The following is a 69,853-nucleotide window of genomic DNA, read 5'->3' as shown; positions in this document are numbered from 1 at the left end:
GCACCCTGCCCTCTTGCCTCCCCACACAGCCGTCTCTCCAGTATTACAGGGCAACCTCGGGGAACACCAAAAGGACAACCGTAAACCCTGATATGACCCAAGAGACCCACTCTATGCCCGTGTAAAAGAGTGAGGAATACCCTTTATACCCTGAGGTTCGAGGCAGATCTCTTAGGCTTTCAAACGCCATCCTGAAAGTAACCTGATGCCCCCAGCCATTTTTCTTGTGTGAAACTCCCTCTGCAAGAGGTCTTAGGTGAGCAGCTGCAGAGACAGCCAGATCCCAGAGGAGGTGTTTGCTTTCTCCATCTTCCACACTCACACACCCTCTTTTTAATTGTTTGCACATCAAGAAACGACTTGCCGTATTGCAGCCTCCCAAAGGGAGGCAGGCATTGAACTCGTAACCTGAAACTGCCTCTCAGGGAGACAGCCAGCACCCACCTCCCTCTGTTCCCACGTCCTCTCCCCTGCTCATCCCCGCCTGAGAAGCAGCCATGTCCTCCCCTCGCTCTGTTCAGCTCTTCAGCAGCTACACCCTTCACTGATAATGAGCACACAGAAAGAAAGCACAGAGCTGCCATTCAGGGCCTTTCTCAGACACCAAAACATCTCTGTGCGTTAATAATCCCTTTCAAAAGCCCCTTCCTTGCACACATCCCACCCTCCCCTTCTAGCCCCCGATGCTTTTCAGGATCAACTGTGATTCATCTGAGGTGCGAAACAGCACGGTAAAATTTTAATACAGCCTGAAAATGATGTGAGAGTGCTCAAGTGCCTTTTAAGCAGCCTGCCTGTTTCCAGCAACTGCTTTGAAGGCAAGATCGCTTCAGTGCTGTGTGAAGAGCTTCAAAGAGAATATTTGGGACTGATTTTGACATGACTCAGAGAAGTCAGGAAGCCTCCTAACACAGTTCCCTCAAAGGATGAGCACCAGCAGAAGAACATGCAGGCTCTCACCATCCCTCCCTGCTGGGGGTTGGCCCAGCTGGACCATGTGGGAAGGCCTGGGAGGACCAGAGCTGCATGTACCTATAGGATACCCACCGAGTGCTGTGACCATGTCCCCATCTCCACAGACTGCTGTGGGAGAAATTTCCCTGACAATTGGTTATATGGCATGCTAATAGCCCTGGGACCAGTGGTCTGCCCCCAGCTGTGACTCCAAGAATTGGAAAGCAGGGGAGATTTCTCCATGCCCCTGGGTACACGTGATGATAGGAAAAGTATGAAAATAAGGCAAACCACTTTTAATTAGTCCAAACAGAAAGAGATGCTGATAATACCCAAGGACTTCTCCACAGCCAGTAAACAAAAGGGAAACAAAACCAGTGTGCCAGAAAGTGGGGATAGAAGGTGAGTGAACACAAGGCAACAGCAGAGGCTGAGGAGGGTAATTCCCAGGGGAGGCTTTGGAAACTTCCATGAGCCAGCAAACATCTCTTAGCTTTGCTGCTTTTCAGTGTTCCTTGGGTCCCTGGGCCTCTCCAGACCTGCAAACAGCAAAGTACTGCCCTCCAGCAAGGAAATGCTCTGGCCCTGTAGACTGTCATACTCAGCCTAGGAACACCAAGGCCAAAGCCAGAGGCTGAGCTCCACATCTCCAGGTGTCCTGCCAGAGGGCAGCTGGCAGCTCCTGGTGATCTGGCATTGTGTCTGCCTCCACACCACAAGCAGAACGTCAACTAAAACCACCTTGTCCCAAGTAGGGGGGATCTGTGTTGGTACTGAAGAGCTCTCACAGCTCCTTCCCAGACCATCCATTCCCATCTACCTGACAAACTGGCCCCAGTAGTACATGTCACCCAGGGCTGCTGGAAGGACATTGGTGAAGTGCAGGCTGCAACCTTGCATATCCTGTGCCATCAGGAAAAGGAGGGTGAAGCCAGGGAGAAGAAGGTAGAGTGGTTTGAGTTGGTAAAACCCCTGGGGGTACTGCATTGTTTGGCTTTTCTCTGCAAGTATGTGATGCACCAAAGTGGGCACCTCCTGGGCCACTGTAAAGAAAGGCAGGAATGTCTTCCTTGAAAAGTTAACAGCAAATCACAGCAACAGTCCCTCTCCTTAGCATGGATGTAGTAGTCACCATGGGCAGTGTCAGCACAAAGGACTGGCAGGGAGCAAGGCCCAAGACCTGGCCTCCAAAACAGAGTGGCCTGACTCAGGTGAGGGGGGAAAAAAGGAGAGCCAAACCCAAGGTCTGGGGAGCACTGCTGTAGGCACACGTGCTCACACACAGGCTGGAAAGTGTATGGGCAGGAACGATGTGGAGGAACAGGGACAGCAGCCCTCACAATTTGAAGGAAAGGAAGCTTTTGACATTGGTGTAATGGCTGCAAGGGGGATGTCTGGGTGATCTCTACAGCCCTGCAGAGACAAGCCTGAGAGGTGCCACAGACCTGCATAGGACTGAAAGGAACACAACCACCTCAGCCCCAGTTTTACATGAAGGTGGTGCAATTTTTGAAGGTCATTTGGAGTCTGGAGCTACTGATGGAGAGGGATCAACCTGGCATCAACCTCAGGATCACTTCTCCCTCCAAAAGAGACTGTTCCCCTTCTTAGGGATACATTCAGAATCAGGTTTCCATGCAGAAACATCTTCGCTTAGCAGAACTAGCATCTGTGCTGACATATGCTAAGTGTTTGTGGTTACTGAGAGAAGAGCAGCTGGAGCACTTGGCCTGGCTGTCAGGGAGTATGTGCAGAGAACATCCCACCCTAGGCTGTACCTAGCCTGGGAAATCCCCAAAGGTGGCTTTTTTAGAGGAAAATCAGTGGATTTCAGAGCTAAACTGTACTTGTGAGAGATTTGTCAGCCATGCCTCCTAAGACATTTTCAAAATGAGAGCTCTCCAAGTCAACTGGGAAGTGACTAAGGCATGTGTATCAACCTTTGACCAGAGTTTGCTCTGAGAGCGAACCATCTCACCTGCAGCAGGTGAGATTTATGCAGTCATCAACCACTTAGCCTTCAGCAGGACTGGGCCAGCCCTAGAAACACATCAGCAAAGTGCCTAAGCTGAGGATGAATCTTCTTGTGCCCAGTTTGTGCTCTCACAGCTGCAGGAAGATGCAAGGCAGAGAACCATCAGCTTTCTGTAAGTCTGCTGCTTCTAAAAGATTGCAGTCTGTAGTTCCTCACAGGAGAACAGAGACAATGGAATGCAAACTGTCTTCCGTGCAATTTAAGAAAACAGCGAAACTCAATTAGCTCAATTAGCTAATGGACACACTGAGTGTCGGCTGACACACCCATGAGCATGGGCACGGCTGCAAGGATACGTCAGAGCTTCTGTGTGCTCAAAGCCACCGTCTGAACTAGGAACGACAGGGGGAGATAAAGTAGTCAGCAGTCCTGTGAGGGAGTGGCACATGGGGTGGCTGAGCAAAGGGTGCTGCGACAGGAGGGGATCGCAAAAGCACCAATTGGGCTTAAGCAAGGAACTGTGGCACCACGGTGGAGAAATCCCCCAAAGCCTCTCCAGGAACTCTCTAACATGTCTGTACACTAATGCATGCAGTATGGAGAATCAGAGATCTGTGTGCAGCTGCAGGGCTGCAGTCTTGCGGTAGGATAAATCCCATGACTAGAGTGTGGCAACAGAGGGATACGGGCTTTTAGGAAGGACAGAATGGACAGATGAGGAGGGGGAGTTGCTCTTTATGTGCGTGAGCAGCTGGAATGCATGGAGCTCTGCCTGGGGACGGATAAGGGGCCAGCTCTATGGACTAGGACTATAGGAAGAACAGGCAAAGGTGATGTTATCACAGTGGGTGTCTGCTAGGGGCCACCTGACCAGGAGGAACAACTGGATGAGGCCCTCTACAGAATGGAATGTCATGTTCACAGGTCCTGGTGTCCTTATGGAGGACTTCAACCACCCTGATATATGCTGGAGGGGCAACACACCAGGACATGAGCAATCCACGAGGTTCACAGAATTCCTCTTCCAAGTGACAAAGGAGCCACAAGGAGAGTTGCAGTGCTGGACTTCCTACTCATCAACAAGGAAGGGCTCAGAAGTGAAGTTCAAAAGCAGCCTTCGCTTCAGTGACCATGAGATGGTGGAGTTGAGGATCCCGGGGCGAGGGGGAGGAGGGTGAGAAGCAAGCTTCAGGAGAACAGACTTTGGCCTCTTCCAAGATCTGCTTGCATGAGTCCCATGAGATAAGGCCCTGGACGGAAAAGGTGGGGAGGTGAGGGGAAGGGCAGGCAAAAAATCTGGTTAATAGTCCAAGTTCATGAGACCTCCATTTCAACAAATGTATAGCCACGTAAAATTGCCAGGAGGCCTATGTGGATGAATAAGGAGCTTCTGGCCAAACCCAGACATAGAAAGGGAGCCCACGGAGGGTGGAAACCTCGGGGGGAATACAGAAATATTGTCTGAACAATTCAATTCCAGTTGGACTTTAGCTTTCCTAACTCCAGAGGGTGAGGTGGACTGAAAACAGGATGAATGGCCTGACCCAGAAGGTGTCACTCGAGGGTCAGAAGTCTTGTTGGATGCCATTGACTAGTGGTGTACCCCAGTGTCAAGACCGGGTCCGATCCTGTCCAGTATCTTCGTCTATGATACAGATGACGGGGCAGACTGTGTCCTCTGCAGGTTTACTGATGACACAGAACTGGGAGGAGTGGCTGCTGTTCAGAGGGACAGGATGGGGAAGTGGGCTGACAGCAAATGAACTTCAATGACTTCATGAAGTTCAACAGAGAAGTGGAAAGTAAATGCTCCTGGAAGGAAACAATGCCAGGCATCAGTACATCCTGTGGACCACCCATTTGGAAAGCAGCTTGTCAGAAGAGGACCTCAGGGACCTGGTGGACACCAAGATGAACATGAGCCAGCAGTGCACCCTTGCAGAAAAGGCTAACAGTGTCCTGGGCTGCACTGGGAGAAATGCTGCCAGCAGGTGGAGGGAGGTAATCCTTCCCTCTGCTCAGCACTGGTGAGGCCACTCTGGGTGTACTGTGTCTGCTCTGGGCTCCACAGTACAAGAGAGACATGGGCATGAAGATGATGAAGGGACTGGAACATCTTCCCTGTGAGGAAAGGCTGTGAGAGATGGGGTTGTTCAGACTGGAGAAGGGAAGACTCAGAAGGGATCTTATTCATGTATATACATACCTGAAGGGAGGGGACAAAGAAGGTGAAGCCAAGCTCCTTTTAGTGGTGCCCAGTGACAGGACTGGAGGCAATGGGCACAAACTGAGGAGGTTCCGTCTGAACATCAGGAAATACTTTTTTAATGTGAGAATGACTGGTCACCGGCACGGATTGCCCAGAGAAGTTGCACAGTCTCCATCTAAATTCTCATACGTGGCAGAGGCTGACCATCTGGAAGGCAGCTTTGTTATAAGGTGACTGAACACTGGCACAGTTGTCCAGAGAGGCTGTGGCATCTCCATCCTTGAAGATATTCCAAAGTTGACTGGACATTGCCCTGGACAGCCTACTCTAAGTGGCTGTGCTTTACAAAGGTAATTGGACTAGATGACCTCCAGAGGTCCCTTCCAACCCCAGCCATTCTATGAGGGAGTGAAGCAATAACCCCTTGCAGGAGGACACACTTATGCCACAGGACTGTCCTGAGCCAGTTGATGCTGCTGGACAGCCACAAAGGGGAGGGACAGTACCCCACATGAGGTGGCAGAGTGAACTGGTTGAATGTTGTAGTCCACCTACAAAAAAGCCACTTGAGACCTGAGGTCTCTAACACCTTACAGGCTTTCTGGCACAGAAGGTGTGATGGCTAAGGATACAGTCCAAGGGAATATAGAGGTACAAGAAGGCACAGCAATACCGAACAGATCTTCCCCCTGAAATCCACACAGGATTCCTAAATGTTTATGCCACAAACCCAAGATGATGAAATCTTCCTATTTCTTGGAACAGAACCATTTGATAGTACTGGTGCCTCATCCAGGGCCCACAATAACATTCCTACCTAAGAACACCCAAGGTGCACAAAGACCATAGAATCATAGGATTGTTTAGGTTGAAAGAGACCTTTAAGATCATCAAGTCCCAGGGGCTGTTTCTACTAAGATAAAATCTGACTTCTCAAGATTAGCATCAGACAAACCCAGCCCCCCTTGGTATTTTATCACTGGACAATGATTTATGGAGCAGTCTAGGAACCAATCCAGCCAAGGTAAAAAAAAAGCAGGATCAGAACTGGATCCTGTTTGCCTTTGCAGATGTAGCTGACATCAAGTTGAACATCTCTCTGAAAGGTCAGCCCTGTTAAGACAAGCCTGCTGGCACGTTATTGGGCTAGAGTCACCAGCCACCAAGTGGAATTCTCTATCTGGTGTTATAGCAGAAAAACTCAGAACCAAAGGGAAACCCTACCATTGAAAAAAAAAAAAAGAATTTCTAAAAACAAGCATCAGTCTCTTCCTGAGTGGAAGGGAAAATCCTTGGTCCCTCTGTGAGGTTTGCAGCTGCTGACCTTGTCTTCTAGCTATGTGGGCCTGTGTCCCTCACAGAGATGGCAAAAATGTGACCGGGAGCGGCTGCGTATATTGTGGGTAAAAAATTTTCAGAGCAGCTGAGAGTTGGAATTTGTGCTATGAGTAAGACGAGCTCCTACAGAATGAGTTAGCGGATGTTTTAGGTGATTCATTGTCTTCTGATAACTGCCCAGCTCCTGAGGCATTGCTGGTATGTGAAAACAAGGTAGGTCTGGGTGAATCAGAGGGCTGAGGGAAGAGTACTGGTGGTAGTTAGCAAAAACATGCACAAGCTTATTCAGGGACCAAGCCGTAAACTGCCATATTTTCCAAGGTCTGCAATGAACTTCCTGGAAAAAAAATGGGTCTTCTTTGCTGCCAGATTTGGGGTGTGCCTCAAGAGCAAGCCCATTACTCCATCCTCCAAAGGCAGGCACTGGTGTGAAAGGCTAGAAGAGCCAAGCTGAACCATCTTTGTATGATACCTTCTGCCCACCCTCCAAAGGCATGTCCAGTGAGTCCTCTGTGCCAGGTATCACTGGTGCTGCCTGGATGATCCTGGGTGTCTCCGAAAGATGGGAGTACCTTTTCTTTCATCTCCTGCTGACCTCCAGGACACATCTCCAGATTTTTTGGCCGTGATTTCTCCATCAAGCACCTAAGCTACAATAATTTGTTTGCATCTACAGTTGCCATGTTTGACATCTTGGGTACCCACAGCTTACTTTGGAGAGGACAGATGAAGGGTCTGTAGGATGAAGAAGGGAGCATGGAACTTAGTGCCAGCTCATACCTACATCACCACTCCACTAGCTTCCCACTTTAAACCAAAGAGTCTGCATTTGTCACAGAACTAAAGGAGCAGAAAAAACAGAGGACTTTGCAATGCAGCTCAGAGGCCTTGCATATGTCCCAGAGCAAACTTTGTAATTACACCTTATCCTAATTACTGCTGCAGTAGCAAAGACAGTAAAACAATGGAACAGGCACCAGCTCCCAGGGCATGCAGGCGGTCCAGGCCATGGGAAAAGATGGAAGCATTCCCAGCCCTACTATTAAATCCCAAATTCTGGTGCTCAGGAAGCTCAGCAACAAGCTTGCAAGTTCAGACATTTCAGTAAGGCTATTCCAAATGCAGTGACAGGCCTGAGGGAGCAATGCAAGGTCAGCTCTCCATGCACTGCATTGCCATTGTACCTATGAGTAACATGGGGCCACCTTGCAAAAAGAGAGGGCTGCTGTGTCCAAGTGCAGTGCAGATGTGCTCCTGATGTGATAGAATAACCTGGCTTTGGTATGTACTGAATATTTTCTTTTGCAGACCTATGGCAGCATTGTTTGGAAAAGCCTCCACTGTCTCTGGTCCAATGTTCCCCTTGGAGCAAGACTGTTGCCAATGCTGGTGCAAGCCAGGTGGTTTTGTCTATCCAACACTACCCAGCCTCCAAGGGTGACAAGCCCTCTCTGCTCTGAGGAGCTGTACCAGGGCTGCCTCTCCTCTTAGGGGAGATTTTTTTCCTAAAATCCCTGTGCTGCAGCAGTAATTCCTTGCAACCAGCTTTTTGTCAAAGGGAGGGAGAGAGGAAAATCAGAGCAGAGGAAAGATCTGAGAATTAGCAAAGCTCAAACGTTTGCAGTTAGCTCTGTACCCAGTGTTTGCCTTGCCAGTGATGGCTTCCAGTGAGGAGACAGCTTATGTGCTGGAAAGATAGTGATGGACATGAGAAGGAACACTGGGAGAGTGAAGAGGAAGGACCAAGAGGTGGATAAGAACATCGCTCCTATTCATTTGAGGAAAGCACATGGAAGAAACTGATGGCTCTGCTGCCTTTTGTGCATTTAGCTTCCACATAAAAGTTGAATCTAGAGGTAAATATTTCACTGAAGAGATCCATTACTCTCCACAAAGCACCAAGACAGAAAGATAACTAGCTGGCACTGCAGTCTCTCTCTTAGGCACCTACAACCAAACTCTTGCCCCAGCATTCAGCCTTAATGATGAACAGAAAAGGGTCAGGAAATGAGCCAGGATTGTGAAAGAAGAGGTTCACGAACTTTCAGCCAGGTGAAGCATGTATGAGCTACAGCAACTCTCATTATCAGACGAGGCGCTGTCTCAAGTTCCCAAGCCACGCTCTCCAAGAACTGCTGGAGTGGAACCAAGGAAATGGCACAGAATGAGCACAGCATCCTGTTTAAAAGGCTTGAAGTCAAGTTATAGATCCATAATTCAGTGTCTAGAAAATCGACCTGTGCAAAGGATTAATTCAGAGGCACCAAGGGGCTAATATGGGGAACATGAAGCAAACAACTGTGATTTCTTAAGAACTGTTTTATACCAAACCATTTAAATTTTCTCTCTCAAAGATCTGGCAGATAAAGGGGAAGCAGCAGATGTGAAAATTTTGACCTCCATAAAGGACTTTTTGTTATCCCATTCAGACTTCTTGTCAGAAAGGGAAATACCATCTAAATGAAAAATGGATGTAAAATTAGAACAAATAAAGCACCTTGATCTGGTGACAAGAGCTATTCATGGCTTACAGTCAGACTAGAAAGACATACACAGAAAGGAACAGCAGGAAAATGGTCCTGGCTTTCATACTATTCACTGCTTCCATACTGTGGGTTAGAAGTCACGGTACACTGTCTTAGAAATATTCTGGATAATGTTAAAGAAAACAAGACCAGAGGAATGCCAGAAAGTACATTCATCAGGTGACCTTAAAGGCCTGGCAAAGACAGGATTTGACATCATCCAGATGAAATTCAATTCAAGTCAGGTATAAAACACTTTGAAATTCTATCAATCCACCCCAAGGAGAGAGGTGGGATCTGCTGGTAGGAAGGTTCTGGATCGAGGGGCTGAAGTATGCCAAGGCCAAATACTGGGTCCTACACGTCGGCCACAACAGATTTTGGCCTCTTCAGGGATCTGCTTCGTAGAGGCCTGGAGGGAAGAGGGGCAGAAAGCTGGCTACTATTCAAGGATCACCTCCTACAAGCTCCAGAGCAATGCATCCCAATGAAGAGGAAGACTGGCAAAAATGCCAGGAAGCCCACATGAATGAACAAGGAGCTCCTGGACAAACTCAAATTCAAACCCTCCTGTAGGGAGGGTACAAAGGGTGGCAGCAAGGCCAGGTAGCCTGGGAGGAATACGAATAAATTGCAGCCAGGGATCAGGTTAGGAACTGCGCACCCTGACAGAATTAAACCTGACCAGGGCATCAAGGGCAACAAGAAGAACTTGTATAGTACATCAGTAATAAAAGGGAGAATGGAAGACTTGATTATCCAGGACATAAAGAAGGTTGAGGTACTCAATGACTTTTTTGCCTCATTCTTCACTGCCAAGTGATCCAGCCACACCAACCAACTTGCAAAAAGCAAAGGCAGGGACTGGGAGAATGAGGAACTACATGCTGTAGGAGAAACATTTTGAGACTATCTCAGAAACCTGAAGTTGCACAAGTCCACGGGACCTGATGAGATACATCTGTAGGTCCAGAAGGAACTGGCAGAAGAAGTGGCTAAGCCTCTATCCATCATATTTGAGAAGTCATGGCAGTCTGGTGAAGAACCCACTGACTGGGAATGTGGAAGCATTTCTTAAAAAGGGAAATAAGAAAGACACAGGCAACTACAAGCCTCTCAGTGTCACCTTGGTGCCTGGCAAGCTCATGAAGCGGGTCCTCCTGGAAACTATGCTAAGGCACATGGAAAATAATTAGGTAATTGGTGACAGTCAACATGGCTTCAGTAAGGGCAAATTGTGCCTGACGAATTTGGTGGCCTTCTATGAGAGTTACAGTGTTGGTGGCTAAGGGAAGAGTAACTGACATCGTCTACTCAGACTTGTGCAAAGCATTTGACACTGTCCCACAAGACATCACTGTCTCTAAACTGGAGAGACATGGATTTGGCAGATGGACAACTCAGTGGACAAGGAATTGGCTGGATGGTGGCACTAAAAGAGCTGTGGTTAACAGTTCAATGTCCAGGTGGAGACCAGTGACGAGTGGTGTTCAGGGGCTGCTATTGGGACTGGAGCTGTTTGATATCTTTGTCAGTGACAGGGACAGTGGGATCAGGTGCATTCTCAGCAAGTCCACAGATGACAACAAGCTGTGTGGTGTGGTCAATATGCTGGAGGGCAGGAATGCCATCCAGAGCGATCTGGACAGGCCTGAGATGCTCAACAAGGCTAAGTGCAAGATCCTGCAGTTGGGTTGGGGCAATCCCAACCACAAATACAGGCTGGGCAGAGAATGGATTGAGAGCAGCCCTGAGGAGAAAGAGTTGGGGGTTTTGGTGGACAAAAAGCTGAACATGACCCATCAATGTGCCCTTGCAGCCCAGAAAGCCAACTTGTCCTAGGCTGCATTCAGAGAAGTGTGGGCAGCAGGGCAAGGGAGGGGATTCTGTGCCTCTGATCTGCTTTGGTGAGACCCTACCTGGAGTGCTGATCCAGCTCTGGGACCTCCAGCATAAGAGGGACATGGACCTGTTGGAGCAAGTCCAGAGGAGGGTCACAAAGATGATCAGAGAGGTGGAGCATCTCTTTTATGAAGACAGGTTGAGAAAGCTGGGGTTGCTCAGCCTGGAGAAGAGAAGACTCTGGGGAGACTTTACAGCAGCTTCCAGTATCTAAAGGGTCCTACAAGAGAGCTGCAGAGGAACATTTTAAAAGAGAATACAGTGGTAGAACAAGGGTTAATGACTTTACACTGAAAGAGTGTAGGTTTAGATTAGATATTAGGAAGAAATTCTTTACAGGGAAAGGGTCACAGCACCAAGCCTGCCAGAGTTCAAGAAGTGATGGGACAATGCTCTCAGGCACATGGTGGGATTCTTGGGGTTCTGTGCAGGGGCAGTAGCTGCACTGGGTAATCCTTGTGGTTGCCTTTCAGCTCAGGGTATTTTGTGATTCTATACTGCAAGGGTGGTGAGTCACTGGAGCAGTTTGCCCAGAGAATTTGTGAATGCCTCATCCCTGAAAATATTGAAGGCTAGATTGGATGGGGTTTTGGGCAACCAAGTCTAGTGTAAAAGGTCCCTGCCCACGGTGGGGGAGATTGAAAGTAGATGATCTTTAAGGTTTCTTCCAACCCAAAACATTCTGTAACTCAATGAAACAACATGGGAGCAAGATGCAACTATCTTTCCATCCACAACTATTAGAATAAATTCCCATAGACTAGAAGTTTCACAACTTCTCAGCCTCCAGAACAGGCATGGGGCACAGCTGTCTCCCACCCAGGGCTTTCTAAAGGAGAAGGTTTAAGCAGGTCTTTTCTACTGTGGCCTTGGCCATATGTCCAGTGGTTTGGCCTGCAAAGCTGACCAAACTCCCAGTAAATACATAAAGGCACATTCATAAGCCATCTGTGCTTTGGTTTCAGGCGTTTCAGCCCAATGGTAGATCAAAGTCCATGCAGATGAGTCACGTTTACAGCATAACGAGATGAACCTCCATCATGGAGCACTGCTTTTGCCTTGCCAGTTGCAACATGCTGTGCACCCACGAGCATTAGCTTTGCCCTTTAGCTTGCAAGATCTGTGGCCCAGGAACTGGACAAACATGCAATTTCCACAGCCAGACACAGCTTTAACTGCTCTCTTATTCCTGTCTGAAATGGGCTGCACCTCCAAAACCCAGAGCAAGAGCTTCATGTCCAAACTACTCTCAACCATGTCAGGACTGAGTCAGACAAAAATAGATATAGCTGCAAAAATGCTTTTTGTATAATTCTCTGAACTGAAAGCAGCACTGGGCAATCTGGCAAGTCCAAGTGCCGCAGTTTAGAAAGTGAGGAAGTTTAACGGATGAGTGAATACCTGGGGGGCATCTAATAAGGCTTTCAACAACTCATTCCCAGATCCAGTCTGAATAGTGTTCAGACTCACAGCTGGGCTGCAGAAAGAGAGCAGGAACAGCCTCAGTGCTCACTGATGGATTTACTGTTCCCTGCAGGCATTACAAGATGCAGACCCCGAATTTCAGCTCCCTCACACTGAATTTGGGAACAGCCAAAACTCTAATGGCCACAGGCCTGGGTATGTTAAGCCACTGCTTGGTGACAGCCATGGAGTGAGACCTGTCAGTATGGGTGCTTGCAAGCCCTTTAATGCTCAACACATCCCTGTTCTCTGATAACCCCTCTAGAGTGCATCCTCAGGGCTGCTGTTGCCACCATGGTCAGATGGAAGGGAGGAAGGTCAATGGGCAAGTGGGAGTGCCTCCACAAAGGCTGGATATCTGGGGCATGGAGCTGCCTGCTGGGTGTTGACCACTGCCGTCTGCACTCTGGGGAGGACACACAGATCCCTCTTCCACATTCAGCCAGCCAGGGGGTCATAGACCCTGTCCTGCCTGGGGCTCATCCTTGGCCTCCTGGCAGGCACAAAGACAGCAGTGTGTGTGTCCAGGGAGGAAGCTGGGAGCTGGACTGGGAGAAGCCCATTGCAACTGCAGCTGTTTGCACAATGTAGAGCATGTCCCAGTTGCACTCACATATTGTGGGGGCCATGGCTTGAGAGCAAGGAGAACCCTCAGTCTGCACTCTTAGAAATTGCCCCATGCAAAATGCTAGAAGAAAAAGCAGCAAAATGGAATGGCCAGAACAAAATCCTTCAACCTGGACACCTGGCTAAGGAAGTTTTCCTTTGGGATGGAGACTGAGGAGAGGCTTAGACAACCAGGTCTAATGCTAAAAAGCCCAGCATGGGATGTTTGAGCCATCATGCTTTGCTCCCAGCCTGCAGGAATTTAGGGTTTCAACTGAAAGGCAAATACAGATGGATAGTGGAGCTACATAAGTGTCCAGACCCAAGGAAATTGCAGCCCCCTAAGTGCAGGTGCTGCCTGCACGGGCACTGTTCCCAGCCAGTTCCCATCTCCTACATCAGGCAAGATATAGGGGACTGCCACACTGCAAAGCAAATTCTCCTCAGGTGAGAGAGAGGATGAATGATACACAGCCTGGATCAAGTGTTGTGCCTGCTGGCTACCTGCCAGTCATAGGGCAACCCAGGGTGGCACAGCACATGTGCTGCCATCTGGCATGTCCAGAGACCTGGCAGCCTTGTGGCTTGGTGTCCAGCATGTGCATGAGCCCACATTGGACCCGAGAAGGGATAAGGTACAGTATAACTTGCAGGACACACAGGCACTATGGTGGTATGGGGGCATCTTGCCATATGTGACAGAGGCGAAGCCCCAGGGTCAGTGAGATGTAAACAGGAATTACCAGCTGCAGGCTCCTGCTAAACAGCCCTGGCCCCAACTGTTCCCCACACGGCAAACAGGATGCTGAGAGATCCTGCTGCTGCTGAGGATTCTGCTCCTGCAGCTGTGAAAAGCCTTGAAAAGGATCCCCCTGCTGCCAAGTCTCAATGCTGTGATCTCAGCCAACAACGTAGGGGCAGAGCTATGTTTGTACAGGGAAGCTCTTCTCTCCAGAGCCACATTTTGAAAGCTCAGCTGGGCCTGGGGGTCTGATCAGACAATGGATCACATAGGAAGCTGTGGAGATTGTCATGTGCATGTGTTCTGTGGTCATTGCTGGCATCAGGCAAACTCTGCTCAGTTGGTGTGATAATGGGGTAACCCAAAAGCTACTAGTCTTATCCACACTGACCCCACACTGTCACCTAAGAGACACTAGTACTTGTCCAGTCTAGGGTGCCATCACCACCAGTGGCTGGAAGCAGACAGGTAGAGAGGCAGGGAACAGGTCGAACACAGGAATATTGCCCCAAATCCATTCCCAGCCTTCAGTGATGGAGGGTGTCTGAGGCTGGAAGAAGCAACTCAACACTAAATAGCTCATCATGGAGATTTTTTTTTTTTAATTTCTTCCTTGGAATCAGTCTCAAGTTCTGACTATCCTGCCCTGGATCTTTTCCAGATCCAATTAGCTCAAGGCCTTCTGCTGCTCCTCCAATTTACAATGGGGTCTAAAAAATAGTAATAAAATGCAAGCCAACTTGACCAGGCCTGGATAAAGTTTCCTTCACATTCTTAAAGAGATGACTATGACAATGTAGGAAAAACTAAGTCACAGCCTTGTAGAAGTAGGAAACACCAAATAAGGTGGCTTTCCCCACTCAATAGCTAGGGCAATGTGGGAAGGCAGGCAGTTTCAGCCAGACCATTTTATCTCTCAGGCCAGATGGCTTTAAATGCTTCCCCAGGGCTTGGAAAGGGCCAGGCACTGCTTTGAATTGCTTTTCATACCACCTCATTAGAAAGTAAAAGGGAAGAAATGAACAATCTATAACTTTGAGGCAACGGGAAACAGCTCTGTTAATCCCATTTCCTTCCCCAAGCTTAATCAGGGCAGGTCATCCAGCATCAGGGCCACATCACCTAATCTTCTTATCATTGTCCCCCAGCCAGGAGCCTGGGCACCAGCCCAAAGGGCAGATACATCCTCCTGGGCATTATTGTTAAATTGGAAAGGCCCAGGTTTTTATACCTGCCCCAGTGCATAATTGTGATACTCGTGGCAACAAGCTTCTACTGCAGCAGCAGATCCAAGGAGTGGCCACCTCCCAGATCCAAGCCTGTGTGAGCAAGGGCAAGAGGGGCACAGCACTGCTGGAGAAACAGATGAGAGAAAAAGGGAGGTGCTGCAGAGAGAGGGATCCTAGGGCAGGCACTGCAAAGCCCAGGGTGGGCATTACCCTCGAGGTTTCTTAGCCTTTCTGGGTAAAATGTGGGCAAATCCAACAAAATGCAGAATTTCTCCCTTTCCATCACGGTTGGGACATGCCCTACCCACACATCTGGGACGGAGAGAAAAGCCCTGGCCAGCCATGCAGGACTCAGGGCTTGCTGTCACCTGCTCACAGCTTGGCTTGGCTGGTCCATGGGTGACCACTGCTACACCTGACAACACTGCCACCAAGCTGTGATTTGTCACCTTAGTAAAAGCCTCCTGAGCTGGGAAGAGGCAAATGGCACCGATAGGCCTTTATCCATGGCTCTGTGCCACCCAGTTTGCCACCAGCTACCTCTGCCCCCCTCTTCCTCAGGAGTACTACATCTCACAGAAACCTCCACTTGGTGTCCAGACAGAAAGGTGTCCAGATACAACCTCACGAGAGAGTCAGGACTATAAGATTTCAGGCTTGCAGCACCTGTTCATGTGAGGGGATCCCATGGCAGAAGGCAGGCTTGGGCAACACATCAGGCTGGCAGCTGTGTGTTGGTTGGGCCCACAGCTCCCAGGGCAGTAGTGAGTGTGTTGGCACAGAGTCAGTGGCTGGAGTGGGGTAAAAGTTACAGAAGTCAATTGGACAGGAAAGGAATCAGCAAGTCCTAGCTTAGTTTCCCAGATGAGGAGTACCAAGTTTTAGCAAGCTTACTTGTACTTGTGTACAAGTAAGCCAGGTGCTCCTGCTGTGGAGCTACGTTCATCTGGCTGCTCTGCAGACGTGGCTGGGGACATGAGCCTTTGGCTGAGTCCAACCCACCCCTGCCTTCCAGATGGACTAAGATCCAGTGTTCAACAGCTTCACAATCCGTCCCCAAAATGATCTGGCACCCACAGAACTGAAGGGCTTCAGGGCTTCGGGGAATAGCTGTGGGACGGAGGAGTGGGGAAGGGAGCCGGGAGCAGCTGGTCCAGCACAGACCCATCCAGCCCTCCAGACGGCGAAGGACAAGAAAGCAGCAGTGCAAAGATGCCGTGGGGCACACAGGCAGCCAGCCTTCCTGCTCAGCCGGCGTTACTCATCCCAAATTGCTCCACAGAGAATGCTGCCCTCTCCTGGGCTCAGTGTAGCTGGCAGAAATTCAGGGAAATTAGGTGAGGCCCAAGCCGAGTGCTTTTTGGGGCTCAAAATCCTACATCGGGGCTGTCAAATGTGGTGATTCCCCATACCTATCTCAGTGGACATCCCAGGGACTCTTCCCGCCGAGAGCCAGGCTGCTGCGTCTGCTGGTGCCCTCTGAGGCAGCCTGGGAGGGGAGGAGCACGGCCAAGCTCAGGAGCCGTCCCTGAAGGACAGAGAAATGCGGAGGTCTCTTGAGCCAGTTACCAACTGTGAAATCTGCCAGCATTTCATCTGAATTATTTTCATTAATTAAAATAATTAAATTAAAATTAAAATAAGCTCGCATGCAGTTAATGAAAGGAGCTGTAGCAGGGTCCTGTGCCACCCCAGCAGCCCGGGCACGACCCCCATCCCGCCACCTGCGAGGGGACAGCGGGGGCCGCAGCTCCGGCGCTCCCCGCGGGCTCCCGCGGCCCTGGAAGGCGCCGTCCCCGCAGCAGGTGCCGGCCAGCCCTGCCCGGCCCGGGCTCCGCCTGCCAGCACCGCCTCCTGCCCGCACCTCCCCGCGGCCCGGGCACGGCCGGCTCCGCGGGCTGCCCGCCTGAGGGGCTCCGGGACCGCCGTGAGGGCTCCGGGACCGCCGCGGGACCGCCCACGCTGCCTGCCCCGGTGCCACAGCTCCTGTCCAGCGAGCCCCGGAGCTCCCGCCGACCTCGGGCAAGCGGGAGCCCCCCGGAGCCCGCTTCACCCGCTTCGCCAGCATGCGGACGCCGGCGGCGATGATCGTGGGGCTGGTACTGTGCCCCTGCGGGCTCCTGCTGACACTCACGGGCACGCTTTCACCCAAGTGGAGGCAGGTGAGCCACGTACCTGACCAGCCCATGGACGTCGTCTGGGAGCAGGGCATCTGGGACATATGCAGGGAGCGGCAGAGCACCCATGACCGCCTCTGCGGGCAGGCTGACGAGCTGGGCTACTTTGAGCAGGTGCCCGTGCGGGTGGCCCAAGGGCTGATGCCCTCCTCGCTGGTGCTCACCCTGGTGGGCTTGGTGGTGGCTGCCCTGGGTGTTCGCTGCTGGCAGCCGGAGCCCCGGCACCTGGTGGCCGGCGTGGCAGGGCTGGTGCTGCTCCTCTCTGGGCTGATGAGCCTAGTGCCCAGCTCCTGGTACACCCAGGAGCTGTGGGCACTGCCTGCAGCGGCTGGCAGCACGCTGAGCGTAGGCTACAGCTTGGTACTGAGCTATTTGGGAAGCTGTCTGGAGATCTTGGGGGGGCTGGCTCTCGCCCTCAGCTTCCATCACTACTGCAAGGAGTGCAGAGCCCCCAAATTGCCCCCCAGCCCTGTGATAGAGGCTGGGCCGTGCTCCAGTAGAGCTTACAGCAATCCCTGGGACGTGCTGGAGGATGAGCGAGATGGACAGCACTGGAGGAGCAGCCCACCTTGTGACTCTGACTTGTAGCCCCAGCACTGGGACAGCAGTCACCTCCCTGGCATCAAGAGCAGTGCTGGCTCCTACCCCTACAAGCCATGCCCTTCTCCCGGGGCACCTCTGAGCAGGCCAAAAACAAGACCAAGGACCTGATTTGAATATTTGCAACTTCCTCAAAAGCCTGCTGTTCTCTAGGATCTACAACTGTGCCAAAGCCACGCTGGATTGAGGATGAGAGGTGGCTCCAGTCCCTCCATGCCACTTTTACCTCATCTTCCTGTACCATGCACAGCAGCTTGGGCAGAGGCAGCTTCGGTGTTCCCATGTAAGCAACATACAGATCAGAAGTGTGTAACCTTCAGAGCTGGCAATAGGGGAGGGGAGCACCTGCCTCATGTCTCTGCTCAGCTCAGGACTGTGCGAACAGAAAAATAAATGCAAAGCAATGGGTTTGTGCTGTGGGATGGTTATGGGCTTTCTGCCAGGCAGGTTGGGCTGAGAGCCAGTGGGCACAGCTCACCCGGCTTCCCTGTGCTTTGCCTGAAGCAGGAAGGAAAGGTCTGTAAAAAGGCATAGCTATCTTTTATACATTTTCCCAAAGGACTTTAACCCCATGGTCAAAATCAGCTCTAGAAGAGATTTCTCCTTCCTTGAGCACACTTCAGGGTGGGGCGGGGGGGTGGGGGGGGGGGGAAGGAAGATCACAGAGAAAAAAATAGCATATATTTCCCCTTTCAAAATTAGCTTGGTGTGAGGTGGTAAAACTGGTCTCACTGGTTTGTAGGGGACACTCAGGAGGTCAGAACTGCACTATAAAATCCTTCTCAGCCCCCTGCATAACAAGGTAAAAGCCAAGCCAGCTTCCTTGCAGAGTTACTTGGCCAAATTTTTATACCAGGCAAGCCCAAATCACCCTGGTCAGCAAGCTAAGCCTTGCTGTAGAGGGATAGTAGCTCAAGGGACAGTCTCAGAGAGTGTGTTGGGATTGGAGACTTCCTGATAAACCTCCCAAATGTTTTTTGTCTGGATTCTTATGTTCCCTAGGTCTTAGACATCTAGAAAGAGCAAAACCTCCCCTCCCCGGCCCGCACACAAACCACAGTGGCACAAGAGATGCTGCACATTGTTCCTTTATGAGACTACGGTGTTGATGTGAGATGGTCCTTTCCTCAGCAGGGCTGGCAGCTCCTGCAGAAATCACAGATGGCTGTGTCAGGGGTGAGTCTGACCCAGTCTCTCTAAGCCCATCCCACACCTTAGCACAGGGGCTCCAGCCACATGCAGAGTGGGACAGCCCTGTCAGACTCTAGGCGCCCCAGGTCTTTCCCCTCTCCTTCAGCAGGAGGGCAGAGCTTGCCTCAGGAGTGGGGACCATGCCAGCACTGGGCCCTGGGGCACTGCAGGGTGGCAGAGGAGTCCCTAGCGGGGCCTGCTCCAGATGCTACTCACTTCTTTCCCTTCATAAGCTTCATTCACAAATGTATCACTCTTGGGGGGAAGCTCTTCCTCCTCCTCCTCATCCTCTTCCTCAGGATCACTTTCACGGTGGTACAAGGTCAGCACCCGAGTTGAAGCAGTGCTTGAGGTCCTGAAGAGGGAAAAATGTACACTGAGAATGGCATGGCCATCTCCTAGAGATGGGGCAGATCCCAAGGTCCTGCCACAACCCCTGGTAATAGCCTGCTGGGGTGACTGGAGCTTTCCACATAGCCCATCAGGACTCCACAGTGTCCCTGTCCCGCTCTCTATTTCCAGTTGTACCTGGCCCAGCCCAGCCCCAGAGCTCACCTCCTCCGCCTGTCCCGCCTCCTCATGTAGGCCAGGGCCCCCACAGCAGCGGCAGCGAGCAGCAGGAGCACAGCCACCCCCAGGACAATGGGTCCTGCGAGGGGCTGCACCTCGGCCTCCTCGCAGTAGTCGCCACGGTAGCCCAGGGCACAGTGGCATGTCACTCGGCCAGCCTCGATGGCGCAGTCCCCGCGCAGGTTGCATGTCTCGCTGCTGCAGGGCACAGCCCCCAGCACCTCCTCTGTGCTGGGGGGTACCACGAAGGGCTCTCCATGCTCCTGGGGGCCAGCAGCTGCCGACAGGCTGGGGCTGGGCTGCTGAGGCTGGGGTGCAGCTATGGATGAGACTGGTTTCTGTTCCTCTATGTGGGACATTCCTGATGGTGCCACTGCAGGCACCTGCATCCCCACCTTCACTGAGGCGCCTGGAGGGATGGGCACAGATCAGCAGAGACGCAGGTAAGACCCCGTTCCCAAACTGGGGGAGACTGGGCAGGCTTCCCTGTGCCAAGGACCCCAGCACACCCTGGCTGTGGGCAGGCACTCACAGTCAGACTCATCGGAGCCGTCGGCACAGTCGGAGCGCCCGTCACAGACCTGCTCTCTGGAAATGCAGCTCTGGAGGTCGGGGCAGGCCTGGAGTGGGGCCGGGCAAGGTGGTGCCAGCGCACACGCTGCCCCATGCACCAGGTGGTATCCGGCAGAGCAGCGGCACTGCCGCCCGGCAGGGTTGGGCAGGCAGAGCTGGGCACAGCCCCCATTGCTCCTTGCACAGCCATTGGTGCCTGCCAAAACAGCGCCGGTTAGCCCGGCCACCACAAGGCACAGCTGAACCCCACAGATGTCCTGGGCTGGGGCAGTCCCAGACCCACCTTCCTGTGAGAACTGGCTGTAAATCCTCATGGCTACCAACTCCTGCTCCATCGGGAACCACCAGTTGTCAGCCTGCTCCAGCTGGCTGTGCCAGATCTTGCTGGAGCCTGAAGACACATGGGGTCAGCACTGCTCCACCTCCTCCCACAGGGGTGCCTGAGATGGGAGGTGGGGGTCCCCTAGCTTGCCCTTCACCCCACAGAGGGCCAAGCCTGCACCCCAGAAGGACTGGCAGAACCCCGTGTCCTAGTGCAGTAGTAGTGCTTTAGTGTCCTAAAGCACAGCGAACAGACCTACCATTGGTAGAGGTCGTGCTCCAGAGCAGAAAGCCTTCTCCTATGGCAAAGAGTGAAAGACCATGCAGCCCTTCCCGCACCACCCGGAAGCGGGATCCATCCAGCTCAACACTGCTGATAGTACCTCTCTCTGCAGGGCACAGATGGAGAGGCTTCAGTGTGGAGACAGAGAGGGCTTCAGGCTGCCCCTCAGGGCTGCGCCAGGCTGTGCTTTGTGGAGGTAGTGCCTGCACCACTGCTATCCCCAGCAGTGCCCTGGCTCAGCCCTCACTCACCATGGTCTGCCCAGTACAGCCTGGAGCCAGCACCCCCAAAGGCAAGGCCAGTGGGAGCCCGGGCTCTCCTCCAGACTGCTCTGCGGCCAGTGCCGTCCATGGCCGCACACTCCACCACGGCACCATGCCTGTGGCTGCCAGCTGCTGTGACAAAGCACATGGTGGAAGCACGAGGGCACAGTGCCAGCCAGGCAGCACCCTGCAGCCCCTCGCTGAGTAGTGCCAGGGCCCACCGCCCCCTGGGAGCTGCCACGTGGATGCTGGGCGGCTGCCCCCCGATCCAGTAAAGGTTCCCACTCAGCCAGTCCAAGGCCAGGGATGTCACCGTGCCCTCCACAGCTACTGCCTTCTTCCAGGACAGCCGCCCCCAGTCCTTCAGGCGCAGCAGTCCAATGGAATTGCTTCCCACCTCTGCAAAGTACAAACTCTTGTCTTTCACTGCATAGTCAACGGCTGTCAGGCGGCTCACCTTGGCCAAGGGCAAGGCCCGGTGTGGGGGAAGCCCTTGGGATCCAGCTGTTGCAGGCAGGTCCTTCAGGTAGACCTAGAGGAAGAAGGCAGCACTAAGATGGGGACCCCTCTTCCTTGACAGCAGTGAGAACAGCAGCCCACAGGGCTGGCTCCAGAGGATGCTACCTGTGCCACAGCTGCCGGTGACACCAGGAGGGCAAAGGCTGAATCGCGGACGGGCAGGCAGGTGGTCTCGTTGGCGGCCAGCATCAGCCTGGCAGGGCAGCGGCACTGCCCAGTGTGCCTGGCGCTCAGCAGGCACAGGTGGGAGCAGCCACGCGTCTCACACGGGTTGGGGGCTGTGGGACGCAGGGCTGGATGCATCACCTGCAGGACAGCAGGCTCAGGCTCAGCTCCATCAGCACCTGCCGGCAGAACTGAGCACCGCTGACACCACACCATGCTCCCAAGGCCCACATGCAGCCCAGCTCGGGGCAGGATGGTGAGGCAGACATGCTCCAACAGGATCAGAGACACCTGGCCACAGAGACTGCTGCCCAAGGACCACTGGGATGGGGGTACAGCTCCCAGTGCCTCCGCACTCAGAGGACAACAGGGCTGTGCAGGATGGGAGATCAGCAGTGCTGGCACAGCATGGTTTGGGGCTCCCCAAATAGGTACCTGGAGGCCGTGGGGCTGCCCCTGCCGTTTGAGCAGCACAGTCCTGTTCTTGCCACTGGCCTTGTCCACCTGCTGCACGGACCATGTCTTCCTCTCCGACCAGTAGAGCTGCCCCTCGCACACAGCTGCTGCAAAGGGGCTCCGGACCCAGCGCAGCTTCAGGACCTGTCAGAAAGGCTGTCAGTGCCCACCCCTGTCCCCATCAGGGCCCTGTCACCAGTGCCCCACCACACCTTCACACTGCTGCCGTCCAGATGTGCAGAACCAACACTGCCCAGCTTCTCATCCAGCCAGAAGATCCTCTGGGTGGGGAGGTCAAGGGCCAGTGCTGTGGGCCAGCCCAGTCCCTGGGCCAGCAGCACGTGCCGCCGACTCCCATCCATACTGGCCTCCATCAGCCGTGCATGGCTCCCCACCTCTGACCAGTACATCAGCCTAGTGGGAAGAGAGGTGCAGGCCTATGGCCCTGACACAGCATCATCCCAGCACCAAGGCAGCCCAGAAAAGCAGCCTTGAGCTTCCTATCCCATCACAGATATATTGAGAGCTCCATGCAGGGCAGGGCAGGTGTCTGGGCTCTTCTGTCACACAGTCCTGACAGCACCAAGGTGAGGCCATCCCACCTCTTCCCCAGCCTCTCACCTGCCTCCATGGAAGAAAATGGGGCAGGGCAAGGATGGCAAGGAGGTCCCCACGCCCCATTGTCCCAGACTTACCCTGCCAGAGGCTGGAGCACCAGAGAGTGGGGCTGGTCCAGGTCTCCATCCATCACCACAGTGTACTCTGGTATCCCTCGCCAGGCAGCTCCCAAGCGAGTGGCGAGCACCTGCCCTGCTGCCCCATCTGTCCAGTACAGGTTTCTCCCAAGCCAGTCCACTGCTATACAGTCTGATCTCACACCTGAAAGGCATCCAAGAGGCAGAACCTGTGTGGGATGACAGCTGCATGGCCCTTTGGCAAAGTGCTCCCAGCCCAGGTCCCTTCCATCCCAGGAGCTCTGGCTCCTCCCAACCTTGCTCCCACTAGCACTCCTCCAGGTAAGGGATCACAGCTTGGCACCCCACTGCAACCTGGAGACTGCACAGGGACAGAAGCCAGCCTTGATAACCCCGTGTTGTCACAGCCCACCTTTCACCAGTGTGCCTCTCTTTCCCGAGTTGAGATCCTGCCAGTGGATGCTCTCTGTGGCCAGGTCCATCCAGAAGACTTTCCTCTCCACCAAGTCATAGTCAAGTGAGAAGACAACACGATCCTTGTCAGTGGCCAGCACCACCTCCTCATGCCCACTCCGCAGGCCATAGGACAACACCTCAGACTGCACAGCCACCAGCAGCTTGGGCTCTGGTCCTGGGGCAACACAGACCCTGCTCAGCACTAGTGGTCCCAGCACATGCAGGCAAGGAACACAGCACTCACAGGCACTGGAGCTGGAACTCAGCCCTACCACACGGGATGTTCTCAGATAGTGCAGATGGATTTTTGGACCAGCCATGGGCTGGCAAACAGCAGCTCACAGCTGAATGGGGCCTGGGAGGCAACATGGCAGGGGAGACAGGGCCATTCACAGGACTACAAGGTTCCCCATGGGCAGCAGACATAGGGGGACAAGTATCCACCAGCCCCTGGCGTACCTTAGAGGGCCAAGGATGCTCAGTGCTGCTAGGCCACCCCAGGACTTACCAGTGAGTTTGCAGACATGGCCATCGGGCTCCAGCAGGTAGCCAGGGAGACAGCCACAGCTGTAGGACCCTGGGGCATTGAGGCATGTCTGGCTGCAGGCTCCCTTGCCCCACTCCGTGCACTCATCTATGTCCATGCAGGACAGACCATCCTCAGCAAGCCGATAGCCTGGGCCACACCAGCATCGCTGTGGGGAAAGGGACCATCAGCTGCCCACCCTGGGGACACAAGGCTCCATTCTGCAGCTGGGCCAGGGCATCATGGCATGGCAAGCCCCCGTCCCAGGGCTGCTGGCACTCACAGGGCCCTGGGGCGAGGGGTAGCAAAGATGAGCGCAGGACCGCTGGCAGGGCACAGAGCAGTTCCCCCCCTCGTCTGAGCCATCCGCGCAGTCCTGCCGGCCATTGCACACCAGGGATGCATTCAGGCAGGACCCCAGCCTGCAGGGGTACTCGTGACTCTGGCAGGGAGCAGGCTGACCTGCAGGGACATGTGGGGAAGGCTGCCCTGAGCCTCATCCACCAGCTCCTTTTGCTCATCTAGGGTAGATTTAGCCACTCCCAGAGGCTGCCCAGAGCTCACTGCAGCCACATCCAGAGCTGTGCCAGTAGCCTGGCTTCAGGCTATATTAACCCAAAGGCCACTGGCCCCTAGAGGGAGAAGAGCTACTCAGGACCTGGAGCCAACACAGATGCTGGGAATAGGCAGCCAGCATACAGGGCCCTTCACCTCAGCACAGACACATACCCATCTCCCTCTGTGCTGGGCACCCACCAGCCACCCCTGGGTGAGACAGAGGGGAGAAAATCAGGGTGTTGCTCACAGCCAGCCTCATCACTGCTATCTGTGCAGTCAGTCTCTCCATCACAGCGCCAGACATCAGGGATGCACTCAAGGCCACGGGAGCAGCCCCACTGCCGGTCCCCACACAGCCCTTCCTCCCAAGGACAGCCCTGCAAGGCAGAGGGTGAGAAAGGCTACCAGCCCTCCTGGGCATGAGTGGGGACAGGCTGTGTCACCACTGCTCCATTCACCTGCTCATCTGAGCCATCCCTGCAGTCAGCATCACCATCACAGCGCCAGGCCTCCGGCACACACTCCCCGCTGTGGGAACAGGTCACCTCACCCTCACGGCAGAGCAGCGGCCGGGGCACAGCACAGCCCTCCTCATCTGAGCCATCCTGGCAGTCGTGGTCACCATCACAGTGCAGGGCCAGGGCCACACACTGCCCACTCCGACAGGCAAACTCAGTCAGACCACACTCCTTCAGCACTGTGGGCAAAGGCCAGGGCTGAGCGGGGGCACTGTCCCCATCCTCTCCGCAGGTTGCCCTGGGCAGTGTCTGCTCCTGGACCCACAAGAAACCTGGTGCATCCACCTGTGGGGCATGCAATCCCAGAAGCCCGTCCCATCCAGCCCCAGGGTCTCACCACAGCCCTGCTCATCAGTGTGGTCCAGGCAGTCGGCATGGCCATCACAGAGCCAGCTCTTGGGGATGCAGCGGGTGGCAGCATCGCAGCGCAGGGCACACTCCTGCGTGGGGGTCCAGCAGCCTGTCTCATCCGAGCCATCGGGGCACTGTGGCACCCCATCGCAGCGCTCTCCCGCCCTGACGCACACAGCTCCTCTCGCACAGTGGAAGGCCCCTGGGGAGACAAGGGGCTTTGCACTGCCTGCAGAAGGCCGCCAGGGTGCCCACACCCTGTGCTAGCCCTCCAGTGACCTAGAAAGGCCCCACAAGTGACAGAGCTTGGTCCCTCCTAGACAGTGAATCTCTAGCAGCCTAGGTCCTGAGCAAGGTGATTGTGGCAGTCTCAACTCAGCCACATCTACGTCACTATGGGCAGAGAGACCAACTCTGTCCTTTTCCAACAGCACCTTGAACCCAGTGCCAAGCTCAGAAGGAACCAATATGTCACATCACAAGCATCAGATCCCAGGACACAGACTTTACCAGGACCCTGTCCCAAAAACCCCACCAGGAAGCAGCCACAAGCCCTGGCACAGGGTGACACAGCTGCACAGGGGACAGAAGAATGGCTCCTACCTGGGGTGTTGCAGAGCTGGGCGCACCCATCCTCATCAGAGCCGTCTGCACAGTCCTTCTCCCCATCACACAGGTACTCCTGGGCCACGCACCCAGTGCCATCACGGCAGAGCACATGCGTGCGAGAACAGGACAGATGGAGAACTGAGGTCAAGGGGTGTGCCGGGCTGGACCGGAGGGATGGGGTAGGTGTCACTACCCATGCAGAACTGCTTGAGTGTGGGGTGGTAGTGGTTGGCTGTGGGGAACTGATCTTAGTTGTAAAAGACCGAGTGGCTGTGGTGCTGGTGCTGGCTGCCTGCACAGTGGTAGGCTTGGTTGGTGTAGTCCGGGCAGTGGTTGGTGTGGTCTGGGCAGTGGTTGGTGTGGTCTGGGCAGTGGTTGGTGCTGGGGTGGTCTTCTTTGATGTGGACTGTCTGGTGGTTTGTGATGTGGTAGCTTTGCTGGTTGGTGCAGGAGCAGTGGTGAGTGCCATGGTGGTCTGGCTTGGCAGCGGTGTTGTGGAGGTGGTAGCAGTAGCAGTGGTGCTTGTGGGTGTCCTCATAGTGGTTGTCACAGGTGGAGGGAGTGGCACGGCAGTCTCTTTGCTTGGTGGCACTGGCAGAGGATTTGGGACTTGTTGGGGCTGTGCCCTCCCCACACTCCAGGCACCTCCCAGAGCACCCCACATGGCCACCAGTAGCCAGGCACCCTGCCCTAGCTCAGAGCAGCACAGGCCACCCAGCCTGTACAGGTACATCAGGTACAGCAGCAGTGCCAGGCAAAAAACCACAGCCACTCTTACCAGCCTGCAGCTCTGAGCCCACGAAGGCCACCGCTCCCTGCACACCTGCTGCCGGCATGGACAGCACGAGGGCCAGCGTCCTCCGGTCCCACAGCAGCAGAGCTGTCCCATTTGCCGACACCAGGTATGGCTCAAAGGCGGCCATGAGGCCATGGGGCCAGCTGGGTGCCAGGGTGACTGCTTGCCGCTTGGTCAGACTCAGCGCCCGCAGGCCTGTGGGGCAGAGGCATGGTAGGACCTGGAGCCTGCCCGCACCCCTCATGGCCCCCCCTGTGCTGCACAACCCACAGTTATGGCAGGGACCTCATGGCTGAGGCCAGGGACTCAGCCACAGGACACAGTCTGCCCCATGAGTATCCTACTGCTCAGGCAGGGACATACTGCATTTAGGACATGGCTGATCACTCCTGCCTACGTCTACTACCTCCACTTCCTGCTCCAGATACCACTAGGGCTCACCCAGGGCTGAGCTCCAGAGCACACTGAAGGCTCTGCTATCCATGGCTGCAGGCAGGTCTCCAGGCCACGTCTCATTCCAGGCATCCCACGGAGCACCCCCCGCCAGGCTCAGCTGCTGCAGGGGCTGCCCGCGAGCCAGCCAGTAGAGAGCACCACGCCGCCAGTCCAAGAAGAGGTGTTGGATGCTGCTGTGAGCCCGGTGCAGGATGCGCGGGGACATGTCAGATGTCTGGATCACCCCGATGTCCCTCCGGTTACATGCGAGCCAGTACAGGTCCCCCGAGCGGATGTCCACACGGGCAGAGCACACTTGGCAAGAGCAGGCACGCAAGCAGTTACGAGGCTGCCCCATGACCCTGCACCTCTGCCTGGGTGCCCCTAGACCCTAAACCCAGGGCACAGCTGCCCACTGCCTTGACATGGCCTCACTGTGGGCACCACCAGCCCACTGTGCTCTGCACCCAGGAGATCCTCAGGCCTCAGGGAGCATCAGGAAGGGGACGGTGCCCTCTATCACCCCATAGGGTCTCACCTGGCAGCCCAGTCACAATGGCCTCTCTCCTGCCAGGGTGGCCCACAACACGCAGCAGAGTCCCACGGTCATCTGTCCCATAGAGTACTGACCTCTGCCAGTCCACATCTTGCAGATGGAAGGACTCCTGCCACTCCTGCACCTGCTTGGTGTGTGCTCCAGGGCCTACATGCACCAGGGAGATGGCCTTTCCTGATGCATACACAATGGACAGCTCTGCAGGGCATAAGGGCAGTGTGTGAGCATAGCCCCAGGGACACTGGATGGGGTCACCAGCATGAACCAAGACAGAAATGTCACAGCACTGGTGTGTGCCAGGAACCTCATCCCAGCAAACCCACAGCCCCTTGTGGCCCTCCTCCAACTCCCACATGGATGTAAACCACCCCAGAGAGCCAGACCCTGCTCACCTGCACACTTCCCCGAGGGCAGGAGGAAGAGGCCCTCTGGACACGCACATTTGTAGCCCCGAGGGTGCACAGGGGACAGAAGGCAAAGGTGACTGCACAGGCCCGGAGCACATGCAGCAGTGTCCCCTGGGAGCAAGAGGATGTTAAAAGCTCAAGCAGTCATGACCCCAATATCTCTCCTTATCCCCAAATACCACAGACTGTCCTGGGTCTGGATAAGGGCTGGAGGCAGGGTAACGATGTCTCATGAGGGCTCAGGTCTACCCAAAGCCATGGGCCTTGGCAGCTTTCCTACAGTTTTATAGGTCCCCTCTGAACCAACCTCACAACCCCTTGTCACAGGATCAGGCAAACCATTGGGCACGACCTGGTGAGCTTCAGGACCCTGTGAGCCTTTCCTAGCACCCAGGGATGTAGTGGGGGTTGCTGCCATGCTGCCAGCCCTGCAGCAGTGCAGCACCTACAGGGTACTCACGGGGAGGCTGCTGCAGTGCATGCAGCACAGTGAAAGCTGAGATAGAGGCATGGAGCAGCACTGCGTGCTCCTGGGGAGAGGCCCAGGTTGCTGACACCAGTTCTGTGCCATCGGTCCAGAAGAACCGGCTCTCAAACACGGCCAGGCCCAGAGGCTCCGTATGGCTCCGCAAAACAGCGTGGAAGGAGTGGCGCCCGCTGCCATCCACCTGCAGTGTCTCGATGGACTGGGGACAAGGCAAGGCACAGTGCCCATGTGGCATCCCCAGACCCTGACGCTTCTCCTCCCAGCCCAGGAATGTATGCCAGACCTAGGCAACACTCCCTGCTCCCTCCCATGCTTTGGCCATGGACACAGGGGAACCAGGGCAACCCTCCCAACTCCCACTTTATCATCTCTCTGGGTGGAAGAGACCACCCTCATCCCTACCTCCTTGTACTCGCTGATCCAGTACAGCCTGCCAGCCACATGGTCCAGGCTCAGCCCCACAGGCTCCTCCATGGACACAACTGTGAGCTCCCACCGGTTTGAGCCATCCATGCCGGCTGCAGCAATGACTGCCCGGCCCCTCTGTCCACGGTTGACCCAGTACAGGGACCTGGGGGCAGGCACTAAGCACCCACTTCACAGCATAATACCAGTGCTGCCATAGACCCGCAGCAGGTATGACACGGTCAGCACCAGTATCGTGATCCCAGGAGCCTGGGCCAACCCTGGCTCGTTCACTGCTCACCTTGCAGCTGGATGTACTGTCAGCTGCTCTGGTGCAATGTCCTTCCCCAGCACTGTCACATAACCCCGGCCATCGCCCAGCCCAGCACAGATGGCTGGAGGATGGCTGCTTGCCCAGTACAGCTGCCCTGTGAACCAGTCCACGGAAATGCTGTTCACCTCTCTGGCATCTGTAGAGACAGAGCAGTTTTAAGGCACACCTGCTCCAGGCAGTGAGGCAAACCCAGGTTGCCCCTTCCTCTATACAGGAAAAGCAGTACTGGGGTGGCAGGCCAGCTCTCAGCATCCATCTCAGCCCTGCTACAGCACCCAGCAGGCTTGGTCCTCCTCACCTGCATAGAGAGGCTTTGTGCCTTTCCCTGGGTGGTGAACACGGAGCTCTCCATCCTCTGTCAGCCAGTAGTAGGTTTCTCGGAGCAGGTCATACACCAGGGCACGGGGTTCGGTCTCAGTGGAGAGCAGGGGCCGGTAGGCTTGGGTCCGTACATCCAGAAGGGCCAGGTCCTGCCCCACGGCCACCAGGATCTGTGTTGCATTGTCTGCCAGGGTGAGAGGCAAGTCACTCATTGACCAGGGACATGGCCAGCTAGGGGCACTGCCTGGCCCCTCGGCCAGCCTGGGCTCCCCTCCTCTCCCTACCTGCCACTTCGCAGGCAGTGCCATGCCGCAGGGTGTAGCCCTGGAGACAGCCGCAGCTGAAAGCGCCCGGGGTGTTGCTGCACAGCTGGCTGCAGGGGCTGTACTCCAGGGAGCACTCGTCCACATCTGCACGGATAGGTGAGATCAGCAGCCTGCCATGGAGCTGCCCCAGACAGTATTGCTGCTAGCTCCCCTGGGACTACAGGCAGGCTCTCTAGATACCAGAACATGGGCCTCAGCCCCAAAATGCACCAGCTGCTGCTCGGACATGATCTAGACACAATCTTTATGGGACCGTGTGTGATGCACAGGCAGGAGCAGGGCAGAGGCAGGTGTTCCCCCAGAAGCATGGGCTCCATGGAGACTGCTGTCAGTGGCCAAGGCCACATTTGACTGAAGCACATGCACCCTGACCTCCCCTTACCAGCACAGCTTTGCCCATCTGCCTGCAGCACCCAGCCAGCCCCGCAGGAGCACTGCACTCCCCAGTGTGTGTCGGCACACGTCTCTGCACAGCCCCCGTTGCGTACAAAGCAGCTCCGACCTGAGGGGACACAGAAAAGAGTGACAGGAGGCAGGACAGCTCCGTGAATCCCCTCCCCCTGGCCCCACCCATATGGGCAGCAGCCAGCAGCTGCATGTAACTCACCACATGTGCTGGGCTCATCAGTGCCATCCAGGCAGTCATCCTTGTCATCACACATCAGGGACTCCAGGATACACTTGCCCTCATCGCACCGCACCATGCCAGGTGTACAGGGGGCTATGGCACACACAGCTCATGTCAGCAAGGCAGGCCAATACCCTGGGCACAGGGGAAACCATGGGTCCCAGACTCTTGGGAAGGCCCTGCAAAGCGTCAACAGCTTCCTGGGAAGCTTGTCACCATCCCAAGGGAAGCTGGAGCCCAGGAAAACAAAGTACTCCCTAATTCACACATGGCCCAGACAGGTCTCACCCTACTGAGGGGCATCCAGTGTTCTTGCTTACCGCAGACATCTTCATCCGAGGAATCACCACAGTCATCAATCCCATTGCACTTCCACTCAGCCATGATGCACACCCTGTTCCTGCACTGCCACTGCCCAGGCAGACAGGGCTGCTGGGGACACCCCTCCTCGTCCCAGCCATCCTCACAGTCTTGGTGCCGATCGCACAGCTCCCAGTGCGGGATACAGTGGTGGGTGCCAGGACACTGCACCTTCTTTGTCCCGCACACTGAGGAAACAGCGCAGCACTCACCAGCCTGCCCTGCATCCCGAACCACCCCCCCTCAGAGCCCCCAGCAGAGAGTACCTACCACAGTCCTGCTCATCAGAGCCATCCAGGCAGTCAGCGGCACCATCGCAACGCCAGCTGCTAGAAACACACCGGCCATCGTCACACTGCCAGACATGGGGGTCCCCACCACAGGCAACATCTGCAGGGACAACACACAGTCACTGGGACCTACTGCTGTGGCAGAACAACAAAGGTCCACTTCATCCTGGCACGGGACAGGTGCTGGCAGAGCCCAAGGAACATAGATTCCAGGGTGTGTTCTCATGCCACAGATATTCCCCAGGATCTCTGGGGCACGTAGGTCCTTGCAGGATGCCACACAGGCAGAGCTAGCAAAAACTGAGGTGCCTCCAGCTTGTCCTGCCCCGCCACTCCCCAGAGCACCAGGGCCCCTTGATGCCCATGCAGCACAGCCCCCAGGCCACCCCACGACAGTGGATGGGTGCCAGTGTTCCCCCACTCACCGCACTGCTCGTCCGTGCCGTCAGGACACTGCTGCTCGCCATCGCAGAGCCAGGGAACGGGGATGCAGCCGGCAGCGCAGGCGGCCTGGCGTGAGGCTGCACACGTGGGACTGGCGGCCGCTGCGGGCAAGAGGGAGACGGGCCCGGGATCAGGCAGGGCGGCCGCACCGGGCATCCACCTGCACAGCCCCCCTGCAGCCTGGGGGTCCCGGCATAGCCCAGCGCGGGGAGGGACCGGTCCCTTCCAGGGCCACCTCTGGATCTCCTCTGGGGCTACAGGTGAGAGCTGCACCTCTCGTCCCCGCTCAGGGAAGGCAGGGACCCCCCAAGCCGCTAGGCAGCGGTACGGGGTCCCTCGGGGCGCAGGGGTCCCCATGCTGTCTGGCTGACAAGTATGCCACGGGGGGCAGGAGCACATCACCGGGGGATGAATAGAACGGGGACATCCTCGGTGACAGGGACCCCCCCATTGCCCATCGTGGGGGGATGAGGAAGCTGCCCTGATGCGGCGGGCGCCCACCGCAGCCCCTTGGGATGAGGCAGGAATTTCCCTCCCCACAGGCCCGCCCCCCTTGGTCGTGGCTCACGGGCGCGGCGTGTCCCGGCGCCAGCGGCGCTCCCGGCCAGCGGCAGCAGCGGCGGCAGGAGGATGCTGAGGAAGACGAGGACCCGGCGGAGCGGCGGCGGGGGGCGGCCCATGGCGGCGGCGACGGCGGGGAGGGGCGGCTCCGGGGGGCCCGGCCGGCGGAGGGAGCACGGAGCCGCGGCCGCCGCCTTTATGTCCGGGCGCGGGCGGCCATTGGGCACCGCGGGTACCGCCCGCCGCCCGCAGAGACCCCCGCCCGCCCCGCCGCCGCGGGAGCTGCGCCACGCTGCCCCGGAGAGCCCTCCGGCCGGGACGCGGGGGTCGCCGGCCTCGGGCGGGGCAGCTGCGGTCCCGGGCCGGGCGCTCTCGGGACCCGCCGCCCGCCAAGAGCCGAGGGGTGCGGAGGGACCCCTGGCCCCCGCCCCGCCTGGCCGGGCGGGGGTTGTTGTGAGAGCCGGCCGTGAGAACCGGGCCCGCAGCACCTGCGCCGGGCGTGGGAAGGCAGCGGCAGCCTTGAACGCGGGGGCACCCCCGAAAACACGGGGCTGCGCGCACCCCCCGGCCGGCCGGCCTCGACCTTGAGCGCTGTGAAAGAGCCGCTGGAGCACAACAAGGAGAGGGAGAGCAGCGGCCGAGGGAGGAAAACAGCCCGGCGAGAGGATAAGGCACCTGCCACTGCCTGGGAAAGGAGCAGGCAAAGCGGGGGAATCGCCCAAGCCGCGGAGATGGCCCCGGGGCACGGGAGTTTGCAGACCTCTCTCTACACACCCGGGGGAAACTGCCGGTGTGCTGCCCCTCCATCCCTTTTGGCTTGTCTCCCGGCCAGCTGCGTGTGGTGGCGTGAGTGTCTATCCACCCCCAAGACTAGTCTGTACTCCAAGCACATCCCTGGCCTGTGGGTGCTGTGCACTCATCCTCTCCAGCCTTCCCATCAAACTGCCCTGCATGAGAGCTGAGTCTAGAAAGTTGCTGCAGTGGGTGCACACTTACTAGCACCACTGTCTTTCTGTGAGACGTTCTGGCATGTACATGTTTTCCGGCTTGCTCAGAAAGGGAAAGCTCCAGGATGATCTCCTGCATGCCACAGAAAAGATGGTACCAGCCACAAGGCTGGCACAGGTAGGGCTCTGACACAGCCAAGTCAGCTGGAAGCTCAGAGCAGAGACACCCCCAGGCAGATGGAAAGACCAGGGTGTTGCACAGCTCTGGGTCAGGAGATATTTGTTCCAAGGTGTGGTGTCCACACCCAGCTGTCCATTCTCTCTGGGCAGCATCCCAGTAGCTCTGGGCAGTTGACTTCCTCAGGCACTCCCCAGGAAACACAAGTGTGCAGATCCCTGGGATGATGAGCACCCTTGTGGCAGGAACTTCAGGCGAAGTGGTCCTAGTGGTCGGGGAAGAGAGTAGAAAGGACAGAGCAGTATCCAGGCAACCCCAAGACTATCCAGAAAGCTCCCATGCCCTCCTCACATTTGTAGGCCAATGCTGAGATTTGTGTTAGGTCCCTGGGGATGTGCCCTGTACCCCAGGTCTGCCACCCCACAGTGTACCCACACCACCAAAGCCATAACTCCTCACACTGGTTGGCTGGGAAGGGCAAGTGGCAGCAGAGGGACTGTGAAAAAGGGTCCAGAAGTTAGTGGGTGTGGTGGAAATGCCCAGTGCACCTGAGCCTTAGCTTGGGAATCTGGGGCAGCAGTGAGGGAGAGGAGACCTGGTGTGTCCAGCCCCTTAAAATGCAGGAGATTTTTTTTGAAGCATGATTTAAAGTCAAAATATTTTACACACATGTGTATAGATAAAAGAACATACAGGTACATGTATGTATAGACAATAGCCCAACGTACATAATTATATTCATACATACCTACAATGACTTCTGCTCTGTGAGGTACTGGTTGTTTTTTTCTGGACTTCTGAAGAGATTTTTTTGATATTTTCTGTTTTTTCTTAACAGTTCCATCAGTGGGGAAGTCTCCTTTTCTCACTGACATTTAGATTCTCCCTTCTCTGCCTCCAAAATCTAAGGGGGACTTGATGATAGGAGAAGGCTGGCACCAAAATGAGAGGGAACAAATCTGTGCTCATGTGAACAGCAGCATGAAAAATGCTATTAAAAAGTTTAGCACCATGTCCCATTAACACCTTTAACTATTCTGAATACAGCAAAACCAGTTTTTTTTCAAATATCCAGAGGCAGTTTCACATTAAATAGTGTGATTGATTTTATATTGTTCATAGAAAATTACAGGTATCCTTTCTGCTATGTGATTGATCCCATTCTCTTTTTGTTATTGGCATATTCCTGTTCCTTTTCAGTAACTTCTAAGCAGCCTTTTCCTAAAGATAAGGGACATCATGCTGTTAAAAAAAAACAAAAACAAAAAAATCTGTGGGACACTCGGCCTCCCATCAGTTATCAAACTTCTGCAATCTTGTTTCCATAAAGAAAGGACAGCTCTACTTGCCTCTGTGCTGTGTGGCCTGACTATACTCAAAATTAAACTGCCTGCAATCTGTTGACTAAAATTTATGCCAGTGGGAAAACTGGATTTCATGAAATACCTATTTCTTCCTAGGAAATCATCTTATTCAATGCTTAAAATAAAATAAAATAAAATAAAATAAAATAAAAAGAGAGAGCATTACAAACTACCTTTCAGAAACCGAAGCTTCTTCCAGGTAACAAAAACCCTTTTTCAATCCTGTGCTCCCAAGAACTACAACTCCTGTTTCAGGGTCTGGCCCACAGCCACACTGACAGCAACACTCCCATGAGACTTGCAGAGTGGTGCCCTGGTCTGGTGCCCAGACTCCCTGACATATCAGGTAATCTCAGTAACTCTGTCCTGGGACAGCCTGGCAAAGTGGGTGACAGATGCCATGCCAGAGGGATAGGAAATGGTGGGAGACATTGTCTTTCATTTGTCATTTTTCTACTTTGCTGTCTTAGCAGCATTGTCTTTCTTTTGCTTAAATGTCCCTCCAACCTACACCCTTACGGCCAGCTCAGTGCCCAGCAAAAGCAAACAGGGATGGTGGCAGCACCTGCCTCGGGGGGTATTTTAATGAGGAACAGAGTGGTCTCACAAGTTGCACCTCCAGCCTCCAAGAGCCTCGGCACAGGCAGGGGGAGCACCAACACTGAGACTTTTGGTTGGGAAATCCTCCCATGTCCCAAAGGCCAAACAGCTTTGAAAAAAAAAGGTTACAAATCTAAGGCACTACTGGGGAGAACTGGGAAATATTAGGACCTGCTGTGATACAGCCTGGCAAGATGCTTAAAGAAACAGCGTTGTTTACCACAGTATTATTTCCCTTAATTAAAAGGGGTTTGAAAGGAACAACGTTCAGGCCATTTGGAGGACTAATTTTATGAATACAGTAAGGAAACAATTTCTTGTTCTCAGCAGTTAAAAGAGCTACATGCTTTCAACACCCTAGGCAGGTTGGAAACTTGATGTGTTTGCCTTCATGCTTTTTATTTCAGAACACAACTGGGGAGGAAGATGTTTTTAAGAAGCAAGTGAATTATCAGGATAAGGAAATTGAGACCGTTTTGAGCTTTCATTGATTTGGGGAAATAAACCCACAAGGTACTGTCTACTGCCCTGAAAGGTTCCAAAAATGTTTGCTTCTTTTCAAAAAAACTCTAGGCTTGTGATTATGTCTCCCCCAAATCCTTGTCACCCTACTGTTCCCCAGCCCGCTGAGAATTAACTGTGAGATCTGGGGAAGATGGAGAAGGAAATCACGACCTCCACTTAGAGATGCCGTAGGTCCCTCACCGTCTCCCGTCCGGGCTTCACCCATCAGGATCCGCCTGTGGTGCCTCTCCACGCCGCCACTGGGGAGCAGCAGAAGGCTGCAGGAAGGTCCTGCTTTGTTCTGCTCTCCCAGGCTCGGTGAGTTATTCATGAGGATATCCTGGAGGGAAGGGAGAAGGAAATCAGGATGTCCACCTGCAGCTGCCATGCTCAGCCTAACAGCAGCCCTGTCGCACACCCCAACTTTCAGCCTCACAGCTTGTCACCACACCCTGCTCAAAGCTTCCTTGCACCCTTGCACCTTGTCTCGCCTTGGGAGGCGGGACAAGGTGATACAGTTGCTGTGAGAAGGCCAAGCCCAGGTTTAGCCCAGGACAGGATGGTGGGGACAAGCCTCCTCGCCTGGGTAGCTCTGACTTGGCTCGGGGGTTCTGATCCTTCCACACTGGGAGCAGGAAGGAAAAATCACTGCCAGCCTGCACCAACAAGGCAGAAGCATCTCCCCAGGACTGCAGGCATACAGGGCTCTCTGAGGTAGCTCTGCTAGGAGGACACGAGGGGCCTGCCACTTGGTGGCACACATTCATCTCTGTGTATACACACACACATATATAGACAGATGCATATACAGATTCACACACACCTATATGGATGCTGAAGGACTGTTTCCAGTCCTTTGATACCCTGCTTCACTGAGGTGTCTCCTGCCAGGCAGGTCCATGAGGTCAGTGTATCCTGGACATGATATTTAGAGCAGTGTGAAGTGCTGCTGTTCCCCATTGCTGCAGGGCATGGCCAAGAGAGTGGGAAGGTGAGCAGCCCATCCCTGAGCAGTTGTGCATCCCCTGCACAGATGGGGGAGATTGCCTGCGAAGATTGAGCCTGTGGCTGGAAAAAGGGCAGAATTCACTGCTGCTTATAGTGACTGGGATTGAATTCATCATTATGGATGCCTTGCCAGCTGTCATGAGCAGTGGCTGACCGTTCACTGTCTCCTCTGGCCTCATCTCTGTGTCCCACCATGCTTTCTGGCACAGTGCTTCCACTCTTGAAAGCAGCCACACTGTCACACCCACTTCTTGCTCACCCCTCCAGCCAGTCCTGCTTTCAGGCAAGATGCCACCTTGCACCGACTAACTTTTCTAAAAGTTTCTAACTTTCGTGACCAGGATCTGGCAGTTTCTTCCTTTTTCCAAGGAAACTTGGAAACTCTTTACCACAGAAAAAAAAAAAAAATCTGGCCACACCTCGCTCTTCTCCAAAGAAAGTAAAACTCTTCACAAAACGCCCCCCAGAAAACAAAAAACAAACAAAAACCCCCCAAACAAAACAAAAACAACAACAAACAACAACAACAAAAACAAACCCCCAAACCCCCAAAACAAACAACCCAACAAAACAAAAAAACCCAACCCACCCCACACAGCATTTTCCCTTTCTGTTCTGTTTTCCGTCCTCTATTTAATAACTCCAAATTCTTCCTTGTCCATACTCCATCTCTGGTTCCACACACATCCCTTCAACACAAGAGTGAACAGCCCAGGTAAAGATGCTTTCTCACTGTATTCCCTGGCTGACCTCATTATCTAACAGAGTAAAAACTCAAATAATGAGAAAAGGTCCTCCTCTACCAGAAGCAGCCAATCCAACATTGCTTTGCCATCACAGATCCCAGTTAGCTTCACATCACTGCTTTTAGCTGCTTAGTAAGGCACACCAAGAAAAATAATTGTCTTTGTCATCTCTCTCTAGATGCATATAACTTCACAGGAAAACATCTGATTCACCATTGCTTGGAAAACTAGCCTGCTTTTAACATGCCTCCAGAACAGTTCCTCCCCACCCACCTTTGACCAGATTTCTTTGGGGTTTTTATAGAAGGGAGTTTGGCTTTCTGATTTCCAACTGCCTGCAGATTTTTTCTCGTTCTTTACATACTGAAGGCTGCATCTGCACTTGGCTACTGACGCGAGGCTCAGCTGGAGCAGGTAGCAGGTATATCACGGCTTCTCATCCAACCCACTCATGCGTGTTCCCTCCGTGAACACCATGGTGCAGGTTGGGATCTAGGTGCACTTGGTCCTCACTCCCAGGAGCACAGTTGGTGTCCTGGACCAGGATGCCGCCCTTGTCTCATGATGTCACCCTGGAGCCACTGATTCCTGCTCTCAGTGCTGCATTAAAGCCTCACCTGCTTTGATTGCTCCAGGCCTGGGGTGACAGTGCAGCCCACTGTGACGCAAAGCACATGGTGAAGCCACTCGTGCAGGAAACAACAGCAGACCTCATCCTCTGCCAATGCTTTTCAGGGTCACTTCTTTAATGACTGAGCAGTACTGAGAGCTGCAGGGAGACAAAGGAGGCTATAAAACAGACCAATCTGCCCTCCTCTCAGGCTATCACAGCTGATCTTACTTACTGCCAGTGAGCAGTAAAGCATTATAACCCTGGGACAGCCTGTGCTCCACATATTATCCCCTTTTTTATTCCCCAAGGAGCTTTGAACAAAATTAAGGGGGGAAAAAAAAGCCACAATGAAGAAGAAATTATGCTTAAGGAAGAGAGAACTGGGAAAATGTGCAGTTCTCCCTGCAACCTCATCCAGGTTTCAGTGATCAGCATTTCTTGAGCCAGACATTGTGTCTCCTTCTAATAGCCCTTGATGGCTTTTTCTTCAAGGTATTCCTTTTTGAACTCTTACAAACCTCAATATCAAAACAATGGAGACTTTCTCCTCTCAGTTCTGTACTGTGGAAAGAAACCAGCTCCACTTGCTTCCTTCTAACAGGACACCTGAGAGCTTAACAGGGTGAAAGACAGTTCCTCCTTGCCCACTTGCATCTGCCCTCTCAAGGTTGAATATACCTACCCTGTCCATGGTGTAGAAACCACCCCAGACCTTTAAAAATCCTTGGTGCTCTTTGGCACTGGGGAGACCATTGTTGGGCAGAGTGTCTGAGACATGGGCACACCTTGGCTGCAGATGAACTGCAGAATTTCCATTTTGTTCCTTTCCTGGACATTCCAAAGGCCTGTCTCAGACAGGATAGGGGTTAATCCATGCATTGATATCCTGAGAGCTGCAGCTGGCAGCCAGGTGCCTGTGAGATAGGGCATCCCTGCTGCAGCTGGCATGTACTTGCACAGCTTTCTGTTGACATCCTGCTGGGACATGGTGTGGCCCACCCTCATTCTTCAGCCAGAAGTGGTGCTTCTCACCTTGCACCATCAGCTTGGGTCTGAGCCCAAGCCCAGTGTAAATCCCAGATGTAGGATTTCATGCATAGGAGTACTCCTTGCATCCCTATCTCTACCACACAGTGAATTGTCACATATTTCCAGGCTAATTCTTCTCCAAAAGCTCTTTGGGGCAACCAAGAACACATTGTGTTAAACAACCAAGTTACCTCTGGCAGACACAGAAAAGGATGACAGGAGCAGGTTCGTGCTGAACGTGAAAGCTCTCCCATTGCCTTGCAGGATGCTGCTCTTCCGCATCAGCACTTGCACGTACTGGAGCACATGGCACAGTGCGCTCCAGGGGAGAGAATGGCCAGTGCTGCAGACCCAAACGGCTTTAAAATATACGCACATGTGCTTTTGTTCTTCACAGCCCATTCGTGTCTTCCTTTTTGATTGGCAGTGTTGGAAATGATATCAGCTGCACTGGGAAATGTGCCTTGCTGTCTGCTTCTCATACCACAGGAGCTTAGAAGACAAGGATGAGTGTGGGGTTCCAGGAATGTCATGCTGACATCAGGCTGGCCACAGATCACCTTCAGCTGATTAGCCTGGGAGGCCCAACAGTAGTGATCATGCTGGCTGGACTTGGTACAAATCTGGTCACTTCCCGAGCACAGTTTTGCTTGGGGACTTCTGTCACTTTCCCCTCTCCTGCTAGCCCTCGGGACTTTAGGATTAAGAGATGAAAAGCATCAAGATGGGGTCAGCCCCTGGCAGTCTGGCATCACCATGCAGCCCCTGCTTCCAAAGTCAATCACCAGCAGCTGTTCCTCTTACCCAGCAGATGCCAGGAAGGTGGGCAGTGGGAGCAAGAAGGGCAGCAGTTCAGGCAACTGCAGCTATTTGCTATTGTAGAGTCGACATTTTGTGATGGGCTTTGCTATGTGCTGCATTTAGTCTTTACTGCTGAGTGTCTGTTTGCCTTGAGCCTGGAACCGGCAGAGAAATTCCAATGCTCAAGCAAAGGGGAGGAGCACTCCATGAAAATTTGATGGGAGCAAGAGACATAAATAGTCGGGGTTTGTATTCCTCCCTGGAAAAACATTGCCTAAATCCTTTGAACAAGATTGCAAAAGTCTCATGCAGGATGGGCATTTTGGCTTTATTTCATGATTCATGGCAGCTTTTGCTCTCTTCCAGATCAAACTGCACTGCACACAGCTTCACACTGACTGGGCTTTTAGCCCCATGAAAAACACTGCTGCTGCAGTACTGCCCAAAAACAGGCACCCAGGGAGCTGGGGCTGCATCCAGAGCATCTTGCTTAATCTCATGAATACCAGTCCCTACAAAAATAGAAACAATTGCCTTCTCACAGAGGAGCTTGCTGTATCAAGTTCCTAGTGCTCACAGCAACCAAGTTAAATTAGTGTTATATTTGTGGCTGGTAGATTAAATTGTTTCTTTCCTGAAATGATAAGTAAATAAGGGACTTCTTTTGTGTTTTGGTGAGGTACGAGGTTTGGATTGTCTTCTTACCTTTATGACATACTATGCCCACTTAATTTTTTGCATTGATGACATGGAAATTGTGCTTGAAGCCAAAAATGTTTGTGTGTTTGCCATACATAGCAAGTGTGTTGGCAGAGAGGTTGGTTCAGCTAATCAAGCAGCCCACGTTATTTAAAACAATCCTATAGTCTCCAGAGCTTAACATCTGGGACAACTCTGCTGCTGCCATGTCAAACTCACTAGGATGAGACTGGAAAACAACTGGAGGAGAGAGCCCTGTAGCCATGACTCTGACACTGCCTCAGTTTTCTCATAAGAAGTATTCAAATGGGCTTTCTGCTTTGGAGGCTAATTCCCCATCCCAGGGCAGGGTTTTAATTTCCAAGATGCAGTCTTTCTTTCATTTAACTGCCAGAATTTTAATTTAATCAACTTTAAATGAATAAATGCAAAAGATGTTGCCTACACTACTCTTCATTGTAACTTAACCTTGTCTCGGGCAGCTGTTGGTAAGATGCCCTACAAGCTCTCCCTGGAAAACCTGAGGGAAGATTTTTAAATCTCCTGTAATCTGGCCTGTCTGTTCCAGCAGGATGCCCAGAAGCTACCAAGGTCCTGATTTTTAAGGTGTGCCAGGCTTTTCTCAGAGACTGGCAGTCTCCCAGGAGGTGCCCAATGCATGGGGAAATGCTGACATCCGCCCTCCAGGGCACAGCCACCTTTCTGGCAGTGGTCTGTCTCTGAATTTTTCCTTCAGAGCAATGTAGGAGTGTCAGCATCGAACATTTGGTTGTTCCTTGGAGGGACTGTGCCAGTAAATCCTGGGACATAAAGAATTGCACTCACTTCCTCCTTTCAGGGTGGCACCCTCTTTCATTCTGCCCAGTGCTCTGGTTTAACCCCTTTTCCTACAAGCCTACTGGTCAGCCACTCTGTGAATCCCCTTCTCAAAACCTTTTAAACCCACAGGTCAACAGCCAGCCATAAGCCAGCATTAGACCCAAGCACAGGGTCTCCAAAATATCCTGGTTCCAGGAAGACCAAGCCCAGTAGAAGCAGCAGAGCTCCTGGCAGGACCTCACCTCATCTCTGCAGTGCTATCAAACAAAGACATGGAGCATCAAGGCAATGGGTTGCTGGCTCTGCTTTCCAGGGAACCACTAGCTTTTCTCTTGCCCTGGGCACCCTTGGGATGTGCTCTTGCCATTGCAAAGGAAGAGCTTTGCAGGGAACAGTAGGCTTGTGACCTTCAGCACGCCTCTCCTGCAGTGAGTGGATGCTGCCAGTCCCTTTGGAAAGCCCTGTGGCTGGCTGTAGCAATGTATCTACAGCAAACTAGAGCTCTGGGCAGCCACAGATTGCAGCATCTAGCACAAATACATGGCCCAGCTACGGTTTTTTTTCCGGGAAACAAAGATGTGTGAGCCTTGGGACTATGACTATTGGATGGGCTCTAGCTTCACAGGGGTGTAGCTGTGCTGATCCAGCCAAATACGTTCCCTGTAGCCTTGTGGCTTTTTGGGAAGTACCAAGGGGCTGATGACACCACCACGAGCAAACAGCACTGCCTAAGCTTGTTAGGAGGGAGATAGCTCATGGGATGTTGTCATACAGGAGATGCTGGGTGTGATTGTCATTGCATCCCTCATGATTGGGGTGAGAATCTGTCCTGAGCAGGCTGTGTCTTATGGAGATATCAGGGTAAAGAAGGGCAGCCCAAAATTTCAGCATGTGTGAGCTGCCCACATATCTAATGCATGCCTCACCACAGTCTACAGCTTCCTCGCGTGGGGAAGAAGCTCACACTGATCTCCTCTCTGTGGTGACCTGTGGACAGAACCTGAGGGAACAGCATGAAGTTGTGTCAGGGGAGGTTTAGGTTGGATATCAGGAAAAGGTTCTTCACTCAGGTGGCTGGGCACAGGGACAGGCTCCCCAGGGAAGTGGTCACAGCACCAAGCCTGACAGAGTTCATGAAGCGTTTGGACAATGCTCTCAGGCACATGGTGTGATTCTTGGGGCTGTCCTGTGCGGGGCAAGGAGATGGACTGGAGAATCCTTGTCACTGCCTTCCAACTCAGTATATTCTATGACTATGATTCTATGCCAGGATATAGATTGCCTTATTCATGAAGAAAAAGCACATATTTAACCCACCATCAGGGCCCCCATCTCCAATTAAGGCAGTCCCAGGCCCTTTGGGGAGATGATAAAAGCAATAAAAAAGGCAGAAAGTAATTGGGAGAAGCTCAAGGGCTGTGAAACCTCCCCCCCTATTAGCTGCACTTGCATACAACCTGCCAGGCTCTTTGGTCGTTCAGAGATAACCCTGGGGTTACACACTCAGGAGCTCAGTCTGTCTGAGCCTGCCAGCATCTCCCAGCCTCAGTGAGAGGCCCAAATCCAGGCAGCCTCCAGGGCAGAGCACAGCACAGCACAGCAGGACTTCCAGAGGCCATGGTAAATAATTGTGGCTTATCAGAACAGCCCCAGCATGGCAGCAAAAAGTAAAACAGCAGGAGTGAGACTTTGGTCTTGCAGGACTACCGTGAAACCAGCTGCCAGATGTTTCCTCGAGTGCACCTGCCCATCTCTGGATGAAGGGATGAAGTAAGATGCTCAGTCTCAGTGCAGACACCCAGGGTTTGCTGTTATGTAGCTGCTGCTGAGCCATACCAGCCCGGCAGGGCACAAATATTTCATCCTGAGGATACCTGAGAGACAATCAAGCACCTGCCAAGGCCTGGCTGCATCCCAGCAGGATGCCAGGGAGAAGTTTCCTCACAGATGGGAGTCTGGTGCCTGGTGGCTCCTCTCTCCAGCTGCAGCTGAAGGTCAGGCAGGGGTCTGTGCTCACTTTGTGCTCCAGGGCTGCACAGGCACAGGTACAGAGCTCACCACACTATTCAGCAGCCCTGCTCAGCATAAACCTGGTACTTGTTTCCATCTGAGGCCTAGATATAAACTTGGAAGCTGTAGACGCTCTTCCCAATCACTCTGCCTGACTTCAAAATATTGGCAAATAACTTCTGTCATCAGAGCATTACAGATTGGATTAAAACATTGTAATATATGATATTTCTGTGGGTGTTGCAATTAGTGACATTTATTGAATGTTTAATGTACTGCCTAACAATTCAATACTTCAAAATCAAGTGAAAATTATCATTGAACATTATAGAATACAAGAGAATAGTAAATTCTGGAAAGAAATACCAGTCACATGGGGCCAGATCTGCTAAAGAGCACAGTCACACACTCACCATCTCCATGTGATCAGCAGCAAGCACAGACTTTCTGCTCCCCATGCAATGAGGGAAGGGGATGCTCCAAACTAGGCAGGGAAAGGCCCCACTGGGTCCTGTACCACCTACCACAGGGGAGTTTCAAGACCTTTCTGCAGATCCCCTGTTTCACCGTCTCAATCCTGCCATTGGGCAAAGCAGAGGGACTTCTCCCATTGGCTCAACACTGGGCAGAGTTAAGGTGATTTAGTCTGAAATTCCTTGATGCCCCATTTCTGGCTTTTGGCCACACTCAGTTTCCTGCACTTCCGTGGATGTAGCAAAACTTTCTACTGCTTCATTCAGCCCTTGTTTCACTTTGCTCTTGCCCCACTACATGGGGAAGAGAGAATGGAAGCAAAGTGAGCCAGGAGCAGAAAGAAGGTGAATGCTGGGATACTGTTTGCAGTTGGTTTCCCAAAAATTTGAGTTTGTGGATAGGATTGCTGGCAGAGAACTTTTGGCATGTTATATTGCATCTCCACTGGATATGAAACAGGCACTTTACTCAATGGACTGTGCCAGTCTTTCAGCCTCTGCTGAGCTGAGGCTCCCACGTTCCTCTTGCATCTGCAAGAAGGGAACTACGGGTTTCTGCTGCCATCCTCCAGGCCTGCCTTAGAGGGAAAGTCTGAGTTAGACTAAACTCTGCGGTGACAGAGACCCTGAGGAAAGGGCTGCACAGAGGCACTTGCTTAAGGTATAGCTTCTTGTGCCTGAGGTGGATCAGCAACGACCTCCCAGGAAGTCCAGACAGCAAGGGAAAAGGAAATCTTGCAGTCCCCAGAGGGATGACAGGGAAAGCCACAGTGCTGCTTGCTGGAGGCATCTTCTGGGAGGCGTTTGCTCACCATGTTTGTTTGAAGCCTGGAGCTAAGACTGAACTAATCAGACATTAGCACTGTGCACCCCAAAGAGCACCCACAACCAGCACAGGGCACTTGGCAACAATGCCCATGGAGCACATGTCTTTGTTGGCTACAACTGCTCAACGTGAGCGCCCACTCGCTTTTTCCTCCAAGCTGACTCCAGGGGGAGACTGAAAGGCATTAGACAACTAAAACAAATTAGAGAGAGCTTGAAAATCCTTTTTCACAAGACGAAAGGAAGAGCAAGATAGGAGGACGTTTACTTATAGGTTAAATAATAATCTCCAATACTCACATGGCACACAGTAGCTGGCTGCCACGTTGTTTGGTGCTGGGCTTATCTAGCATGCTTCTCCCAGATGCCAGCCCATGCCTGTCTCTTGCAGTCTCTAGCTTGCCCCAGAAAGGAGTTTGCCTTATCTTGTGCTGGGACCCATGGATCAAGATATCTCAGACAACCCAGTAAAAGAGCTCAGGAAAGCTCAGGGGCTTCTTTTGGATGATCTTCGGTCACTGTCAGACCTGGTCACTGAAAGACAAACTGGGTCACAGCCTCTGGTAAAAGCAAAATCCATCCAGCATGGGAAAGACAAACCATGAAGGAGCCTCCAGGCACTGCTCCACTCTTTGGAGCTGAAACCTGACTTTGATCTGCCCCTGAATCTACACCTTGCTCTGATGGCAATGTCTGGACTGGCTTTGGGTCAGACGCTTCAGCCCAAGCTCCAGATTGCCTGTGGACAGGATGATTATAAACACCACCTGTGAGAGACAGAAACTTAGGAAAACCATCTTTTCCTCTTTCCCTACAACGTTCCCCAAACTAGGCCAACAGAATAGCAACTCATTATGAGAATGCTATGGCTGGCTGTATCTCCAAAACCTCACCCAAGGAGGCAAAGACTGAGGCTGGAGAACTTGGAAGGGCAGCAGGGAGAGCTGTTCCTCATCATAGTCCTGGGACATCCCAGAGGGAGGCCAGGGAGGGCTGTGCACCTTCTGGGGCCCTACCATGGTGGCCAAGCTTGGGGACCTCTTAGATGACATGGACAGCAAGGTTTTTGCATTTGACACATGGGGCACATGCCACACAATTCGAAGGGCTGTCTGTTGTGCATGGCTTGGCAGTCAGGGCCACTCTTCACTCAAAGTTCCATGGAGGCTTGTTCAAGCTCTGGGAACTACTGGGGAAAATGACCCCCCTCCTCCTGCAGCTCTGTGTAGGACAGGCCAAGGGCAGTCTCCACAGTGCCTTTGAGACACAGCACATGTCACTCACCCCATGTGAGTCATCTCGGGAGTGAAATGTGACACTGTGTGGGGCAGGTGTCATCTCCTTGCATACCAAGCCCCAATGCCCCAGCCCATGTATCCATATGAGGCACTCCCCAGCTGCCCTTACCCTATTTCAGGACCACTTGCATTCCTGGCTCTTATCAGGCTTTTTCTAGACATGTGAGCCCTCGAGCTCAAATGCCACTAGCCCACATCTGGGCCCTTCCCTGTCCAGGCACTGAGCCAGCTGCACAGAAGTTGGGGTGCCAGTGTTGACAAAAGGACAGCTTTTGGATGATAATTTGGCTTAGAGGATCACAGAAATCAGACTCTTACTTAGGCTGTTACTTCTCATGGCCCTGTGCACTATCAAGCAGAGACTCATTTCACCTGCCACAGGGCAGGCATCTTCAAGTTTTATGCCAGTGATGCTCACCACTGCCCTTGCTACTGGTCCCAGCTTTCCCAGTACAGGGGGTTGGAGTTACCAGTGCTTCCTGGGTTCTCCAGATGAAGCATGTAGGTGGGGGAGCATGAGGATGCCTGTCACTATTTGTCTCCACAGGTGATTTCAAGCTATTTGAAAATCCCAAGGGTTCACTGAAAGACTGCCAGTTCAGCGTATGGCCAAACTTACCATAGAATGGTGCTGCTAATTTATTGGCTCAGTGGCAGCCTTGGTACTTTTAACACCAAATGGTCTTGTTTGTGATTGTCTGACCACCAAAATCAGAGAATATGGCTTTCACCTGCTGAGTATAACATCTAGATGATGTTAAAAGACATGTAGATGTGGTGCTTAGGGACATGGTGTAGTGGTGAACTTGGTAGTGCTGGCTTAAGGGTTGGACTTGATGATCTTAAAGATCTTTTCCAACCTCAGCAATTCTGTGTTTCTACACAGAAGCCCTCAGGTAGGGAGGAAGAGCTGGGCTGTCTTGCTCTTTGCTCTGCATCTACCCCTCTCTCCCCATAGAATTTTGCCTTCTGTGAAGATTTCTAGGGAGAAATTCCAATATACCTGTGACACTAAGTAAGATTTTCTGTGAAACCTTAAGCTCAAGTGTTGTCCATCTTTCCCCTCACCTTGTCTGGGAGAGAGCTATGGCAGAGGAATAGAAATGCTGGCAAGCCTGTTGTGATTTCGCTTCTGATTACTTTCCCAGGCAGGTTGATTCGCAGATGAAAGATTTCCTGGAAAGGTGGGAGTGTCTTTGCAGGCAACAGTGGCATTTTTGATTCTGTGAATATATCTGGTCCCTTTTTGAACTTACATCAGTTTTTAGCATCCACAAGGTCCTGTGACAGGGAGTGGCATATTTTACATACACCTCCTTTACAAGTGGAAAAAATAAGAGTGGTCTCTTGCTAGCAGCTGATGGGTTGACAGGATCCCTGATATGATCTTCATTCACATAGAAAGTCTTAGACCAGAGCGAGTAGTGAAACAAACCAGCCAAACTTACTTAAGACAGCAGTGCAGATGGCAGCTGAGCATATTGTGGGGAAAAGTGGTACCCAGCAGGATGCCACCTGGTCTGCAGCGGGAGCAAAGGCAGGCAGGAATCTTTAGAGGTGCAAGAGTCACATCGTGCACTGTGGGCAAAGGTCTGTGAGCCACCTCACTTGCGCACAACCTGCAGAGAGGCTTAATTGCTTTATGCAGAATAAGAAGATATCTCTGTATTAGCAAGGGACGCATGTGTTTACCTTAGACTAGGATATCTTGCTGGATTCCATGCCACACTGATAACTGATTTCTCCATGTCTTGTCTGCCTCTCATCATTCTGTATTTGCTCACTGTAGCACATACTCTTAATTTTAAGCACTGTGGGTTTTCGCCTGCTCCTGTGAGAGCGTTGGTCCACTGAGATGGGTCTGTGAACTCCCACAGACCACATCAGGGGACTCCGTAGCCATCAATGCTTTCAGTGGGCAACAGTTTCAAATGGGGAAATATAATCATACAATCATGGATGGATATGTGTGGAATGGTGCTCTGGAGGTGTCTGTCCCATCCTCACTCCTTGTGTGAGGGACACTCTCACAGTCAGCTCAGGATGTTTGGGCCAAGGCAAGACTTCATTGGTCCCCACAGATGAGGTGCCACCACCTCTCTGGGCCATGTACTGCCATCCCATTGTTCTGGAGCAGTGGTTTCCACCTGTCTCATCAGAGGTCCCTGTGTTGCAGAAGTGCCTGTTGGCTCTTGTCCCTTCACTGGGCATCTCTGAGAAGGTTTGGCTCTGCATTCACTGTCTACCTCTCACACAGTGGAAGAGGCACCTGGGGCTCTATTGGCGATTTCTCCACTGGGTTGAAGAAGCCATCTCCCTTGGTCTCTCCTTACATGCCACATGCTCCAGTCTGGTGGCAGCCACTGGGCTGAAGCCTGTCACCATTTGTCTCACACTGGGGACACAGACTGGGCACAGTGCTTCACAAACAGCCTTGGCAGTGCCTGGCAGCAGCAAACACAGCCCTGACAATGATTTAAGATACTCAAACTTTGGAATGACACTGAGAAAGCAATTAAACCTGGAGTGCTGTGCATTACAACCACAACGTCTGGCCATAAGACGATAACACACTCATAAGGGAGAGTGAGCTGCAAAACAAAGGAAGTCCGCTCAATAAACAGGATGTGTGCTCATGCAGATAAGAAATGCTGGGGGCCAGCAGCACTGTGGTAGGCAGTGGTCAAATCCGTGACAGACTATGCACTGCAGCATCCATACCAGATGGGGACATTGCCTTCCTTGCAATGTTGGTGTCAAGCATCCTCCCCTCCCCAAGGCAGCTGCTTCCAACTCTTTATCAAGAGATTTATTGTAATTATATTATTCAATTTTAGCAACTACAGATTGCTTTGCACTTAAGTCTTAATTTGAAATTTATGCTTTATTATTTTTGATTATGAATTGTATGTTGTAATTAAGTACAAGCATTTTTATTGCCATATAATAGACAGATATGTATTTTCATATTTGCAGGTGTCAAATGAAACATATTCCCACCCCTCCATTACCCAGACTACAAGGCAGTAATAAACCAGGAGTACTGATGAACTTGGCCCCCAGTCAATGTGAGAGCTGAGGTTGTGAGCAGCCAATCATACACACACTGAGCCAGTTCCACAATCAAAGCCCTTGGGTTAACCAGGGGCCACTGTCTGCTATTTATAGCTGCTCTAACTCACGTTTAAGCAGAGGTTTTAAAAATCTTGGAGGCAGGTTGGGTGCCAGGGTAGCTCTGTCCCGCACGTGGTTCCCTGGACAGGAATGGTGCAAAGCCCCAGTCGTGCTGTTGCACAGGCTGGATCAGCCTTGGCTGCCAGGGAAGCCACAAGCAGCTTGGGTTAAGCTGTTAATCAAACAGTACTTGGTTATTTAATTTGATTGAGCTAACTCTGCCTACCTCGTGGAGGACCTAAGCAAATTCCTTACTTGAGCAAACTCTACCACAGGCACAACTCGAGAAGCTGTGGGACCAAGGGCTTTAAAGGTTGTCTCAAAGCTGTCAAACCGCTCATAACCAGCTCACATCAGCCACAACCTGAGCTGCATTATGCATTGTAAAGACTCCCAAGGAGGATCCACCCAGCAGAGGGAGGGGAACCAACCAGACCTTGAGGAAGGCAAAGTCAGAAGACTGGACTTGAGCAATTTCAAGACTAAGCAATCACAGAGATCTGAGAAAGTTGGCAGGGTTTGAGGTGGGTCATCGCTCTGTGGGGCAGCCAGCTTAGATATACAGCCCATCTCCAGGATGTGACAGCAACTTCCTGTCTCTGGAACATGCTCTTGAGGAGATCCAAAGTGCTCTGAGAGTCTCAGATGATAAGGTTACAGCAACCAGCCTCAGAAAACAGTGTTTGGTCTTTTCCAGGTTGTTGCTTCCCTGGGAGCCTGAAGACTTTGTATTCTGAAGTAACCCTTAGATGAATGGAAATAATTAGTGCAGAGTATTTGGTACTACTGTCTGCAGTTTTTCAACACTGCACTATGAGTTTTGATGGAGTGGTACTGCGCAAAATTGGACTAATGCAGTGGGGGTCAAAGTATTTTTGAAAAATTAGGAAAGATGGCCTATTGTGGCATTTGGCTTTCAGGAAAAACACCTGAGTTACCACTGCAGTCCTGAAGGTGAAAAAAGACCAAACCCCAAGGTGTTCACCTGCTACATACTATTTCACCTCTTCTAGATTTGTCTCTCCTTTTTAAGGAATAGATAAATCAGCAAATTGAATTCCCAGCCTACTTGTGGTGACTTTCAAAACCATAATATTTATTTCAACTTTGTGATTTTCCTGCAGCTCCTGACTATTGCTGTTTTTTACAGTTTTGCTGGTGCCACTCAATTCAAATCACTATAAGCTGGTCTCTTATTTACAAAGCCAAAGATCTTCTCTTTCACCACCTGCTGTGTCTGCACCATCTTGACTTGCCTTACAGCACTTTAACTTCTGCTCAGGAATCAGTAGCATTTAAGGAAGCTTGAGAGACACCAAGCAGTTTGTCTTAGTTTTGGGAGGACGTTGCATTTTCTTTACTCTGGTTTTCAGCCACAGCAGGGTCCCAGTAGCTGCTGATGAAGGGAAGCTGGTTAGATCAGTAATATGAGATGAGCAAAGACTAGAGGAGGAGGAGAGCTAAAAGAGACAGACAAAAATGCTCGCAGGCTCTGTGGGCTCGGGACATGAGCTATTCCCAGCTGTCAGCACTGGAACACTGCTTACCGTACCATTTGATGGCCTGACTCCCTCCTCCCCAGCCAGAGACAGAGGCAACCTTCCTATGAATAGCTAGCCCGCTTTCCAGATCCCGTTAAGAGTTATTCCTGCCCTGGGTGTGCCTCTTGTCTGCAGGCACATTTCCTAAATGTGCTTCATCCAATCCAAGTTTAGAAGTCCTTGATGCGGTGCAAAGACGCTGTGCATAATCCTGTGAGGTGGAGATGAGATTAGCTGGATCTTGTAAGATCAGGCAGGGAGAGAGATGTCTCTGCAGGATCCTAAGCGCTCAGAAGATGAGGCAATGACAAGGTACCTGCAGACACTGGAAGCATTTGTATGCTCCAAAGCTGGGCTCTCAAGTGACCTACTTAGTAGCATTTATTGTGCAACTTCAGAAGTACATGATCCCCAGAGAGGGGTAAGTTTTGCTAGCAGTTAGTTTCTGCAAGAAGGAAACTTCAAGATTCTGGTTAATTGGGTAAAAATCCTTGAATATAACTTCTGCCCACCTGGGATTAAATTAAAACTTCCAAATAAAAAGGCCAGGTTACTTGAAAAACATTTTCAAAAAATGCAAAGGCCGATGACTGGAGTGGCTTCAGCTGACCTCCTTCCTCAGCACCCTGAGCTTTTGCCTTTACCACTGACATTGCCTTTGGCACTTGCTCAGGATACTGTTTAAAAGTCAGGCATCTTGTTCCTGCTGATTTTCAGATTCTCTCTATAGCGAATGCACAAACATAGGCAGGTCCAGAAAGCAACAGATCTCATCTTTCACTGACACTAATCTACAGATGAGACAAAATGCTTCGTGGAGGGATGGACCATTCTCTCTGCTGCAGCAGAGAGCCTGGATACTCAGAGAGGCTCAGCTAAAGGGTATGAACCCCTGAAAGGAGCTTAGGATCATATTTATCTTCAAGAACTACATGCACTCCTCAGTCTGGCTTTTTCTGTCCCAGCCTTCATCAGCCTACAAGTGGCTTTCAGGCAAAGCACAGTCTCTTGTGCAAAGATAAGCCCTCAGAGTCCCCAGCCTGGATACACACACGTTCCCAAGACATCTGCCCCACCAGATAAAGTTTGCAGACTTTGTAGGGCACCAAAGTTAAAATATACGTTGCTTCACTATGATTTATGCATCTAGGGCAGGTTCGAGTTCAGCCAGTTGGATACCTGTATGGTATAAAACAGGCAAGCTGTCAATGCAGCTGGGCTGATTCAGCCTGCTTGAGAGGAGCTGAGCATCCCTCTGGATTTGCAATCACACTAGTGCATCCACTGAAACAGCCCAAATTCCTTTTCTTACTCTTACCACTCCAGCCCAGCCCTTGCTGTCTCTCTCCTGCAGGAGCACATGGGGAATTTGGAGGATCTGAGGTTTTAATCCAAACTGTGTCTTTATGCTCCTTTCTTCCTTCCTGTTTACAGATTTTTTTTTTACACATAGTATCTGCACAACCAGGTACTCCTCGGTTCAAACAAACATCAGAAGGGATGGAAAACCACCATGTTTTTCTGCAACTGCTGAAGCACAATGTACTAGTTTGAAAATAAACCAGTGGGAGGCACCAAGTCAGAATAACAACTTAATAGAATTTAAAGAAAAGGAAAAAAAGTAAAAGAAAACTCTGTCAAACTGACAGAGTCAAGGTACAACCTGACACCCTGTTAGGCAGGGTGGTGGTAGCAGTCTGGTAGAATGGTGGCTGCAGTCCTCTGAAGCAGTGATCCTGTAGTAAAAGAGCCTGCTCTTCCTCAGAAAGTCCAATGGTGGCTGTGTAGCTCCTGTCCTCTGAAAATCCAGTGGGAAGGGGGGTGACTCTGGTGGTCAGAGTCCCAGATTATATCCACGATGGGATGCTTGGTTCCTCCCTCTGGGTGGAGCATCTCACAATGGGGTAATGAGTCATGAGGCCAAGTGTTGATTAGGCTCATTAACAGAAGATAGTCCGGAGGGAGTTATCTCTGAGTCAGGCGGCAGGACAATGATGGGCAATTAACAGAAAGATAGTCTGGGAGGAGGAGGCAAGGAAACACTGCCCCACCTGATTTCAACAGCTCCTGAGGATGGTAATAGAATACACTGCAACCCAGGACACACAACAAAGAACAGTTTCTGGGAGGTCAAGCCAGACATTCCCACAGGGCATGTTCAGTAGAGGAAGGGATGCTCTCAAGAAAAAAGAAGTAAGGATGGGTACACAGTTGTTGCACTGCTTTATGCAATCTTGGGACAGACAACCAACCTCCTTTCTACTGCTATGATTTTTCCATAACCTCACTGATGGGAATGAATTCTGTAGACTGCAGGAAGGCAGTCCTGCTCAAGGTCCTTGAGCAGCTCTCTGAAAAGAACATTATATATGTTGAAAAAGCAGGACGTACCATTCTTTTCCTGCAGGGACTCACCCACTCTTGGGTCTCGGTCTCTGGAGAAGAGATTTTTCCAGCTTGGTACCCAGCCTCACTTTAGCACTGCTAAAACATTTTCAACAAGCACGTTGTACTCCAGGCCAAGGACTTCTCTCTTTGTTGGTCCTGTCTGTCTGTCATTTGGTTTCTCTACTGTCATTTGTCTCCTTGTGCTGACCTTTGAGCTCTTCCTTTGCTGAAAGCCCATTCCCCTTTTTCTCTCTAAGTAGCAGCTTTCCTTAAAGCATTTGTTGTAGCTAATTTACCTTCATTCATTCATTCCCCCATAATTTCCCTCTTTTTTTTGCAAGGATTTTCAAGGTCTCTCTTGTTGGGCATTTTTGATATTAAGAAGCATGGTTTTGTAATACCCAGTCTTTCTCTACAGCACACAGTACCAGGCCAGGCTTTGTATCTGGCCCAACACCATCTTCGCTGTGCATGTTGGGCTGGAAGGGAAGGTGCCATGGTCTTCAGTGGGCAGAGTACACATTCCACAGGGTGTTTGACCATGGGTGCACACGAGATCCAAAGGGAGCCATGCCAAGATAAATACCCCACCTCAGGCCTGCAGCCAGTATATTGAAGCAGCTTCTCATTTCTGGACAGGAGAAGCAGAGGGGCCTCTGCCCTGGAGCACAGCTCCCCAAGGCACAGTCAAGAGCCTTAGCCAAGAGTGGGATTTCCTTTGATACTGGGGCACGTCGAATGATCTTTGCTTAATTGCCTGGGACAGACACAGGAGTTTGAGACCTATGGAAAAAAAAGGGGAATCCCATCACCCAACAGGTCTTCTCAAGTCTTTCCTTTGGTGAAGCTGTTTGCTGTGACACTAGAGAAGCTGGACTGGGGCCTGGGAGCACAAGGAGCTCCCAAGCAACACATCAGGCTTCAGCACACAGTTACAGATGATGGTGAGAGGTACCAAGCTGACTGCAGTTACCAAGTTGATGGTGAGGGAGTCCATGTTTCCTACAGCTTTCTGTCACACTGGCCATAGCTGGCCAAGCAGCTGTCAGTACTGGCTGGCCAGCAAGCACAGACATTGACCAGTGGCCACTGGCCAGCTGGCCTCTGCAGCCAAGCCCTGCTCTGCTTTTGCTCAGCAAGGATGCTCACTGGGTCTCTCCCCATCAGCTGCTGAGTCTCATGAAACCTAAAAGGGGTGGGAAGTGGCTGCTGATTTGGCAGAGGGCATGAGGTATGGGATGGGGTGCCCCATGGCAGCAGGCCCTGCACAGCTCCCTGTTACATCAACCACTCCACTGGTTTACAGCCCTCGCCCTTGAGCCTTGGCCCTGCAGCCTGATGTGGTGTGGACACATTGCACAACACTCTTGGCCGCTCTCCCCTTTCCTGCCGGGACTGCCCACTAGCCAGCTGCTGGGAAGCTGAGCTGTCGCAGCAGCCTGCAGGTTCCCAACAAGAAGGAGAAGATGCTCCATCCACCCATGTCTCCAGTAGGGCACTGAGGAGGTGGCAGGACCAGGAAGGGTCCCTGAGGACCGACTCAAGCCTGCTGGTAGAGATGGCTCTTGAGGGAGCATGGCAGGGGAAGGAGGGCCCCTCAGGAGGGGCAGAGAAGCTCATCCTCCCTGCAGCAAACCAGCAGGGCTGCATCCAAGAGGTGCAGGAGCCACCATGTCCTGTACCAGGATGTGCTGGGGTAAATACTCATTGAATGAGGAAGGAAACCCAGGTGAGACATGATGAGAGAGAGGGACCCTCCTTCCAGAGCTGTCTTTTGTGGATGGGACTAGTTCTGCAACACTCCCCCAGAGAGAAGCAGCGTGCAGCCTCTTCCTCATGCCAGGGAACAAGCTCTTCTCATCTCTCAGCAAGGCAGGAGGGGTGGAGAGCTGTGGGGAAATCACAAAGACCACTGCACAAGGGCCTAGCATGGAGCTAAATATAGCCGCTATCTCAGCTTCCCAGAGATAACAGACTGTGTCCACAGTCTGCCGCAATGCCCTGCCCAGGCTTCCACCTACCTTTGCTTCAGGGGCAAACACCGAGCCACAGTTGTGAAACACCGTGCCCCACTCATGGCAAACAGGGGCAGACATGCACCCTGAGCCACCTCGTGTGCATTCTGTGCCTGGTGCTGGGGCTGGCTGGGCACAGCCTGCACAGCACAGAGGAACCAGCATCTCCCTCGGCACCTCCGTGGTGCCGAGCTGCCAGCAAGGAGCAGGAGAAACTTGTGGCGGACCAGAGTGACAAGTGTGAGTCAGATCAGGGCTTCCACCAGTTTTGGGACTCATCCCATTAAGTCTACCGCTTCCACCTGAACTTCTCTGGACCAGTGACGCTGAGCCAGGAGGCAGTGGCTCTGCCTGGAGAAGGGGGGCAGCACTGGAGGGGATCCGGGCCATGACCACCTTATCCCATGTCTGCCTGTTGCTCCTGGGGAAATCTGAACATGGGTCTCCTCATTTCTGCTGTAAACCCTGTCATTAAGTAACATATGCTAAAATCCCACCATACCCTCAGCACATGAAATATTACTGTAAGTCTGCAACACTCCTGCAATGGGTACATCTTTCAGCTCTCTCTCCCCAACTTTAAATATTACCATTGCTTTTACCAAAAAAGAGTTTATAAAACAAAAAAGTGCAGCTTTTTTCCCCCCAACAGAATCCTTTTGCCTTGCAGAGTAATAAGTTTATTAAATGTCAGCTTCCAGCAGGAAGTCTCCAGCTTTAACAATAGCTGTCTGTGTTTCCACAAGTTAATGGAAAACAAATGTTGACACTTCAATCCTGCTTTTCTGCTCTGTAAGGAAGGTGAGAGAGAGCAGCATCGCTCGCAGCTGTGCAGTTAGAAGCTAGATGTAGCACAAAAAGTATTCCCACTACTACCATGGGGAGAAGGTAAATGCACCTTCCTACCTTCCAGCAGGCTTTACAGCTTCTGCTGCTTGCCCATGGAGGTGGCGTTTGTCCACAGAGCCACTCCCCTGGCAGGGAGGCCAGCTCCATGCACACTTTCCACATTATTGAGGACATTGGGCTCTGTGCTGACATGGACACAAGGAGCAGAAATGGGAACTGGAGGCAGGAGAACAGCTGGGAAGACCCCTTGGCCCAGCTGGCCCTGCAAAGCAGTGGGGATCTATGACAGAGCATCGACTCACCTGGCAGATGTTTTCAGGATCTTGGAAACACCTTTCCAGTTCTGCCCATGTGCCAGATAGGGATTCCCACGGAGCTGATCTCTTTGCCAGACAGGCCCTGTTGGTGTTTTTTCCTCAGGGAGGGAAGCCACCTCTACAAAAAAAAAAAAGCATTTTTTTTCCACTGCACATTGTAAATATTGTCTGGAAAGCAGATTTTTGAGTATCCTCTGAGATTTCCACCCAGGGCCAGCACAGGCCTGGGGCTGTGGCTAAAGATATGAGTGTGAGAGTTACCCTCCTCCCCACCCAGCCCTGAGCACCCAAACACCCTGGGCCAGCTCAGACAGGAAGATTGGTGCCCCAAAAAGGCTTTCCTGTCTCAAGAGCAGATTCTCATGGGTTTGGCTGCTTACTTGTGGCGTCTGGAAAGCCTCCTCTGCTGTTCTCACTTCTGGCCCCTCAATTCAGGAAAGAAACTGAGGTGCAGGAGCAGGTCCAGAGAAGTGCAACAAGGCAAGTGATGGGTCTGGAACACAAGTTCTCTTGAGGAGCGGCTGAGGGAGCTGGGGGTGTTTAGTCCAGAGAAAAGAAGGCTCAGGGGAGACCTTAATCACTGTCTGCAAGTACCTGAAAGGAGCCTCTTCTCCCAGGTAATCCGTGACAGGACAAGAGGACACAGTCTTAAGCTGCAGCAGGAGCGGTTTAGGTTGGACATTAGAAGGAACTTCTTCACAGAAAAGGTGGTTAGACATTGGAGTGGGCTGCCCGGGGAGTTGGTCACACTCCCTGAGGTGCTAAGGAAAGACTGGATGTGGCACCTAGTACTGTGCTTTAGTTGACATGGTGGTGTTCGGTCATAGGTTGGACTCAATGATCTCAGAGGTCTTTTCCAACAAATTGATTCTGTGATTCTGGACACATAGGGACAGCAACCTGGCGCAAGAGCCGACGGATAGTGAGGGGCTGCGGCCAGCTGAAGCCTGACACAGAGCTTGTCACTTCTACCACAATGAGCTTCCCCTTCCGTGGGGTGGGGAGCGGCGGGGCTGCTCGGCGAGGTTCCCCCAAATGGGAGCCGCGGCGCAGCTCAGGGAGGGCCCCCCACACGGGAGCCGCGGCGCAGCTGAGGGAGGGCTCCCCACACGGGAGTCGCGGCGCAGCTCAGGGAGGGCCCCCCACACGGGAGCCGCGGCGCAGCTCAGGGAGGGCTCCCCACACGGGAGCCGCGGCGCAGCCCCCGGAGCTCCCCCGCCGGGCGGACCCGCCGTCCCCCCGCCGGCCCCTCAGCACCCGCTGGGCACCGCGGCCCCGCCCACCGGCCCGCCCCGCCCCGCCCCCTCGCGTGCGGGGCGCCCTCGCTCGAAGCGCGCTGATTGGCTGTCGCTCCTTGGGGCGGGGCCGGGCGCCCTTAAGAGGCCGGCCCGGGGCTGGCGGGGCGCGCGGTGGTGCTGCAGGACCGGCCTCATGCACTGCACCAGGTACGGGCGCGCCGCGGCCCCCGGCGCTAATGCTGCTCCTCTTCCTTTTTGCCTTCCCTGCCTCCTTCCTGCTTGGGGTCGTAGCTCCCTCGCTTGTGCGGGAGCGGTTCTGGCGCTCCCCGCCGCGATGCTGTTCCTGGGGGAAAAGGGGGTCCTGCGGCTTGGCTCCTGCAGCCCCCGGCTGTGCCGGGAGCCGGGGCGGCGGGGCTGCCCCTCCGCGGGGCTCTCTTCCGCCGCCTCTCCCGGGTCTGGGCGGCGCGGCTTGTCTGGTGTTGCGGAGGGGGCGGGCTGTAGCGAGTTAACGCCGCCGGGCAGATGCCTGCGGGAAGCGGGCTGTGCCCGCGGGGCGGCCCGGCCTTGCCTGGGGCGGCGAGCAGGAGGGGGTGCGGAGCGTCCGAGTGCTGCTTCAGCCGGCTGCGAACTTTGGCTCGGCAAGTGCTGCACGCCCAGCCCTGTGCAAGGGGTCGCCTGTCCCCAGGTAGAGTGGGAAGCATAGCGGAGGCAGCCGAAGGGGTTCGTAAGGGAGGTGTAAGTAATTCCTTGGCTCTGGCTTAATTCTCCTTCGTAGAATGACAGGAGGGAGGAGTGAGTGGCGACAGACATCCTTTTCAGGAGAGGGTAAAGTTATGAGAAGAAGTCCGGAGGCAGAGTCGAGTTTGTTCCCTTTTTGAGGGGTAAGGGAAAGGAGTTGGCACCTGTACCTGCATAGGGCTCCCTGCCTTGCACTGTTTGCTTTCTGGAGTTTTCTTTCCTGCATGAGCTCTCAAAACTATATCCCTGTTCCCACCTTCAAAGAATCTGAAGTTCAAGACAACCCTCATCAGCCCCGAAAGGGGAAACCTGCCTCTGGCTGAGAGCTGAGCATCAGCAGGCTCTCAAGTGCAGAAAAAGTTCTCTGGGATATCAAATGAGCTGGAAAGACAGTTCATAAAAGCACAGAGCTCATGCTCATAGTTGGTTATGAAGAGCTCTTGCTATAGTTTTTAGCTTGGAAAAAAGCTCCCAAGCAATGCAGTTGGGCTGGGTATTTTATGGCCTCTTCATTCTAAAACTGTGAATAACTAAGGCTTGCTATGAAACCTGACTTCTCAGAAGTTACAGGAATTCAGCTGAATAAATTTCCCTGGGAAAAGGTGCAATGCAGATGAAACTGACCCAAGTAAGAGTAGATGCATTGGAGGCTGCATTAATTTAAAGGAGGAAATGACCTATATAAAGTCTGTATGAACAAAAACTTGGTAAAACCAGGCAGAGATGAGCAGAACAGTGTTAGCAGACAGTGTTAGGTGGATCTGATGTGTCTGTCTAGTGCAGCTGCCCTTGAGCTGAAAGGAGGCACTGCAGAAGGAGTTGGCTGGTGGGTGTGTTGGGATGCAAGCCTTGGCACATGTGCTCTGAATAAACAGATACCCTTGCTGAGTGGATGCTATGAAAGCCTGCTCAGAGCTGCTGTGTTGGTGTTACAGGGTGGGGAGTTAAAGCACTGAATTGGAGAGTGTGGCTCTTGCTTTTTCTTGGCATGGGAGCAGCAGTCAAGTACTAGAGCTGGCTGTGCATGGCTTTGGCAGCCGGAACTCTGCTGCATCACAAGGCCAGTGGTCACTGCTACTGCTGCTGGCTCATCCTGCCCTGTGGTGGGAGCAGCTTTGAAGCCTGGCCTGCAGCCAAGCAGGATTCTTATTAAGGGTATACTGTGTTTAAAGTCACCTGCAGTACAGTTGATTTAAGGGGGATGTGTGTGATAAATGCATCCAGTAGTTTATCCAGAGCCAGGCAAAAGAGTCTGCCAAAAGCATCCATCTGAATGTCAGTGTAAGGGCAGGGAGTGATAGATGCAGTGTTCTGGGAGCTACATCTGGCAAAGTGCCCTACGGTGGATGTATAGAGAGAGATGGTGCTGCATCCCTGAAGGAACAGGCTGGGTGCTGGAGGAGAGGCTGTAGTGGAGTGGCACACGGCCTTCTGGGAGAAGGACTTGCTTCCAAAGCCTCAGTGAAGCTCGGGTAGGGGAGTTGTGTTCGGCAGAGACCTGTGGCTGTATGGATGTTTTCCAGGGGCTTAGCACAAACACTGTGGAGGCTTGAGGTGCAGACTCTGCTGGAGATAGAAGTGGCTGATGTGCCTTCTGAGCTGACACTTGTTTTAAAGCGGAGTAGAGGGAAGAAAGCTCCAGAGCAGTGCTGGCTAAGCCGGTGCCCTCCTGCTGTGTCAGACTGTTGCTATCCTTACAATACTACTTGCAGGCACTTTGGATGGAGCAGTTCTGGGGGACAGTGGTGAGCAAAGTGTGTAGTTCAACTGAACTGGCTGACATCTGGGGTTTTATGAGAGGTGAAGTCGGTTGTGTACAGCAGCTTGTGACAAACTGAGTTCCTACTCCTACACAAGCTTGTGAAGCCCTGAGGAGAATGTCTCCTGGAGGGAGGCAAGCGCAGCAGGAGTACTGCTTTACGTAGCATTGAAATTTGATAATCTGTGGGTTTTGTGAGCATGGGCAGGACTGAGCCATGGGCTTTGCTTTGGATTGGAAATGTTCTGGTCCTGCCACTTCTGCTGCAGTGTGTTTCTCACAGTGTCTGTAAATCACACCATGCAAGTACCTGCCTTTAATTAAGAAGCAAGCTTATTTGGGATGGCTGGGGGGGAAGTGATATATCAATTTTCTGACAAAATTCATATTAAAATGGTTTTCTAGCACCAACTGACCCTTCTTCTCATCTTCCAGAGTATTAGACTATTTCCCTCACAAGCAAGCAATGGCTGTGGATGTAGCAATGCAGCTGTACCTGTGCTCTCCACCCTTGCGAAGAGAGAAGTGTGCCTGCAAAATTGCTCCAAAGCCAAGCAAGCCACTGCGGCCCTGCATCCAGCTGAGCAGCAAGACTGCACTGAACGGACCAGGAGAGGCAGCAAAATCCTTCACACACAACAAAGTGAAGAAGAGGGTGTCGTTTGCAGATAGCAGAGGCTTCGCTCTGACAATGGTAAAGGTGTTCTCAGAGTTTGAAGATCCACTTGATATTCCTTTCAACATCACAGAGCTGATAGACAACATCGTGGGTCTGACAACAGTAGAGAAGGACAGCTTTGTCCTGGATTTTGTTCAGCCCTCTGTAGACTACCTGGACTTCAGAAACCGCCTCCAGACAGACTGTGTCTGTCTGGAAAACTGTGTGCTAAAGGAGAAATCTATTGTGGGAACGGTGAAGGTTAAGAACCTTGCTTTTGAAAAGACTGTGAAGATCCGGATGACGTTTGACACCTGGAAAAGCTTTGTAGATCACCCGTGCCAGTATGTCAAGGATATGTATGGAGGGTCAGATCAGGACACATTTTCCTTTGACATCAGCTTGCCCGAGGGAATTCAATCACACGAAAGAGTCGAGTTTGCCATTTCCTTTGAGTGCAATGGGAAGGTGTACTGGGACAACAATAGGGGCACAAATTACAGGATCATACGGTCAGAACTGAAGTCTGCCCAGGAAGCTGTCCGTCCCCCACAGGCTCCTGACTTTGGCAGTGCATTTGACCGGTTTGGGAGCCCCCGGTGCTCCTATGGCCTCTTTCCTGAGTGGCCCAGTTATTCAGGCTACGAGAAGCTTGGGCCCTACTATTGATCCAAGGACAAAGCCCAGGTTGAGTAACTGTTGCTGGTGTGTCTGCAGGCCTTGGGGCTGGTCTGAACACAGAAGAATGAATGGGTGGAAGAAGTATGGCTCTGTGTAGCTTAGCATAAGCCTCCTAGCAAAACCAGATGTGCAGTGCTCTGCTGGCAGAGGGCTTATAATCAGAGAAGCAATTCTGGCTCTCCAGATGATCAGAGGACCAGGGACTGCTCATGTGTCTTCAGCACTTCTTCCTCTTCAGTAAAGTTGCTGTGTCCAGGGAAACACTACAGTGCTTATATTGCCTGTCCAAGCTATGTAGCGGCTGCTTTGTATTGCCTGCCTATTATTAAAAGGCTCTTTCAAAATATGTCCTAGTATTATATTGTTAGTGGGCTGTACTACAGCTGCAGGGCTCTCCTTGCAAAGCCAGCCTGTGCCTGTCAGGAAATAGTGTGGTTGGATTGCCAGGAATGGAGTCCTCTCTTTGCACATATCCTTGTAGTGAGGCCCTTCCTACTGGAGGCAGAAAGTGTGTTTTGGAAGTGAAAATGCAGTGTGATGACAGGAAGTGTGGCCTTACAGCCGGCCGTATTAGGAGATGTGCCTGTGGGAGAGGATCTGATATGCTTAGTCACCAGTTGTTATATCAGATGATCTTGAAAATCTCTCATACCATTGGTGTTACCAAAAATAGATTAGCTGTAGCTGTGTGGTGCTTGTAATACAGCTGTGGTTGATATCCTTGACTGCCTTCTTCAAAACCTTCCTGTTTCTTTAACCACAAGTGATCAATGATGCTTTTTCCCCTGATGGACATCTGAAGTTGGCTGTGCTGGACCCTGAAAACGCATTTCTTCCTCCTGTGGGTGGTAAACCAGAGTTTTGCCCAGCTGGGGCCCAAGGTCCTGTGCAGGAGACTCTGCTTGTTTGTTACAGGAGCTAAACACCAACAGACCCCATGGCTGTCTAGGCCGTGTCCTGTATACAAAGGTGGCTGTTGTGTACCCACTGTGGTGGAAGTGCCTTGACTGAGAAAGGGGTGGTATGTGCGATCCCAGCAATACTTTGGGATGAGCAGGCTTTGGAACTGATGTTGCTTTTAAGATCTGGTAATGGTTTGTTACTCTGTGCCATGGACTGCTTGGCAGCTAAAGGTGTGGCACTGCTCACATGTGAGAGTGCTGTGGCTGTCCTGGATGAGCGTGCTGGGCTCCCCTCACTGTTGGAGCAGTATCTGCCAGTTTGACCTGCAAATGCCCGGATTTGCATCTCTGACCATAAAAAGTGGCTTGCCCCACCTATGCAAAGAACTAGCCATGAGGAGAGTGAGATGTGGGGTTATCCTGACAGCACCCCTGCATGTGAGACAAATCACAGATGTGAGCCATCCCTATGATTAAAGAGGTGGCTTGTCTTCTGGATGTGTGCTTGAGGTGGTGAGCTTGGCAGTGCCATACAGCCTCTTAAAGTTTCTGGGGTGTTAACTGAGCAGAATAACTTAATCCCTCAGCTCAAAGGGAGAGTGCTGAACAGTTTGTAGAAATAGAGGTCAAGGAAATACTACTTTTTCTAGTGCATAAGCTTTATATAATTTTGGGTGCCTGTAGTGGCCTGTGGATGTGCTGGAGAGAAGCAACAGGCTAGACTACTTAACTTTGTTAACATAGCTTTTAATTCTGGATACTACTGTGTAAATACTTACAAGCTGTTTTACTCTAACCTAGAAGGGATACTGGGATCACTGTTGGGTATCAAAAGGGACAAGAGCTTGCAGGAAGAATAGCTGGCCCTCAACTGCTGCTTTTTCAAAATACGAAATCAATGCGTGTCTCCACTGTGCCTGATCACTTAGTCGAGGTGGTGAATCTACTTGCTAGCCAAGAGCTCATCAGCCTTGGTTTCTCTGTTCTAACAGCTTCCCAAGTCAGCCCTTAGAGCCTGCATCTGGTCTCTCTGGGAGGGACTGTTGCCTAGCTTGGCTTGGTTTTAAACTTAAGGCAAGTTTGAGTGATGCTGATACTTTTTATTTATTTAGTGTATGGTGTTAATGCTGTAAGACACTGACTGTAGAAAAGTCGTGTTCTCCTGGCACCTTCTTATGCCTATGGAGAGCTGTTTGTGAGCTGAAACAAAGCATGTGGGTCTGGGGTGCTGTGGATGGTGGGATCTCCTTATGGGCTTGTTTTCAGGCTGTGCATTGGGTGTGCTTAGGGAGGAACGTGGAAGCTAAGCTAGAAGAGCAGTGCCATAAGTAAAGCTAGGTTGGGAACTGACTATTTGACCAATAGCAGTTTAAAAATACTACTTGTGGCCTTTCCCCTTTTCCCTTTTTCCATTGCCAATGTGAACATAGAAGTGAGGGGGTTGCTCTCCTTGCTCTATGCCTGGAAGTGCCTTGTAGGATGTTTTGCATGTTTGTTTTTAAAAGATATTTTTGTACACAACATTCAAGTGGAAAATGCACTTTATAATTGCCATGTAATGACTCTTTTAAAAATATGGTTCTGTTTTTATCTGATTGTTAAAATAAAGGTGGAACAAAATGTTGGCTGTGTATCTTGCCATCATCTTATTTAAGCACCCATGGGGCTGGGGAGGCGATTTGGACATGGGTCCAGCTTCCTGCAAGTGGCCATTGGCAGGGAGGAGCATACATCCACATTGAATTCTGCTGCCCGAGACAGGAAAGAGCTGCCTGTTCCTGCTGCCTTCCTGCCAACACAAATGCTTCCATTGCCTCTGCAGCCCTGCGATGGGAGGAGCCCAGACCCTTTTCTCTGTGCTCTTAGGTTTCCCCACTAATCACTGTGTTCCTGAACTACTCTTCACTCTTCTCCTGCTTGCAGTGCTAGGAACAGCCTTTTCGGGTTTTTCTGCTTTTGAGTCAGTCTCATTCTCCCCTTTCTCCCCTTCCCCCATGCCGGCTTGATATGGGATCAGTGCTTTACTGTCTGCCTGTGTACTGGGGTGTGATGGATGCTGGGAGAGGTGTTGCAGAAGTGGGGGCAGACTCTTTTCTATACCAGGATCTGATGAAAGCTAGACCCTTCTTTATGTCCAAGTAATTGTCCCTGTTGTCACTGCAATAAGAAGCACTAGCAGGAAACATGCCCTTTTGCAGAAAGGGAACAGCTGGTGTGAATGCCAGCCAGGGCTAGTTTCTGCATTTGACCTGGCTTTCACCACAAAGATTGAGCCTCGGTGATGCCCTGGAGGTGTTGTATTTCAAACAATCAACTACTGAGCTGGGTGGGTTTTGCCGCTTACAGATGAGGTAAAATGGAAAGCCATGGGGAAGGGGAGGAAGATGTGTTTGTCTTGGTGTGTGCTGGTTTCAGCAGCTCTGTGGGCAGTGCTTCCCATCTTACCGCAAAGCCTTGCGGAGAGTGAGCTTGGCCTTTGCTCTATACAGAGATAAAACCGAGCGCCTTCTCACTGTGGCTCTTTCCAAGTCTCCTGCTGTCATAAGATGAGCTCTCTTTACAGGGTGTTTTGCTTTCTGTAGCAGCTGGGTAAGGTAAAGCTTTTCGTTTCTTGGTTCCTCCCCTAGTATTTGCATCACAAAACCAAGCATGCTGACGCAGGGGGGTGAAGCTGCTCCCCTTCACAGAGAAATATGGGGCCTGCATGCACCTGGGACAAGGTTATTGCATGGTGTCCCTTGCCTGTGATCATTTACTGCCCTGTGGCTCAGGGGAGTCTGCCTTGGCTGTCACCCACTGCTGCTTGTGTCCAGAGGCCCTTCTGGCCCTTTCTTTGTGGTGGGATTCTTCCAGCTGAGAGCACTTGGGTCCTGGAAAAAGGATAGGGGAAAGGCTGAAGAGTGTGCTGGGGGCAGGGGGAAAGTTATGTGTGTGTGATTTTTCTCATGCAGTGGGTAAGATACAAGCCCTGCACGTAAGCCCCTGCCTGACAGCAGCATGAGGCAAAGGGTTCACCTTCTTGGTAGCCTTTTGCTGTTCCCTTTTCTCCACAAATTCTTTGTCACCTCCACATCTAAACAACTGTTGTTAAGCACTACTAAAAATGCTTCAGACTTTTTTTACCAGTGTGGTTCTTTTAAATCAAACATACACCACAGGTCTCTTTTAAAAGGTAATTGGATTGTTTTTCTGGCTGCATGGAAAAAAGAAAATTAAAAGGTATTTGTGGCCCTGCCTCAGCACATCACCTGGTGATTGGGGTGGCTTGGCCAAGGCTGTTTTCACATTTGAATACTGGCCCAAACTCATGAATGACAAAACTGCAGCCAGACATTTCCTGTGACAGCCTTGTGGCTGAAAACCCCATGTGAGGACAGTTTCAGTTTAAGACGTAAGGGAAGTCCAAGTCATCCAGGGCAGCTGAGGAGATGGTGCAAGCATTAGAAGGGCACTGGGGTTTCTCACCTAATGCCCAAGTGTTACGTGCTAGATGACACAGACACTGCAATTGCTGCATTTATAAAGCCCTTGGTAGCAGGTATGATTGTGTACTTGCTGGATAATATCCAAAGATTTCTTAGAATGCTCATGCCATTCCACCTCCTCCCCCAACCACTTTTCTCTGAAGTTCCCAAGCCTCTGTATCCTGAGGGTTTTCGGTGCCATCTCTGGGTAGAGATAACTAAGCTGTGGTGTCCTGTTGATCTTGGAGGTGTTTGGAGGTCCAGGTTTCCAAAGTTTGTGTTCCAGGGACAGTTTGGTAAAGGAGAGGAGGGGCAGGTATTCCTGTGCTCCACATCCAACTCCCTTTGCCAATCTCCCATTGGCCTGGGGCTGCTGTCCTACAGCAGAGCAGCTCTGCTGAACCACTGCTGTCACAGCAGCCTCCTCTAGAGCACCCTGGATTGCAGGTCCTGGATATGGTGGCAAAGGCAGGATGTAGGCTCTCTGCACCTACATCCTGGCAGAGCAGGGTCAGAAATGTTGTATGAGCACCCCACATTCTTCCTTGAGATGTTTGCCAGGGTGGGGGGGATGCTCTTGGGAAAAACTGCCCAGAATGGGATAATATGCAGAGGGTAAGAAACATGTCTCTTCTAAAGCATGGGAGTGTAAATGTGTCCAGATAGTACTTTGCTGCTGGACCAAACTTTTCTTTGGTTTTAAATGTAGCTCTTAGAGGCATTTGCAGTGGAGAGTGACCTGTGGAAGATGTGTCTGCCTTGCTAATGGAGGGCAGCATAAGAGGGGAGGAAACTAGAGCATGTAATTTCCCAACAGCAGTCAACTGTTCTTCTGTTTCCTCTCCACAAAGCACCAGCCAATGAGCCTCTAAGAGACTGGGTCTCTGCGGGGAAGTCTCTTGACCACAAGGCAAGGGAGAAATGGGGCTTACATTTCAGCACATCCCACAGAGCTCCTTGTTGCTCTGTAGTGCCTCCCTTGTCAGGGCACTGCTCTTTTCTCTCTTACGTACCATGATGCTGTTTCCAGTGTAACCATCACCAGACTCAAGCATCAGCTTGATTCCACAATGCCTTCCACAAGCTTGTGTGTGGTCACAGGGGGCAGGAAGGGCACTTGTGTGGAGTGGGAGGAGGCTGTGCTGGGGACACAGCTCTCAGCAGCAGCATGAGTACTCCTGGGAACAGCACAGAGCTTTGCCAAAAAGCCAGCAGCATGGGGCTGGGTTGTGATACTCCCAAGCTTCCCTGGTGTTTCCACAGACTTGCTCCTATTGGGCAGTTCAGCTGGCTCTAAACTATTGCCATAAACCATATTTATGTCCTTGGGGTTTTTTTGATGGAACTAAGCTTCAAACCAGCTTCTCTGGCCCAGCTAGGTTCTGTCATTCTGCAGCCAGAGAAGCTGCCTAGCCTGTCTTTATCCTCCCCCTTGGAGGGGTGCCCTGCCAAACAGTTAGCTGTCTGTAAAGACTGGTTATTGACATTTACACAAGACTAAAAGAAAGAAAAAGGGTGTCTTTGTGGAAAAATAATTGCAGCTGGCCTGTTCCTTTGGTACAGATAAGTCAGACCAGTCACCAGTTTAAGTACTTTGGCTCCTGGAATGGGATATGGGCGAGCCCTTCTAGCCAATGCATTAGTCACAGATCTCCTCTCTGCTCTGCTGCTATGCAGTCTCAGGAGGAGGGAAGGCTCAAACTCCTTAACTCAGGAGAAATATATTTTGAAGGCATAAGAAGAGTATGAAAAGTGAGTAAATGCTTTTATAGCTTCCACTCTTTCTGGTGTGGGAGTCTTGTTGAGACCATGGTGATGTCTTCTACCTAATGAATCCTTGACAGGTTCAAGTGGGAGGAGGTCTCTAAGATGTCTGCTCCAAGCAAAACCACTCTCACAGCTAACTGAGGTCACTCAAGGCCTCATCCATATGGATGAACTCAGTGATGGAGATGCCACCACATCTCTGTGCCCTGTCCCAGGGCCGCACTGCTCTCCTAGGGGAAAAGACATGGTCCTCAGGAATCAAAGGACTCTGCACAATGTTGTAGTCTTGCCAAAGCACCTGGTTTCTTCCAGCTCCTGGCCAGATTCAAGGTACAAGGTAAGCAGCTACAGGACAAAAATATTTCAGGGCTGGCAAGTCCTAATATACGTGTAGTTCGGGGCAAGAGAGCAGCCAAGGCATGCTGCAGTAAAGGGAAGAGCCATATTCCAAATACAGTTTCTGGAAAACCCCACTGTCAAGAGTCAAAGGCCTAAACTGACCTACAGCCCACCTTCCAATCTGAGCGAAACAGACCCCAGTTTGCCTCCCAACACTCAATATTTAGCAATAGGGAACTCATGATCTCCTGCACCTGCTTTCCACCATTATGGCCCCTGGCAGAACAAAACTGGACTATTATCAGCAGGAGTGTAATTCCTCAGTGTTTGTGTGGTGACACTCCAGTGCTATGGAGACAGTCACTTTCATAGGACAAAATATAATAGCCATCTCCAGTCCACTGAGGGTTTTACGACCATTCCCCTTTCACATGGTGTTCCCTTGGACACCTGGCAGGTGTTGCTTCTCCTGCATTTCCCTGCTTGCTGTGATTTATTGGCATCTGCATGGCCATCAGAAATGCAGTGTTTCTTCATCCACGAGCTTGGCAGAATGTCCTTGATGGTGCTGCAGGCCAGGGTTCAGGGTACTTGTAGGTGATGTGGCACCTTCCACCCATCACTCAACAGCACACTTGGTCACTGGGCTAGGAGACATTGGAACAGGTCTCCCTCTTGGGCTGAGGACTGTCACAGTCCAGCTTTACTTTCTCCAAGAAGCTGTCTCCAAGGACATCAGTCACAATAGGAGGCAAACTAAAACCAAATAAATCTACCAAACCCTCACCTCCTCCGCAGTGGCTTCGGCAGGAGAAGAACTTCACTTCAGAGACCAGAACAATTATCTCTTGAGTGCTTTATAGCCATGCAAGCAATCATAGCAGACACACACTAATTTTTAAGTTGGTGGTCAACAGGATCTCTCAGACAACCAATGAATCTACACACAAATCTTTCAGTGCTTCTAAATGCCCTGCAATAACAGCCTAGTGCTGATAAACAGTGAGCCATAAAGCCAGCAGGGATGCACTCCTGGGGGTTAATAGCAGGATGACTGAGCATTTTAGTAATTTTTCCTCCTTTTAGTTTTGGTGTTACTGCAAGGAAACATGCCTTTTGTTCAGTCAAGCTGTCTTGTGGGTGTTATTTCTGCTAAGAGGTATCCAGATTTGGCCTGAAATTGAGTATTTATTAATAGTTCAGTAAAAACTTGTCATACTTATCTGTATCAGTCTGGATTTAATATTTAACCACTTAGTTCACCAAACACAGGCACTGCACACAGGACTTGGTAGCTCACTCTCAGACCTGGGAAACCCACAGCAGCCTCAGGCTGCTTAGGACCCGTGGAACCCAAAGCTGTCTTTGGGGCTTGGCACCATGTGAGATGGCTCCACCTGGCAACTCAGGATCACTCTGGAGAAGCCAGGAGGGAAAGCAGTTATCTCCCTCTGAAACTGGAGCAATATGTGCTAGCAAGGACAGATCTTTGAGGGCCTTCTCTTGGCCACAGTAATGCCTGTGGAACACGCAAGAGACCAGGAGCTTGAATTAGCCATCCTTCCCTGGCTCACTGACAACATGGAACAACTCAGCTGTGCCAGGAAAAGTCCACCCCTGGCCTTAAGGTGACTAGATGGGGAAGCAGGACATTGGCTGTTTTGCCAGTTCCAGCTGCTGCTGCTGGACCAGGAGGACCGTATGAGAATTACAGCTTGTGCTGGAAGCACCCCGCTCAATTCATCGTGCTTTCTGAGACATATCCTACAGGACAGCAATGCAGCAGCAAGGCAAGTTACAACAAACACCCATAAATAATGCTGGTCTGCTAGACATCTGCAGGTGAATGATCCAGGCTTCAGGCCTCTCCTGGAGTGGAGAATATGATCTTGTAGGGCTTGGGACAAGCCCCTCAAGCAGGGTTACACAACCTGGCATCAGAAACACTCACTGCTCTTGTCTTCTGCATGCTGGAAGGGCTAGA

General features: G+C 52.1%; 3 protein-coding genes and 1 long non-coding RNA gene across 4 annotated transcripts; 2 read left to right on the top strand and 2 right to left on the bottom strand.

Annotated features, from left to right (window-relative positions):
• Positions 1-16,819: 16,819 nt before the first annotated feature.
• CLDN23 (claudin 23) lies at positions 16,820-18,129 on the top strand. The gene has a single exon (XM_032109405.1). It carries the CDS (start codon positions 17,011-17,013, stop codon positions 17,707-17,709), a length of 699 nt encoding a protein of 232 aa, XP_031965296.1. The 5' UTR covers positions 16,820-17,010; the 3' UTR covers positions 17,710-18,129.
• A 664-nt stretch (positions 18,130-18,793) lies between these two features.
• On the bottom strand, positions 18,794-32,245 carry LOC116444476 (low-density lipoprotein receptor-related protein 2-like). The gene is made up of 33 exons (XM_032109904.1): positions 32,133-32,245; positions 31,546-31,665; positions 31,101-31,220; positions 30,791-31,018; positions 30,450-30,563; positions 30,225-30,344; positions 29,801-29,926; positions 29,494-29,700; positions 29,163-29,331; positions 28,859-29,027; positions 28,430-28,655; positions 27,955-28,080; positions 27,545-27,760; positions 27,013-27,321; positions 26,554-26,766; positions 25,770-26,366; positions 25,153-25,368; positions 24,756-24,994; positions 24,545-24,674; positions 24,023-24,201; positions 23,722-23,908; positions 23,170-23,388; positions 22,758-22,941; positions 22,275-22,476; positions 22,042-22,206; positions 21,547-21,747; positions 20,911-21,454; positions 20,637-20,765; positions 20,339-20,446; positions 20,015-20,251; positions 19,468-19,891; positions 19,129-19,267; positions 18,794-18,867 (listed from the first exon to the last, which is right to left on the bottom strand). Exons 1-33 carry the CDS (start codon positions 32,242-32,244, stop codon positions 18,811-18,813), a joined length of 6,732 nt encoding a protein of 2,243 aa, XP_031965795.1. The 5' UTR covers position 32,245; the 3' UTR covers positions 18,794-18,810.
• Positions 32,246-52,795: 20,550 nt separating this feature from the next.
• LOC116444272 lies at positions 52,796-56,866 on the bottom strand. The gene is made up of 3 exons (XR_004240259.1): positions 56,704-56,866; positions 56,309-56,441; positions 52,796-53,925 (listed from the first exon to the last, which is right to left on the bottom strand). It is a non-coding gene; the product is annotated as an uncharacterized LOC116444272 (long non-coding RNA).
• Positions 56,867-57,692: 826 nt separating this feature from the next.
• Positions 57,693-63,930, top strand: PPP1R3B (protein phosphatase 1 regulatory subunit 3B). Its single transcript, XM_032109769.1, has 2 exons — positions 57,693-57,768; positions 60,494-63,930. Exons 1-2 carry the CDS (start codon positions 57,755-57,757, stop codon positions 61,383-61,385), a joined length of 906 nt encoding a protein of 301 aa, XP_031965660.1. The 5' UTR covers positions 57,693-57,754; the 3' UTR covers positions 61,386-63,930.
• Positions 63,931-69,853: the final 5,923 nt, after the last annotated feature.

Source organism: Corvus moneduloides, chromosome 5 (genome assembly GCF_009650955.1).
Source record: "Corvus moneduloides isolate bCorMon1 chromosome 5, bCorMon1.pri, whole genome shotgun sequence".
NCBI classification, from domain to species: Eukaryota; Metazoa; Chordata; class Aves; order Passeriformes; family Corvidae; genus Corvus; species Corvus moneduloides.
The sequence above is the reverse complement of the archived record's forward strand: the minus strand, read 5'-3'. Positions and strand labels throughout refer to the sequence as shown.

Coding starts and splice junctions, on each gene's coding strand:
- CLDN23 (XM_032109405.1), top strand. CDS start 17,011: ATGCGGACGCCGGCGGCGATGATCGTGGGGCTGGTACTGTGCCCCTGC.
- LOC116444476 (XM_032109904.1), bottom strand. CDS start 32,244: ATGGGCCGCCCCCCGCCGCCGCTCCGCCGGGTCCTCGTCTTCCTCAGC. Junction 31,666..32,132: donor CGCCGGGACACGCCGCGCCC/GTGAGCCACGAC, acceptor TCTTGCCCGCAG/CGGCCGCCAGTCCCACGTGT. Junction 24,202..24,544: donor TAGCAGTGATGAGGCTGGCT/GTGAGCAACACC, acceptor ATGTCCCTGCAG/GTCAGCCTGCTCCCTGCCAG.